The sequence below is a fragment of the Lipophrys pholis genome (genome assembly GCF_963383615.2).
Source record: "Lipophrys pholis genome assembly, contig: SCAFFOLD_24, whole genome shotgun sequence".
Lineage (NCBI taxonomy): Eukaryota > Metazoa > Chordata > Actinopteri > Blenniiformes > Blenniidae > Lipophrys > Lipophrys pholis.
This window is the reverse complement of record NW_028291924.1, coordinates 963,560-1,035,648: the sequence shown is the minus strand read 5'-3', so window position 1 is coordinate 1,035,648 and position 72,089 is coordinate 963,560. Positions and strand designations below refer to the sequence as shown.

General features: G+C 42.7%; 1 protein-coding gene across 1 annotated transcript; it reads right to left on the bottom strand.

Moving 5' to 3' along the window:
- Window positions 1-40,627: 40,627 nt before the first annotated feature.
- Window positions 40,628-67,028, bottom strand: LOC308128378 (NACHT, LRR and PYD domains-containing protein 3-like). Its single transcript, XM_080494085.1, has 13 exons — window positions 66,952-67,028; window positions 65,450-65,569; window positions 63,234-63,353; window positions 61,296-61,397; window positions 61,141-61,219; window positions 60,621-60,828; window positions 58,462-60,262; window positions 58,208-58,381; window positions 51,562-51,744; window positions 46,160-46,342; window positions 43,273-43,455; window positions 42,804-42,977; window positions 40,628-42,499 (listed from the first exon to the last, which is right to left on the bottom strand). Exons 1-13 carry the CDS (start codon window positions 66,993-66,995, stop codon window positions 42,433-42,435), a joined length of 3,438 nt encoding a protein of 1,145 aa, XP_080350211.1. The 5' UTR covers window positions 66,996-67,028; the 3' UTR covers window positions 40,628-42,432.
- Between the last annotated feature and the right edge of the window lie 5,061 nt (window positions 67,029-72,089).

The window sequence follows — 72,089 nt, the reverse complement described above, 5'->3', positions numbered from 1 at the left end:
AACACTGCTCAATACTTTAATGTTCCACAAAGACTCTTCTTCAGTCTGATGGATTCATTTAGATGTACTTCATTCTCCTAAAATGGATATGTCTGATCTAGTCATGTTATTCTCATCTCAGAACACCAAGGTCCTGGGTTCAATTCCCAAACTGGCCATAGAACTGACTGCTAACAAGTAAATGTGTAGAGTTCAGTCGTCTCAGCTCTGTAATGAAAGACTGAGTCATTTCTTTACATGAGGAACTTATTAGAAAGAAACTTGTGGACATTGAACAGTGTGAGAGTCCAAACTCCTTTGTGGTCACGTCTTGTTCCTCCTGCAGTTTCAATGTCTTCAGGACATTCAGGTCATGCAGTGAAAAGAGACGATGACTTTGGAAGACATCTTTGTCTTCTTTCTTTAAGCTGCTCCGACCAAGACAACAACAATCAGCAGAGAGACCAAACAACAACAGGAAGAGCAAAACTACAGGTCAACTTAGAGAAAGAGTCCTGGGAAAAGACATCCCATAATGCCTTGCACTGTCCCACCTGACAGCATCAGCAGCGTCCCACAGCCGCCACCACAATACAAACATCTTGGTGGAAGTTTTCAAGGATCCAGACAAACTGTGGCAGCAGATTTGAACCTTCAAGCAGATTGACTCATGTGGCAGGATGTGGAGGACACAATGTCAAAGTCAACATCAAATCTATAAAGGAGCTAAAACCAGGATCAGATGTTGAGACAATAGAGAAGTGTGTATGAACTGTCCACCTTTTGACATTATTGAACACACCTGACACTTTATCAAGGAAGTGAGTTTGTCAGTGTTTGGAAGAAATGTTGGAGTCATGGGACCAAGTGGCCTAATGGATAAGGTGTCTGACTTTGGATCAGAAGGTTGAGGGTTCAAGTCCCTTTGTGGTTAAAAGTATCCATCATGTAGTTTGTGAAGTACCATTAGAGAGTCTCAACATGGTTTTACCACATTTACTAGACTTCATCTGGAAAAGCTGCTTCTGCTAACGTCACAGATGAAATTACTCAACAGTCATCGTGTCAAAAACTTGATCTTCTGATAGCATCTAAAGTTTACATGGACTGACTTTCAGTGGACGCTCCGTCCTCATTGTCCTTTTTCATCGTCTCTCCTTTTACCTCCTCGCCTGCTGCTCCTGTTACTCATTGGTTGGTTGCTGCTTGGTTTTGGTGAGTGTGTCTGTTGCCTTCAGGGGCAATGGGAAATAAAACCATGACATGAAAGAAACACTAGACCAACCATTTGTAGGAGGGGGTCATGGTAATCCCAAGGGCACATCCAGGAATGCCAGGACCTCTGGTACCCAAGTGCGAATAGTTAATAGTGAAATAGGATTTTTTTTTATTGAAGTGGATTGATGTTCACTTTAATTTGAAAACAAAGAATTGCTCAATCCACACTCTCTCTGTTCTGCCTTCTGTCTCTGTTTCCATTATTAATCCTACTAATTGATCAGTTGTGTTATTACAGGCTGTCACTGTCACAGTGTCTAATGTAGGATTTACTTTGTTTTTTATATGTTGATTGTTCAGGTGTGAGACTTTATTTTTATTTTTGAAATAAAAGCTGTTGATCCAGTCTGTTTTTAGCAGCGACCAGATTCAGTTCAGATCCACATCAGAATCTTAATGTGATTTGTTAACAAGTGAAAGAGCCAATAGGTTGTAAGGGCCCATGACTCCACCCCTCTGAAATGTGACACTTCATGCAAGTAGTTAAAACACATACATACAGTACATTCATAACACATAATACATACATACATACATACATACATACATACATACATACATACATACATACATAAAAATCAATAAATAAATACTCGCAGATGTATTTATTTTATTATTGTCCCACTTTCTCCTTTTGAGCATTGTTTAACCGTGACATGCGGCCTACCCTGATCATCATCATCTTCGTTCCTGTTCCAATCTTCAGAGTTTCTGTTTTCATCCGAGTCGATGTCTCCCTTCGTTTTCTGTTGAACAGCGTGCATTTTTTGTGAATCAGTTATATTTCTGTTGTGAGATTTTTCCGATTCTTGAAGTTTTGGTTTTGTTCCTTTCAGTGTTGGAACCATGTCATCATCTGAGGCCTCAGAAGACAATGGGACATAATCACTGTCCTCATCATGACTGCTTTCTGAAGAAATATCTGCTGATATGCAATCCTCCTGAAATGATACCAAAATATGATGTTTGTCAGATGTTCAATTCAATTCAACTTTATTAATATAACTCAGGGGTGTCCAAACTGGGTCCTGGAGGGCCGGCGTCCTGCAGGTTTAGCTCTCTCCCAGTTGAAACACACCTGATTGCAATGCAGGGCTCCTTATTGGGCTTTTTCACAACCTTGGTGATGACATCATCATTAGATTCAGGTAAGCTGAAGCAGGGAGGAACTAGAACATGCAGGACACCGGCTCTCCAGGACCGGAGCTGGACACCCCTGATATAACTAGTTAAGTAGGAGGATTCAGTCACATTTGTGGTCTTTGTTGTTGCATTTTGAGTTTTTACTGTTGTATTGTGGCTTTTCCTGTTGTATTGTGATGTTGGCCCTTCTGGGACACCGTGAATTTATTAAATAAACTCTATGTCCATTATTTTGGTATGATCCACGTCAAAATGAGAAATAAGACTTAAAAACAATACATCCCACTTCATCCACTTCTTTCTCCTTTTCCTTGTTCTTCATCTTCTGTGAAGACAAATTGGGAACAATTCACATAAACAAAAAACAATGTTTCAAGTAAACATACACAAATAAAACAAAAATAAACATCAATTTAACTGGTGGTGTTATCCTGAAACACATTCAGAAATAAGTAACCACACTCTTAAATCATTGAAGACAAAAACATACACTTTTGAAAACTGATATAAAACTACTGAACTCTATATTTTGTCTACTTACTGGGTTATATCTTAGTAATACTTTTAGTACTGATAAGAACTATCAAATGCTTAATACTAATCAGAACTGTAACTCTCTAAATGCTAGTAAATCAGCCTTTTAAATCTTTAAAAGCCTTTAAATTTTAATCAGTCTTTTAAAATGAAGACTCAAATGGAGCTGAAATTGTTGCTTGCTCTTGAAATGATCACCAAAACGTCTGCGAGCTCAACAGTTGTGTAGTTTTATGCAGAAAACGTAGTGAGTTTGGTAACCCAGTAATTCCCACGCTCAGTGAATGCAACAGCAGCAATACTGTGGCGCAGACAGAGCAGGTGTTTAATTGATGGCTCCCCTCCCCCACCTCAGACAGCCCGACCTGGAGCTGAACTGAACTCACCGTCTGACATGAATCCTCCATGAAACCATCCAACTCAACCTTCATCACACACATTTTTACCCACAGTACTACGAGGTTGACTACACATAAATATATTTATAGATTGTGTATTTTTAAATAAATTGATACATTTTTTGTTAGTTAGTTAGTTAGTTAGTTAGTTAGTTAGTTAGTTAGTTAGTTAGTTAGTTAGTTAGTTAGTTAGTTAGTTACTTATTGAGACAAAATGTAAGTTCATAACATCTGGAGTACAAGGCCTGATACTCATTAAATGTAGCAGGCAGCATCTCTGGAGTTGGAGGTCTGAATCTCTTTAACACTAGCAATACCATGGAGAAGTCATTTGACTTTTCTTCCTCTAGATACCAAAGAACAGTCAATTGACTCACAGACTGTCAGCTAACACCTCACCCTCAGCTGTTTGTTATGGAAACAAGGCTAATACTGGTGCACCACAGGAGGGGGAGCCAGTCAGCCATCAGTAGGGCATGTTTGGTTTTTTTCTTTGCTGAGGTTTGTTGTATGTGCCATGAGTAATATACAAAAAAACAACTGTGATTTATTTACAATGCTTTTATTGTACGTTAGCCACAAATATTTACAATTTTAAAAAGCATGAATTATTAGGATCGTGTCTATGTGTGTGTGTGTGTGTGTGTGTGTGTGGGTGCGTGTGTGTTGAGCGTGACTGGCATTTCATCACTCATTCAGGAGTCTGCTTGGTCGGCACATACCTGGCATTGCCATGGTATCTCCCTTTTACATTGGCCACATGTGTACCAAGTTTTTTCCAAGTATTTGTATTTTTCCGCAGCTCTTATTTTTCAAACTCATAGATCAGAGGTCTCCAACCTCCCTGGTCCTCCAGAGTCCCTGTTCCTCCAGGGTCCCTGGTCCTGCAGGTTTAGCTCCTCCCAGGTTCAACACACCTGATTTCAATGAAAGGCTCGTTATTGGGCTTTTTCACCACCTTGGTGATGACATCATCATTAGATCCAGGTATGCTGAAGCAGGGAGGAACTAGAACCTGCAGGGCAGGGGTCCTCAGGACTGGGACTGGAGACCTCTGCTCTATGAGTTTGAGAAATAAGAGCTACGGAATTTAAAAGCAGACTCAAGACTAATATGAAGTATTTAAATGAAGTTAACATGGTCTGAAACTGAATAATAATGAGGAGTCAACCTAAGGACTTTATCACCAGCTGCCACTGTTTAATTAATTGTACAAACTGCCACTGTAGATATTTGGGAGTATGGATATAACAGCATTGATGTTCAGTAAAGAAAAACTATTGTGTATATTCATTGTTTGTTTCAATGTGTGTCTTTTGTTTCTTCTGGAGCTCTAATGGTGTGCTACAACCGGGAGGGAGAGCTGAACCCTGCAGGACGCCGGCCCTCCAGGACCCAGCTTGGACACCAGAGCACTCTGTAACACAGGGGTGGGCAATTATGTTTTCCATGGGGCCACATGAGAAACAGAAAATATTGTGGAGGGCCGGGTCAAAAGGCTTAACTCAATTCTGCATAATATTAATTGTATTTCTTTTAGCCCTTTTCCCAGGCTGAGCCATCTGACAGCTGTGAGGTATCCGAAGTCACTCTGCTCAGTCTCATGGTCCTCCATAAGTACAACTCACTGTCTGTGATTCAATGCGTGTGCCCTGATGAAGTTTACTATTTTACTTACATCATCAATAACATGGTTCATTTTTAACACTGACTTGCACGACACATGCTGGTGTATAATACAATGCAAAAATACCCATTTCTGATCTGCATCGATTTCAGTCACTTTATCTTCCATACGTTTCAAAAGTCCGACATTTTTCCCCGTAAGATTCGGACAACCGTCCGTTGTGAGACCAGCCAGTCCGTCCCATTTCAGACAACTGTAGATCTTCCTGCTGTGTTTCTCCAAGGTAAGTACAGTAACTATCAACTTTTAATAAATCATCCATACTGGGGGTCAATATGACTTGATACTATGGTAACTTTGTTTGGTTATGTACCAATTCATCATAAATATACTGACGGCTGGTTTTATTGAAGGTTTGAATTTGGTAGTGTTTTCTAAACAGTTAGTTGCCTGAATGACTCTCTATTCTGCTTCCATTACAACCAATAGTAGAGCAGTTTTTGACGAAACCCGGGATTGAACCAGGGACCTTTAGATCTTCAGTCTAACACTCTCCCAGCTGAGCTGTTTCGGCCTATATGAAGTGGTTTTTCATGAAGATATGGAAATTTAACATCAGAATCCCTGTACTAACTACTGGATCACCACAGGATCAGCTTGGTTTCCATTGTGCTAACTCATACTTCCTGAACTACCTGTGAAGACTCTCCATCCACCTGGTTGACGTAGTCCTGAGGAGGACTTTCCTTCCATTGTAACGCCTCAAAAGTCTTGAATGAACATGGGCTCAGAGTCATTCTGGTAAATGAATCCAGGATCCGCTCTACCAACTGAGCTATGGAAGGGTGTAAACTGTGTTTCCTGGCAGGAGAAAAAATTCCAGTGGAAAAGACACACATCAATAGTTTACATTGTGCTGACTCATGTTTCTGAAAAGCCTCTGGATTTCTACGGTGGATCCTCAGATTAAAAGTGCATCATTGATAAATATCATCACTTCAGAGAGCTTCCTTTGAAGCCTTGAGGACTGTGGTAAGATGTCGTGACTCTGAAGTTTGACCTTCCAACTCAACTTTTATGTCACAAAGTCAACTTGCTCTTCTAAATCCTACATACTCAGTTTAATGAAAAGTCCTCCTTCAAGCAGGATTTGAACCAGCGCCCTAAGGATGTCAATGTTGTCCTCTACAGTCCGCCACTCTACCAACTGAGCTATCGAAGGGGGTCAACTTAGATTTACGACCAGGATAAAGAATTCCCCAGGACTATACACAGGTGAAGTTTTGACACTGGATCAGCTTGGTTTCCATTGTGCTAACTCAAACTTCCTCCAGAAGCAGTGAAGACTCTCCATCCACCTGGTTCTGGGTCTTAAGACACCCAACGAGTGTCAGTGATACAGTCGACATGGTCCAGCAGTCGTGTTGTTGCTACTTCTTGTTAATGGAAGATCAAACAGATATAGAACTGTGACAGTAGAATTCCAGTAGAAAGCAATCGGACACTGATACGTCACCAGAACAACAAAAACAACTTCATGACAATTTGAGAGTCAAAGACTTTTTCTACTGTTTCTTCTTCAGTATTATAAATATAAACTGATACAAACATGTGAAAACTTACCTTACCAAGGAGCTGGTGGTGAAATGGAGAACATGTCTGACTACAGATCAGAAGGTTCCAGGTTCAACTCCTGGCCAATTTCCTATGATATTTTAAGTCTTTTTTTATATAATATTCAGGGATATCTAAAAAAAAATATATAAACTATTTTTAAGCTTGATAACTCCCAGGTAAAAGATTCCAAATCCGTGTTGAATCACATCTCCTACAGCACGAGTTTCTAATCAGTCCATATTCCAAAAACAAAGTGGAAACCAAATCATTTCAAAAATTCCTTTATTTTGAAAACCAAGAGCTCAACTCTGCTCCGAGACGTTACCGTAAAGTTCCCAATACGAGCGACCATATCACTCTTGGAGCGGCTCACTTCACCAAACAGAAATGAGATTGAAACCGACAGTTGTGAGTTATAAAGAATCACCTGACGAGAGGAACCTCCAGAGGTGTCACATCACTAAGGTGGTCCACAAGTGATACGACTGGTCAGTAGGAGTGACTGGTCAATAGGAGTGACCTGTCAATAGGAGTGACCATTCAATAGGAGTGACTGGTCAATAGGAGTGACCGGTCAACAGGAGTGACTGGTCAGTAGGAGTGACTGGTCAATAGGAGTGGCCGGTCATAGATGTGACTGGTCAATAAGAGTGACTGGTCAATAAGAGTGACTGGTCAACATGAGTGACTGGTCAATAGGAGTAACTGGTCAATAGGAGTGACTGGTCAACAGGAGTGATTGGTCAAGAGGAGTGACTGGTCAAAAGGAGTGGCTGGTCATTAAGAGTGACAGGTCAGTAGGAGTGGCTGGTCAGTAGGAGTGACTGGTCAACAGGAGTGACTGGTCAATAGGAGTTATTGGTCAATAGGAGTGACCTGTCAATAAGAGTGACTGGTCAACAATAAGAGTGACTGGTCAACAATAAGAGTGACTGGTTAATAGGAGTGACAGGTTAATAAGAGTGATAGGTCAATAGGATCAACTGGTCAATAGGATTGACTGGTCAACAGGAGTGACTGGTCAATAGGAGCAACTGGTCAATAGGAGTGACAGGTCAATAAGAGTGACTGGTCAATAAGAGTGACTGGTCAATAGGAGTTATTGGTCAATAGGAGTGACCTGTCAATAGGAGTGATTGGTCAATAAGAGTGACAGGTCAATAAGTGTGACAGGTCAGTAGGAGTGACTGGTCAATAGGAGTGACAGGTCAATAAGAGTGATAGGTCAATAGGAGTTGCTGGTCAATAAGAGTGACAGGTCAGTAAGAGTGACTGGTCACAAGGAGTGGCTGGTCATTAAGAGTGACAGGTCAGTAGGAGTGGCTGGTCAGTAGGAGTGACTGGTCAACAGGAGTGACTGGTCAATAGGAGTTATTGGTCAATAGGAGTGACCTGTCAATAAGAGTGACTGGTCAACAATAAGAGTGACTGGTCAACAATAAGAGTGACTGGTTAATAGGAGTGACAGGTTAATAAGAGTGATAGGTCAATAGGATCAACTGGTCAATAGGAGTGACTGGTCAACAGGAGTGACTGGTGATTAGGAGCAACTGGTCAATAGGAGTGACAGATCAATAAGAGTGACTGGTCAACAATAAGAGTGACTGGTCAATAGGAGTGACTTGTCAATAGGAGTGACTGGTAAATAGCAGTGACAGGTCAATAAGAGTGACAGGTCAGTAGGAGTGACTGGTCAATAGGAGCTACTGGTCAATACGAGTGACAGGTCAATAAGAGTGACAGGTCATTAGGAGTGACTGGTCAATAGGAGTGACTGGTCAATAAGAGTGAATGGTCAATAGGAGTGACCGGACAACAGGAGTGACTGGTCAGTAGGAGTGACTGGTCAGTAGGAGTGACTTGTCAATAGGAGTGACTGGTCATAGGAGTGACTGGTCAGTGGGAATGACCGGTCAATAGCGGTGACTGGTCAATAGGAGTGATTGGACAATAGGATTGACCTGTCAATAAGAGTGACTGGTAAATAGAAGTGGCTGGTCAATAGGAGTGACCGGTCAATAAGAGTGACTGGTGAATAGGAGTGGCTGGTCAATAGGAGGGACCTGTCAATTGGAGTGGCTGGTCAGTAGGAGTGACTGGTCAATAAGAGTGACCTGTCAATAAGAGTGACCTGTCAAAAGTAGTAACTGGTCAATAGGAGTGGCCGGTCAATAAGAGTGACCTGTCAATAAGACTGACTGGTCAATAAGAGTGACAGGAAAAAAAGAGTGACAGGTCAATAGGATTCACTGGTCAATAGCAGTGACAGGTCAATAAGAGTGACAGGTCAGTAGAAGTGACTGGTCAGTAGGAGTTGCTGGTCAATAAGAGTGACAGGTCAATTGGAGTGGCTGGTCAGTAGGAGTGACTGGTCAAAAAGAGTGACTGGTCAATAAGAGTGGGTGGTCAATAGGAGTGACCTGTCAAAGAGTGTGAATGGTCAACAGGAGTGACTGGTCAATAGGAGTAACTGGTCAATAGGAGTAACTGGTCAATAGGAGTGACTGGTCAACAGGAGTGACTGGTCAAAAGGAGTAACTGGTCAATAGAAGTGACTGGTCAATAGGAGTGATTGGTCAATAAGAGTGACAGGTCAATAAGAGTGACAGGTCAGTAGGAGTGACTGGTCAATAGGAGTGACTGGTCAATAAGAGTGAATGGTCAATAGGAGTGACCGGACAACAGGAGTGACTGGTCAGTAGGAGTGACTGGTCAGTAGGAGTGACTTGTCAATAGGAGTGACTGGTCATAGGAGTGACTGGTCAGTGGGAATGACCGGTCAATAGCGGTGACTGGTCAATAGGAGTGATCGGTCAATAGGATTGACCTGTCAATAACAGTGACTGGTAAATAGAAGTGGCTGGTCAATAGGAGTGACCGGTCAATAAGAGTGACTGGTGAATAGGAGTGGCTGGTCAATAGGAGGGACCTGTCAATAGGAGTGACCTGTCAATAGGAGTGACAGGTCAATAAGAGTGACAGGTCAATAGGAGTGACTGGTCAATAGGAGTGACTGGTCAATAAGAGTGACAGGTCAATAGGAGTTACCTGTCAATAAGAGTGACTGTTCAATAGGAGTAACTGGTCAATAGGAGTGACTGGTCAACAGGAGTGATTGGTCAAGAGGAGTAACTGGTCAATAGGAGTGACAGGTCAATAGGAGTGATTGGTCAATAAGAGTGACAGTTCAATAAGAGTGACAGGTCAGTAGGAGTGACTAGTCAATAGGAGTGACAGGTCAATAAGAGTGATAGGTCAATAGGAGTTGCTGGTCAATAAGAGTGACAGGTCAGTAGGAGTGACTGGTCAATAAGAGTGATAGGTCAATAGGAGTTGCTGGTCAATAAGAGTGACAGGTCAGTAGGAGTGATTGGTCACAAGGGGTGGCTGGTCATTAAGAGTGACAGGTCAGTAGGAGTGGCTGGTCAGTAGGAGTGACTGGTCACAAGGAGTGGCTGGTCATTAAGAGTGACAGGTCAGTAGGAGTGGCTGGACAGTAGGAGTGACTGGTCAACAGGAGTGACTGGTCAATAGGAGTTATTGGTCAATAGGAGTGACCTGTCAATAAGAGTGACTGGTCAACAATAAGAGTGACTGGTCAACAATAAGAGTGACTGGTTAATAGGAGTGACAGGTTAATAAGAGTGATAGGTCAATAGGATCAACTGGTCAATAGGAGTGACTGGTCAACAGGAGTGACTGGTCAATAGGAGCAACTGGTCAATAGGAGTGACAGGTCAATAAGAGTGACTGGTCAACAATAAGAGTGACTGGTCAATAGGAGTGACTTGTCAATAGGAGTGACTGGTCAATAAGAGTGACCGGTCAATAGGGGTGACTGGTCAATAAGAGTGACAGGTCAACAGGAATTACTGGTCACTAGGAGTGACTGGTCAGTAGGAGTGACTGGTCACTCCTTGGTGAACAACGGCGGGTCACTGTTGTGAACTACCGAAGCGTCTGTGAACCACAGGAGGCGACTCGCTTAAGCAACCTGAGAGTACCTCAGACTCATCGGAGTCACAAATGGTTATTGACCAATCAATGATCAACAGTACTTGATTACCAGTGACGGCTAAAGTACAGGAAGTAATTTATGATTCAAGTTATTAATTAAACAAATCTGTGAGAGTGCAGCAAGAGAGAGACTGAGACTGAGACTGAGACTGAGTTTTACACTCGGACTTGGACTTGGAGTGGAGTGGATTAGTCTGGAGGCCCAGGCACATGACCACCTCAGCTTCCACTCAGAGCCCAGACCAGCTGTTCAGATTTGGACACTTGGAGCTGAGAAGGGGGAGGCTCCATGATTCCTGTTCATGCAGATGTTTTATTTCCCTTTGCCACTGAAGGCAACACACTCACTAGTCACCAGTCCACAGATGAAAACACAAAATCATATGTGTACACAGAAAGTCCAGTTAAGATGGAGACGGGTTGTGAATGACACAGATGCTACTGGTACAGTATGAGAGTCTGACTGCTTTCAAAAGGTCCAGTGATCATACAAGCGTATCAGTCACTCTCATACTTTCTCATGGTTCTATTGACAATGAGAAGCAACAACACAACACCACTGCTTGGACATGTTTGCTGGATCACATCATGGATGATGGATGATGGATGGATGGATGGATGGATGGATGGATGGATGGATGGATGGATGGATGGATGGATGGATGGATGGATGGATGGATGGATGGATGGATGATGGATGTAATATACAGACATGACTTATGTTCACTCTGGAGGTGAGGGCTGATGTTCCCTTCCACAGGGAGAAGCTGCTGGTAGCTCACTCTCTATGTTCCTCTGGGGGTGAGGGGAGAACTCCTGTTCTCACTTTCATTGTCACTTTAATTTGAAAAAAAACATAGATTCTATTTTCACCAAGATGTTAGTGAGTTAGTTTTACCAGTAAATGGCTGCTCCATCCTCACTTCTCCTATAACCAGGCCCAAACACACACACACACACACACACACACACACACACACACACACACACACACACACACACACACACACACACACACACACACACACACACACACACACACACACATGGGAACTCATTTATAAATACAAGAGAAAGTGAAATATAAAGAAGTTTAATGGATGACAAAGGGCTTAAAAAATGCATCTAAGGAGAAGAATACATGACAGAGAATCCAATAAATGATGAACGAAGGAGATGGAAAATAAATACAAGAAATGTAAAACAAAGTTCAATCATATGATGAGAAAATGTAAGAAGAATTCTTTTAAGAAAGTACCAGCAAACAATAAAGACCATGTCAGCAGTACATAGAAGGTTCTACATAGTATCATTCAACAGGCTTCCAGTAAGGATACTGTTATTGAAAACAGACACACTTCACAAACTACAGACCCACAATTCTCCCAAATCCTAGAAAAACTCTTCAACGACATACTAGATACATTCAGAGAAATGAAATCTAATTCATTAAATCTAGGTCAAACCAAAATCATGATATTTGGAAAATATGAAATCAATAAACAGGTAAAGGTTCAAGTAGAGAGTGTAAATAGAGAAAAGGTGATTGAAGACAAATTTCTAGAAAAATGTAAGGATGAGTACGAGCACATTACAACTCTACAAAGCTGATTTCCTTTGATCTGAGCGTCTCCATGGCTCCAGTGCTGATCTCCTATCAGATCAAAGGAGATCAGTGCCTTTTGCCATGGAGATGCTCAGATCCAAGATTTCCTCCGGCTTTGATCTCCGTTGATCTCCATCCGGTGCCTCTCCCATCCACTTTGTGATGAAAGGCTCATTATTGTTCTTTTTCACAACCTTGGTGATGACGTCATCATTAGATTCAGGTATGCTGAAGCAGGCTGTTAGGTATTAGTGAAGGTTTTCTTATAACCATATATATTATCCTACTTCCGTGGAGAGGTCAATTTATTTAGTTTGTTATATATATATATATATATATATATATATATATATATATAAAGTAATATTTTAATAATAATAGTAAATTAATCTCTATATCCCCTTGTTTGTTTTCTTGAGGGATTATTTCAGTATTTGTGTTTTATTATTTTTGTAGGATTCGTTAAAACCCGCCTCTCCGCCTATAAATAGGCGGTGTCTAAGGCGTTCGGGGCTGCCCTCTCTCGATGAATCCCGTACTGACACGCAGCCCGGCGGCTTCTCTACTTCGACCTCTCCCATTCGTACCCGCAGTCAGGCGGCTTCCTTCTCCGGCTCTTCCGCCTTCGTTGTATGTTTGGGGTTAGCACAGATCCTTTTTCCCTGGTGGGATCGGTGGTCCTGTTTTCGTTTTTTGTTTGTCCTGCAACAGTAGGTTGGGGGTTTTGTTTGTTAGATTGGGTGTTGGTACCGGCTCCGACGGCCCTGTACAGTGTTGGCCCGGTACCGCACCTGTTTGTTTGTTTGTGCCAGCCCACCAGGTACTTGTTCTTTTGGATATTTTGGTAGTTTAGGACACGGGGTGGTTTTGGGTTTTGTCGGGTTCTAGTTTGTACATAACCCGCTTGTTTTTTCAGGTTCAACATTTTTTTCGAATTAAAAAACCGAGTGAATTAAAAGAAAATTAAATAAAAATTGTAAAAATCCACCTGTTTCCCAGTGTCCTTCCAGATATGTTCCGTCCCTCCTCGGGGTGTAACACAGGCAGAGAACTAAAACATGCAGGACACCAGCACTCTCTGACCCAGTTTGGACACCCTGTCGTAGACCATCAAGAGACAGCTTAGTTTTATCCTACTGATGACGTGTTGCTGCAATAGTCATCTTGCTCAGTTTCAAGTTTTTTCCCGCAGACACCAGAGCACTCTGTAACAGGATTTGACAGATAGTGAAGGGGCGCGGCCAGCAGGGGGCAGCAGCGAGGCCGACTTGCCCTTTGACCGTGTGACTGTGATGACCAAATCCAGGGGGCGTATTACATTGGTTATTGATGTAGCTTAAAGAGGTGGAACAGATTAAACATTCAGATGAAACAATCAGCAAATAAAAGTCAAATTCACCAGCTGCTCCCCCTGCTTCACCTGCTGCTCCCACTTCTGCTCCCACTGCTCCACCCACTACTCCCTCTGCTTTACCTGCTGCTCCCACTTCTGCTCAGGCTGCTCCACCCACTACTCTCTCTGCTTCAAATGCTGCTCCACCAACTACTCACTCTGCTTCACCTGCCGCTCCTACTTCTGCTCCCACTTCTCCAACCACTCCTCCCTCTGCTTCACCTACTGCTCCCACTTCTGCTCCCACTGCTGCACCCACTACTCACTCTGCTTCACCTGCCGCTCCCACTATTCCACCCATTACTCCCTCTGCTTCACCAGCTGCTCCCTTTGCTGCACCCACTACTCCCTCTGCTTCACCTGCTGCTCCCACTGCTCCACCCATTACGCCCTCTGCTTCACCAGCTGCTCCCCCGGCTCCACCCACTACTCCCTCTGCTTCACCTGCTGCCCCCACTTCTGCTCCTGCAGCTCCACCCAATACTCCCTCTGCTTCACCTGCTGCTCCCACTGCTCCACCCACTACTCACTCTGCTTCACCTGCTGCTCCCACTGCTCCACCCACTACTTCCTCTGCTTCACCTGCTAATCCCACTGCTCCACCCACTACTCCCGCTGCTCCCACTGCTCCACCCACTACTCCCTCTGCTTCACCTGCTGCTCCCACTTCTGCTCCCACTGCTCCACCCACTACTCCCTCTGCTTCACCTGCTATTCCACCCACTACTCACTCTGCTTCACCTGCCGCTCCCACTGCTCCACCCATTACTGCTTCTACTTCACCAGCTGCTCCCTCTGCTCCCACTTCTGCTCCCACTTCTGCTCCCACTTCTGCTCCCACTGCTCCACCCACTACTCCCTCTGCTTCTCCAGCTGCCCCCCCTGCTCCACCCACTACTCCCTCTGCTTCACCTGCTTTTCCCACTTCTGCTCCCACTGCTCCACCCACTACTCCCTCTGCTTCACCTGCTGCTCCCACTTCTGCTCCCACTGCTCCACCCACGACTCCCTCTGCTTTACCTGCTGTTCCCACTTCTGCTCCCACTGCTCCACCCACTACTCCCCCTTGATTAACTATTGCTTTGAACACGGGTTCTTTAAATTGGTTCCAGTGCTGCTAGATTAAATCCAGAAACTGTCTGCTTCCTTGCAGACAGTTTTTGGACACAGACAGAGGCATTACCTGGATTACCTGGAGGATTATAACCTCCCACATTGCCCCAGCGCCCCCTAGTGGGCCAACATAAAACCCACACACATAGCCAGGCAACAGGGGAGCACACGCAGACAATGTGAATAAACAAGAAAAACATCAAATGTCTTGAAATGTACATTTTCAGTCCTTAAAAAGTCCTGGAGTGAAATTCTGATATTTTCACTGTGAACATTTGTGCTCATCCTGGAAAATGGTCCTGATGTGCTGAAGGAAAGTCAGTTTCTGTTTGAGACACGAATCGTTAAAATGATCTTCCCTCTCTAGAATGATCCTGTACACACCAGAAGTCTTTGTGCACCTCCCTAAATGAAGACCATGAAACAAAAGTCAATGCGCGGTCACGACAGGAAGTGACGGCTGTCGGCCATCTTTATAGCAGCGCCGCCTGTGGCGGAGGGCGGTGGTACATCGGCAGGCTTTAGAAGACATGGCTTACAATTGCATTGCCGTTTGCTCTGCTCTGTGGACGTGTCCACTGTTTGAACTTCAGCTGCCCACCACAGCTCAAATGCACATTTAAAGTTGTGCAGAAGATCTTGCTTCATCTTGACGGGCAAAGGTTGTCATCCAAGGTGCAATTCCTGAACAAGAAGCTTTTGGAGTGAGTCAGCCTGAATAAGACTGAAACAAACCCTGGAAAGGTTAGAATAGTATTACCTGTACTCCCACAAGGGAGCACATGTGGCTGCTACAGATTGGTCACATGTTGTCAAAATGATTGTTTGGAGTTGAACCGTCATATTCTGAGTATGAGGAGTGTAAAATAGAGTGTACACAATGGGGTGTTTTTCTTGCCTGAAAAGTAAAATAGTCACTAATTGTGATCTTGTTCTGCTGGTCCTACAATAGAGTTTGAGAGAATGGTTCTTCACAATGTACGCTTTATGGTAGAAGTAGCATCTGAAAGACGCTTTTTTCACTTTACTAGTGACTTTTAATTTATTGCACTGGAAGCGTTTTATTTTTCTGTTCCAACAATAATTTGGTTTAAAACATCTGTGATTTGTTTGCACTACTACAGTACATCAGGCAATGTACTGCACTTTTCCTCCACTGTTTTTGTAATAACAGGAGTTATAATGTTCTATTCATGTAAGGTCATGTTGTGTGGTTTAAAAAAAAAAAAAACATTTGTTTTGTTTAAGAAAAACGTTAATTATCTGCATTGCAAAACTCTGGATTGTTTTATGTTCATTGTCCAAACTGAGACAAATATTTCTGGTTCAAATATTTTGTAAAACATTGGAGAAAACAGTTTTTCATGTTATTTTGTGAAAAAAATAAAGTTGTTTAAAAGGTTTTGTGGACTCTATTTATAATAGTGTACATTTGAAATGTGAATCTTAGCTGTAGCAGCTAGAAGAAAAGTCATTGAAACAACTAGATTTATATTCATTAGACTTTTAAAACTTTAATTCATTCAACAAGATTAGTTTGAGTAGAATGTGCTGAACCAACAAAGCTGGATTCCATTGTGTTGAAATGCTTGACCAATGGAGAGTGAACTACATTGTCATTAATTGGATGAAGTGAAAAATAAAATTTAGATTCTATGAAAAACCAAAGTATTGAACATAAATATCTAAATAATGTTGCATCAACACAAATACATGTTGTTCATATAACATGATTGAAAGGGATTCAATCCACTTCATCTGAATAGATGGAAATGTGTGTCATGATTAAATTACTTTAACTCAACAAAGTCTTTTGGAGTGTAGTATTTATATTCATTCTTTGTAAAGTTTTCATGTATTCATTTCATTTCCTTGTAAATATTTAATGTCTCTATGTATTTCTTTGTAAAGCTTTAATGTATTTCTTCTTTCTTTTTGAAGCTTTAATGTATTTATTTTATGTCATTCTAAAGCTTTAATATATTTATTTTATTTCTTGGTAAAGATCAAATGTATTTATTACATTTCTTGGTCAAGATTTATTGTGTTTATTTTTATTTATTTGTAAAGTTTTAATGTATTTATTTTATTTCTTTGTAAAGTTTTACTGTTTTATTTAATTCATTTTTTAAAGTTTGAATGTATTTATTTTATTTTATTGTAAAGCTTTACTGTTTTATTTTATTTTATTGTAAAGCTTTACTGTTTTATTTTATTTATTTGTAAATTTTAATGTATTTATTTTATTTCTTTGTAAAGTTTGAATGTATTTACTTTATTTTTTAAAACCCACTGTGGATTGCCCCCTCTTGTCTGAATGAGGCTCTGTAAAGACGTTTGCCTGCCTTGCCAGCAGAGGGCGGTAGAGTAACTTCATAGATGCAAACTGCCGTGAAGCTTCAAGGAAGAAGAAGCGGAAGTTGTGTCTCAGGAAGGAAAAGTTTCATCTGGTGCAGCAACAAGAGTTCAGTGGAGGATCGTTAACATTCTCCTGAAGCCAGCAGACAGAAATGAGGCTCCAGCTTCAGATCTGCTTCAATGTGAAACATCAGGAGAGATTTTAAAGAACAAATCTTCTGGATCCCAAACTGAGGAAAAGGTTTGTGCCGTTTGCAAACAGAAGAAGTGATTTAGTGACCCTCAGTCTGAGCTGAGAGAGAGAGAGAGAGAGAGAGACAGAGAGAGAGTGAGTGAGTGAGAGAGAGAGAGAGAGAGAGAGAGAGAGAGAGAGAGAGAGAGAGAGAGAGAACAATACGATGAAGGAGTAATAGAAAGGGTGAGGAAAACTGGCTATACAGTACTACTATTTCAGTAAATATGCTAGAAATAATAAGCTTTTAATTTGGCAACTTTTTACAATGATATCCTGTCTGTTTACTGCAGCTACTGAGTGCAGGACAGCAGAGCAGTGCACAGCCAGAATGAAGGAGCCTGTGAGCCTGAGCTCAGGGCGGAGAAACACAGCCTGACAGAGAGAATCCTGTCATGGAAGAAGTTCTTTTACACAGATGTTACTTTGGACAGACAGATTGAAGTACAGACTGACATCTAGTTTTACTACAATAATGCCCCCATACATGTGTTGCTGGAACAAACCAGTGTGAACCAGGTCTTGTTGAGGAGACTGTTACTGATGGTGAACGGGACAATTCCTACGACTCTATGAGAGACTGGACCAGATTGATCATCAGTGCAGACTGATGGAAATCCTCCTCCTCCTCTAATCTAGTTGCTCAGAACAGGTGTGGAAAAGTGTGAATGAACACATGAATGTGACTGGTGGAGCACCTCCATCATTATGGCTGTTTGGTTTGTCCACCAAAAAAAAAAAAGCCCCAAGTTTCTTCAAAATAAAAGTCCATAGCTATTAAAGAAATTATACAAAAAAACTTAGAAATTGATATTTAGGGTTGAGCTGGATAAAAGTTTAGCTGGCTTTTAAAATAAAAGCCCCAAGTTATTTCAAAATAAATGTCCTTGTTTATTGAAATGATAAAAATCTTCAAAATGGATGGTACATTGTTAGCTAGGCTAGGGGTGAGCTGGATTTGAAAATCAAAGCCCCAAACTCATTAAAAAAAGTCACAGCAACACAGCAATGTGGATGTTAGCAAAGCAACACAGCAACATAGATGTTAGAAAAGCAACACATCAACATGGATGTTAGCAAAGCAACGTGGATGTTAGCAAAGCAACACAGCAACGTGGATGTTAGCAAAGCAACGTGGATGTTAGCAAAGCAATGCAGCAACGTGGATGTTAGCAAAGCAACACAGCAACGTGGACATTAGCAAAGCAACACAGTAACGTGGATGTTAGCAAAGCAACGCAGCAATGTGCAATGTTTGCAAAGCAACACAGCAACGTGGACATTAGCAAAGCAACACAGCATGTTAGCAAAGCAACGCAGCAACATGGATGTTAGCAAAGCAACACAGCAACGTGGATGTTAGCAAAGCAATGCAGTAATGTGGATTTCAGCAAAGCAGGAAAGCAACACAGCAACATAGATGTTAGCAAAGCAACGCAGCAACGTGGATGTTGGCAAAGCCGTTGTACAAAAGGGCGGCGCTCTGCAGCCAGACGTCAGCGTTATCAAACTCCAGCTCTCGGAGGAGAACAGCACTGATATCAAAACAATGAGCAGCAGCTCCTCCAGGCTGTCAGCAGGCGATTCACACCTCCGTGAAGCTGCGTCCTCCTCCACGCTAAACTCCCTGAAAATAGTCCCAATCATTTGTGTTGCTACTGTTGGTGCTGCCTTGCTAAAGAATTTCCCCAGGGATTAATAAAGTGATTCTGAGGTTCTAAAGATAGAACTAGTTTATTATGAGATGATGACATCATGCAGACCCCCACATTGTCCACATGGAACAAAAATACTTTGTACTGGTTCCTTTTCTGACCTGATACTAACCTTAGAAAGTCAAAATAATCACAAATACGTCGATTTACTTTTCAAAAGCGTCACTTAATCCGTTGAAGTTGTTTTTATGTGTTGAAGTCCAGTGAGTTTTTAATACGTTCCGGAGACGGTCTGAATGTTGACCGAAGTAAAAAATTAAAAATGGCGGTCGACGAGGAGCTTCCCGACGACGTATTTCGCGGGAATCCTGAGGAATTATGCGACGTAATCCAATTGAAATGCATATTTTCCAGATAAGACGCAGCGCGTAACCGTCCAAAATGTGAATCACAAATCGGTTCACATACCTACAATAATGATAATAATAATAATAAAGCAAACAGAGCTCTGCTATCAGAATAGTATCAATAGATATACAAAGTTAAGTATCAGGATCGGATGGGAAGTAAAAAAACGTGGATCGGTACTTCCCTACTGCAGTGTAGATGAGCAAACAACTCAAAATCCTTAATGTCCAGCCCTGCATTAGTATAGTGACCCAGCCTGGGTTTAGGGCTTTGATCCTGAATGTCCAGCCCTGCATTAGTATAGTGACCAAGCCTGTGTTTAGGGCTTTGATCCTTAATGTCCAGCCCTGCATCAGTATAGTGACCAAGCCTGGGTTCAGGGCTTTGATCCTTAATGTCCAGCCCTGCATCAGTATAGTGACCAAGCCTGGGTTCAGGGCTTTGATCCTTAATGTCCAGCCCTTCATCAGTATAGTGACCTAGCCTGGGTTTAGGGCTTTGATCCTTAATGTCCAGCCCTGCATCAGTATAGTGACCAAGCCTGGGTTCAGGGCTTTGATCCTTAATGTCCAGCCCTTCATCAGTATAGTGACCTAGCCTGGGTTTAGGGCTTTGATCCTTAATGTCCAGCCCTGCATCAGTATAGTGAGCAAGCCTGGGTTTAGGGCTTTGATCCTTAATGTCCAGCCCTGCATTAGTATAGTGACCCAGCCTGGGTTTAGGGCTTTGATCCTTAATGTCCAGCCCTGCATCAGTATAGTGACCCAGCCTGGGTTTAGGGCTTTGATCTTTAATGTCCAGCCCTCCATCAGTATAGTGACCCAGCCTGGGTATAGGGCTTTGATCCTTAATGTCCAGCCCTGCATTAGTATGGTGACAAAGCCTGGGTTTAGGGCTTTGATCAGCACAGTGGACAAGCGATTGGCTTGTTGTGGTGAACGCTTACAAGACTGCAAGTAACAGTACTTAGTAAGTTTACTACTGTAATTGAAGTAGAAGATAAATAAACTGTCTTTCATATTAATACATGCTTCATTTGACTTTATCTTAACAAAAGCCTCGCCTACAAGAAAGAACAATTTATGTAGAATAAACCTGATATTGTTTATTATAATACACATTGATTTATTGCTTGTTTGTTGAGAAATACATGAGAAGAGACCTTGAATAAATAACAATTAGATTATCTTCCGAAATTCCTTACACACACACACACACACACACACACACACACACACACACACACACACACACACACACACACACACACACACACACACACACACACACACACACACACGTTTCAATCATCTTGTTATCTATCATCCAGATGCTTCATTTTTCCCTGAAACCCCCTGAAATACTGAAACCTACTGAATGATACCATCTCTAACTGGAACTACCAGAATGTGTGTTTAAGTTTCCTGCTGCGTGTGTGTGTGTGTGTGTGTGTGTGTGTGTGTGTGTGTGTGTGTGTGTGTGTGTGTGTGTGTGTGTGTGTGTGTGTGTGTGTGTCCTGTGATGGACTGGTTTCAAACAGGATAAGTATGAAAGAGTTGGTGACAGGGTGAAGCTCCCAGGGAGCTGATGGGGTCAAAGTTCATGCTCTAGATCAGGGGTCTCAAGCTCAGTTCCTGGAGGGCCTCAGCCCTACATGTTTTCCACGTCTCCCTGCTTCAACATGGCTGATTGCAATGAGTGTCTCCTTATCAAGCTTTGTGCTGAATGTGGTGATGAACCATTCAGGAGTGTTAAATTATCATTATCATTTTTAACACATTTAAATTGAATCTGATGAGATTCCGTCGTTGGAATGGTGATAATTGACTCCCAGTCTTACTGGAGGACTTAAGGCCTCTTCATCCTCCCATTTTCAACTCATAAGAACAAGAAGAAAATATGTCAGTGACGTCAGCCAGATGCTGAAAAAAAAAGCTTTTTTGGAAGGACTGTTCATACTCTGATAAGAAGCTGCCAAACTTGCAGGTCATGCCCCCTCACAACAGGCCACGCCCCCTCGTAGCAGCCACACATCTGTGATGCAGCGTTTAAACTTTTCAACTGCACAGTTTATTTCTGGCACTTCACAAACTACAGACCCACAATTCTCCCAACTCCTAGACAAACTCTTCAACAAGACTCTTCAAACAGACAACAGATAGATATCAGTACAAATGAGTCAGAAGAGAGGAATCCCTGGAAATACTAGTTATTGAGGTACAATCAGATGACTGGGAACTCATTTATAAATACAAGAGAAAGTGAAATATAAAGATGTTTAATGGATGACAAAGGGCTTAAAAAATGCATCCAAGAAGAAGAATACATGACATAGAGAATCCAATAAATGATGAAACTCTCCGAAAATAGTGCTTCATACTCGGATACATCACTGAGCAGATTCTGTTACAGCAGCAGCCTCCTCTCGGTCTGAGTCCCACACCAAGCCGGCCAGCAGGGGGCGTAATATGGATAAAACTGTACAAAAATAGTGCTTCACACTTATATGAATGTTTGTTTAAGTGGCAGTGAACTACACACGTTCCCAGGGAGGAAGTGAAAAGAGGGAACAGCTGTGGCTGGAGAGAGAGAGAGAGAGAGAGAGAGAGAGAGAGAGAGAGAGAGAGAGGGTTACTCTGAGGGTTATCAGTAATATTACTGATTACTCATTACTCCTTCAAAAGTAACTTAGTTACTTTGGTGATTGCTTGCTTTTAAAAGTAACTAAGTTAGATTACAAGTAACTTCTTTAGTTATTTTCAACATTGTCAACATGTTACATGTTATTATACACCTTTACAAACATGTTGGTGAAGAAATAGTTTGGTAATGATTTAGTTGTCAGGTTAGTGAAATATCTCCTAAAATGTTCTGACTCCAACCATGAAATCCTCACTAACAGACAACACTTCCATAAATCCTCCCCTCCAGCAAGCAGCCACACACCACAATCCAGAGTGTCCTGGTGAGAGAGGGACAGTGTCCTGGTGAAAGAGGGACAGTGTCCTGGTGAGAGAGGGACACATGCTGCTCAGGGCTTTTCCTCCTTGTCTTACATGAACTGATTCAGTTCAATAAAAACCACCAACACAGGGGATGTAGCTCAGTGGTAGAGCACATGCTTAGCATGTATGAGGTTGTGGGTTCAATCCCCAGCATCTCCAAGCTTTATGTCTGACATCAACAGCAGCAGGTAGATTAATAGTGAGTTAGTGTCTCTTGATTGTGAGGATACACAAGCCAAACAGGCTCTGACACGTCTCATTCACAAACAAGAGACACTTTTTTGTCCCATTCTACAAACTTCTTCAAGTCTTCTTCACTATCGCTCTATATTCTTTATCATTTTTGACAGGTGAAGCCACTCAAAGTAGTAGTAGTTTCAAACCTTTATTCAAAGACTCAGTCTCCTGATCATTGAATGTCCACTTAGAGAAACCAACTCTTGGACAAATGAGCCACACCCTTCCAAGAAAAGCAGCTCCAGCAACCAGACACACAATCAAAGCTTTGATAGTGAATGGTGAAGACAAGCTCCTCAGGAGTTTTCCTCCTTGTCTTTCAGGAACTGATTCAGCTGATAACAATCTAAGAACTTCAATTTTGCAAAATTCATTTTTATTCTTTGATTTGACAAGATTTCTTTCTTCACTTAGAACTTTTTGAACAAAGTCCTATTTTCATTGTGATGTTCACTTTAATTGACTTGATTTTGACAGAAATCTCTTTTTAAAATCAAAATGAAGATGTAACTAGGTAGACCAGGTAGCTACAACACTGAGCAGGGAGCGTCTCCATGGCAACAGACACTGATCTCCTTTGATATTCTCAGATCTCCTTTGATCTCCATGAGGTGCCTCTCTCATCTGCTGAATTGAATCCACAGGCGGTAATGAGACATTGATGGACTCTGCCGCTCTCTGATTATGTAACTAAACACACCTGTGAGCTAAGTATTTCAGCATTTTCATAATTTTTATGTTCTGAAGAGTCCATTCTTTTACAGTTTGTGATTTTCTTACAGTTTGAGAGAGCGCATTGACAAGAAGACAAACTGTCTGAGGTATCTTTCCATAAATGATTGTGAAGTGTTGTTATTTCCAGTGTTGGACAGTGTATTCATTGTACTCCATGTACACCCACCAACGACCCCTTGTATACTAGAAATGACAACTCCAGGTACATTTGTGTGGTTTTAAGAGTGTTGATAGGCTTCCTGGGGAAAACAAGTCAAATCAGGCTGCCTGCACTTCACACAGTCTGTTCTCTTCATGCTGACTTTGTCCTCTTCTAAATGGGACTAAACTGCTCTGTTGTCCGTCTCCTGTTTCAGTCTGATGTCTTCACCATCAGGAGGAAGAGTGTGTGTCCTCACAAGCCTGGTTGTTTCCTTTAATGAAGATCAATACACTCTCCTTCAGGAGGACCTGCTAAGTTGATCACTGGATATTGTCCATGTAGCAGTGTTACCTGCTTCTTCTTCCAATGGAACATTTATTCTGAAGAGTCTCCATAAGAATGAAAAATACATTAATGTCATTTTTAGTCTGAAGATACATGACACCCCAAAATATTTGAACTTTTTAATACTTGTGTTCTTTGAAAGAGAAATAAATGTTGACATTTATTTTAATGCATACAATATTTGCTACTTACAATGTAAAAAGAATAAGTAAAGTTTCTACGTACTTTGAATCAAGTTTAAATACCGCATGTTTGCCTGTTAGGTTTAAGGTAAAGCTGTGTACTCACATTATTACAGGTGTTAGAGAAATCCTCTCTATTATCATTAATTCATGTGTTTGTAGACATTGTTGTGCTGCATAAATCCTATCTGCTGGTGGAGAAACACTGGGTGTAAGGACCATGTGTGTGTGTTCTTAGATAAACCGCTTAATCTGCTGGAACTGTCTGTGCAGACTGACGCCCGAGGTTACAAACATCTATCAAGTTACTTTCTAATGTTATTTTGTAAAGATGTTTTTATATCTGACATCAATTCTAGTTCTATTGTGTATTTGATGTGAGTCTGTGCATCATCATTGAAGAATGTAAAACTAAGTCACTCAGTACTTCCTCACTACGTCTCACTCACTCTTCAGGCATGTGGGGCAGCAAAGGATCTCCACTCTGGTCTGTTCTGGTCCAGCTTCTGGAAGGTTCCCCAGGTGTGGCTGAGGGTTTCATTTAGTCTTCCACAGTCCAGCGCCAGGGGTTCTTGGACACTTGGACAACTTGTTCAACAACCTTGCGATTGCCATGTTAGCTCAGCTGGTCAGAGTGTGGCACTGGTACCACCAAGGTCATGGGTTCAATTCCCAGGCTGCCCATAGAACTGACTGCTAACAAGTAACTCTGTGTTTGAACTGTCCACCTTCTGACATTATTGAACACACCTGACACTTTATCAAGGAAGTGACTTTGTCAGTGTTTGGTTGAAAAGTAGGAGTCATAGGACCACGTGGCCAAATGGATAAGGCGTCTGACTTCAGATCAGAAGGTTGAGGGTTCAAGTCCCTTTGTGGTTACAAACATCTATCACATAGTTTGTGAAGTATCATTAGAGATTCACCACATTTACTAGACTTCATCTGAAAAAGCTGCTTCTGCTAATGTCATAGATAAAATTACTCAACAGTCATTGTGTCAAAAACTTCATCTTCTGATCACATTTCAAAATTACATGTACTGACTTTCAGTGGACGCTCCGTCTTCGTTGTCCTTTTTCATCCTCTGCTTGTCTGCTGTTCCTCCTTTTACTTCCTCGCCTGCTGCTGCTGTTGCTCACTGGTTGTTATCAGAGTGAAAATAGGAGCGTGTTTCAAATTAAAATGACCATCAAGATGAAAATAGGAGTTATTTTCAAATTAAAGTTATGTCCAAATCATCATCCTCCACTATGAGCAATTAAAAAGCAAATAAAGCTCCAGACGGATCAGAACTCCTGGAGTGAAACATAAAGTACTTCAGGAAAGGAGGAGAACGCCGCCACTAGAAGTAGAGATATTTTCATGACACTTAGTCATGCAGGGTCTTGAGGGGGTAAGCCGCTTTCGGGGTTCTGCCGCTTGTCAGCGGTAGAACGCCCGGGCCCCGCTACCCCCCAATTTTAAACCGCACCATAGACACACACATCGCATCCACCTTTTCAAAACACAAAAACACACCCTTACATACATCCAACACACATATAGGGCAGGGGAAGGGCGGGAGACGTGGCTCCCCCCAGCACCTCCCGCTGGGGTCCCGCCCCGGCCCGGGGTGAGTGCGGCTGGAATGCGGGGGGCGCGCTCCCTCGGGCGTGGCGCTCGTGGGGGGGCTGGGGTGCGGTGCTCCTTCTCCACTTGCTGTTGGATTGGTGGAGGTTGGGATACCGCGGTGGCCGGGAGGGGGCCCGGCCGGCGGCCTGAGGGTGCGAGAGTCATCACTCCCCCCCCGTTCCGTGTGTCCGTGTGTGTGTGTGTGTGTATGTGTGTGTGTGTGGTGGGTCATGGGTTGGGTTTTCCAATCAAGACCGGGGGGGGAGGGTCATGGGGCGGGTGGAATATGAGGCTCCTGGGGGTGTAGAGTTGACTGTCCTCCAACCAGGGCCTGCGCCGGACTTCGCTTTCCTGGGTCTGGGGAAGGGGCTGGTCCGGGGCCCGGCGGCTGGGGTCGTCTCTGCCTTGCCGGGTTGGGGGGGGGCGGTGGGTGGGCCTGTTCCCGGGGGTGCGGTGGGACTCGCCGCTGGGGTTGGGAGGGCTCTCGGCCCGCTCGGCCCGGGGGCCCTGCTCCGGCCTTTTATCGGCTTGGCGGCTTGGGTCGGGGCCTGGGGCCCTGTGCCTTTTGTCCTTCTCTTGTGGGCCCCTTTTGCCTGGGGGGGATTCCTCTCTGCATTCTCCGTCGGGTGCTTTTTGGGCGGGGGCGGGGCTCTCTGGGGTGGTTCGCTGGGGTCTCCCCGGGCCTGGGAGGCTTCTGTCTGCCGGGGTGGCAGTGTCCGGGCGCGATGGCCTCGGACCCCGGGGTGTCACCACGGGTCCCCCCACAGCAGTTCCGGCCACACCCAGTGGACAAGCCACACACAAACACACACACACACACACACACACACACACACACACACACACACACACACAAAACAGCCGGGCCTCCTGGGGGTCGTTTGGAGGGTCATCACTTATTTACACGTTATAGATAATATCAAAGTAAGTGGTGTATTAGTCAATGATATCAGTGATTTCATGTCTGTTTGTTTTAGTTTTTTTACTATTTACAATAAAAACCACAGAAACATTAAAACAGACAACAGATAGATGTCAACACAAATGAGTCAAAACAGAGCAGTCCCTGGAAAAACTAGTTATTGAGGTACAATCAGATGACTGGGAACTCATTTATAAATACGAGAGAAAGTGAAATATATAGATGTTTAATGGATGACAAAGGGCTTAAAAAATGCATCCAAGGAGAAGAATACATGACATAGAGAATCCAATAAATGATGAACAAAGGAGATGGAAAATAAATACAAGAAATGTAAAACAAAGTTCACTCATATGATGAGAAAATGTAAGAAGAATTCTTTTAAGAAAGTACCAGAAAACAATAAAGACCATGTCAGCAGTACATAGAAGGTTCTACATAGTATCATTCAACAGGCTTCCAGTATGTCACGGGTCCAGTTTTGAGAAAGAGAACACGATGCAAAAATGATGGCCAGTCGGCAAACTGCAGTTTGAGGTGGTGTTTATTTACACCAAAGTGCTCATATTTACAGTGCAGGATTTAAACTAGAACGAAACAAACAAACAAAACAAACAAACAAACAACTAGTTCGGTAGAGGACATTCATGTTCTTATTCCCAGCTCGACAACCCACCATACTCCTAGGCTCAGCGACAGCCCCGTTTAAGTGAGCAGAGCTCTCCTTTATACTATAACCCCCTCCCTCGGGTAAACCAACTATTTATTACAGGGTTTTTTTCCCCACAATTTAAGTAACTGCAAAACAAATGTTCTTCACGTGATTTGAAACATTCACATAATTGTGCCTCGGGCCAGCTCTTCTTATACCGGTTTGCTCTAGGCCGGTTTAAGCCCGTTACCATAGGGTATACCAATTATCCGCACTATAATGGTATAACCCCGTTCCTTTTGCGCGCCACTAGGCGCTCTTAACCGAGAACCCGGAAGTACCTCCGTTTGACAGTTCCAGCCACAGGTAAGCGCGTGTGTGTGTGTGTGTGTGCGCGCGCGTGCGTGCGTGCGTGCGTGCGTGCGTGTGTGTGTGTGCGTGTGACGTGTATGTCTGTGTGACGTGTAGGCAAAGAGTGTGCACCCTACTTTGCCTACAGCAGGAAAGCATGTCCAGGGACCCGGGAATCAGTTTCTGGAGTTGATCTTTCCCACAACACTGACAGCGCTGTGCGCGCGCTCCCAGCACCGGCTCTCTCCGCCAGCGGAGAGAGGAAAGGCGCACCGCTCCGGGCATGACGGTGCGTTCAAGAGCGCTCCATTCCGGGCATGACGGCGCGCTCAGGAGCGCTCCGTCACACAGTAAGGATACTGTTATTGAAAACAGACACACTTCACAAACTACAGACCCACAATTCTCCCAAATCCTAGAAAAACTCTTCAACGACATACTAGATACATTCAGAGAAATGAAATCTAATTCATTAAATCTAGGTCAAACCAAAATCATGATATTTGGAAAATATGAAATAAATAAACAGGTAAAGGTTCAAGTAGAGAGTGTAAATAGAGAAAAGGTGATTGAAGACAAATTTCTAGAAAAATGTAAGGATGAGTACGAGCACATTACAACTCTACAAAGCTGATTTCCTTTGATCTGAGCGTCTCCATGGCTCCAGTGCTGATCTCCTATCAGATCAAAGGAGATCAGTGCCTTTTGCCATGGAGATGCTCAGATCCAAGATTTCCTCCGGCTTTGATCTCCGTTGATCTCCATCCGGTGCCTCTCCCATCCACTTTGTGATGAAAGGCTCATTATTGTTCTTTTTCACAACCTTGGTGATGACGTCATCATTAGATTCAGGTATGCTGAAGCAGGCAGAGAACTAAAACATGCAGGACACCAGCACTCTCTGACCCAGTTTGGACACCCTGTCGTAGACCATCAAGAGACAGCTTAGTTTTATCCTACTGATGACGTGTTGCTGCAATAGTCATCTTGCTCAGTTTCAAGTTTTTTCCCACAGACACCAGAGCACTCTGTAACAGGATTTGACAGATAGTGACGGGGCGCGGCCAGCAGGGGGCAGCAGCGAGGCTGACTTGCTCTTTGACCGTGTGACTGTGGTGACCAAATCCAGGGGGCGTATTACATTGGTTATTGATGTAGCTTAAAGAGGTGGAACAGATTAAACATTCAGATGAAACAATCAGCAAATAAAAGTCAAATGAAGAAAACGTACAAGGGCTTATTAGTCAATGATATCAGTGATTTCATGTCTGTTTGTTTTTTTACTATTTCCAATAAAAACCACAGAAAGATTAAAACAGACAACAGATAGATATCATTACAAATGAGTCAGAAGAGAGGAATCACTGGATAAACTAGTTTTTGAGGTACAATCGGATGACTGAGAACTCACTTATAAAGGAAAAGACGCCCTGCCACTATGAGTGTACAATCAAACAATACAAGAGAAAGTGAAATATGGATCTGGACTCTGGGAGCAGTGGGCGGAGCTGAGGTTGCACCGTGAGAGAGAGCGAGAGAGAGAGAGAGAGAGAGAGAGTGGACCAAGATTGAGTCTGAGACTGAGACTGAGTTTTACACTCAAACTTGGACTTGGAGTGGATTAGTCTGGAGGCCCAGGCACATGACCACCTCAGCTTCCACTCAGAGCCCAGACCAGCTGTTCAGATTTGGACACTTGGAGCTGAGAAGGGGGAGGCTCCATGATTCCTGTTCATGCAGAGGTTTTATTTCCCTTTGCCACTGAAGGCAACACACTCACTAGCCACCAGTCCACAGATGAAAACGCAAAATCATATGTGTACACAGAAAGTCCAGTTAAGATGGAGACGGGTTGTGAATGACACAGATGCTACTGGTACAGTATGAGAGTCTGACTGCTTTCAAAAGGTCCAGTGATCATACAAGCGTATCAGTCACTCTCATACTTTCTCATGGTTCTATTGACAATGAGAAGCAACAACACAACACTACTGCTTGGACATGTTTGCTGGATCACATCATGGATGATGGATGGATGGATGGATGGATGGATGGATGGATGGATGGATGGATGGATGGATGGATGATGGATGTAATATACAGACATGACTTATGTTCACTCTGGAGGTGAGGGTTGATGTTCCCTTCCACAGGGAGAAGCTGCTGGTAGCTCACTCTCTATGTTCCTCTGGAGGTGAGGGGGGAACTCCTGTTCTCACTTTCATTGTCACTTTAATTTGAAAAAAACATATATTCTATTTTCACCAAGATGTTAGTGAGTTAGTTTTACCAGTAAATGGCTGCTCCATCCTCACTTCTCCTATAACCAGGCCCAAACACACACACACACACACACACACACACACACACACACACACACACACACACACACACACACACACACACACACACACACACACACACACACACACACACACACATACACACACACACACACAACAGCCGGGCCTCCTGGGGGTCGTTTGGAGGGTCATAATTTATTTACACATGTTATAGATAATATCAAAGTAAGTGGTGTATTAGTCAATGATATCAGTGATTTCATGTCTGTTTGTTTTAGTTTTTTTACTATTTACAATAAAAACCACAGAAACATTAAAACAGACAACAGATAGATGTCAACACAAATGAGTCAAAACAGAGCAGTCCCTGGAAAAACTAGTTATTGAGGTACAATCAGATGACTGGGAACTCATTTATAAATACGAGAGAAAGTGAAATATAAAGATGTTTAATGGATGACAAAGGGCTTAAAAAATGCATCCAAGGAGAAGAGTACATGACATAGAGAATCCAATAAATGATGAACAAAGGAGATGGAAAATAAATACAAGAAATGTAAAACAAAGTTCACTCATATGATGAAAAAGTGTAAGAAGAATTATTTTAAGAAAGTACCAGAAAACAATAAAGACCACGTCAGCAGTACATAGAAGGTTCTACATAGTATAATTCAACAGGCTTCCAGTAAGGATACTGTTATTGAAAACAGACACACTTCACAAACTACAGACCCACAATTCTCCCAAATCCTAGAAAAACTCTTCAACGACATACTAGATACATTCAGAGAAATGAAATCTAATTCATTAAATCTAGGTCAAACCAAAATCATGATATTTGGAAAATATGAAATAAATAAACAGGTAAAGGTTCAAGTAGAGAGTGTAAATAGAGAAAAGGTGATTGAAGACAAATTTCTAGAAAAATGTAAGGATGAGTACGAGCACATTATAACTCTACAAAGCTGATTTCCTTTGATCTGAGCGTCTCCATGGCTCCAGTGCTGATCTCTTATCAGATCAAAGGAGATCAGTGCCTTTTGCCATGGAGATACTCAGATCCAAGATTTCCTCCGGCTTTGATCTCCGTTGATCTCCATCCGGTGCCTCTCCCATCCACTTTGTGATGAAAGGCTCATTATTGTTCTTTTTCACAACCTTGGTGATGACGTCATCATTAGATTCAGGTATGCTGAAGCAGGCAGAGAACTAAAACATGCAGGACACCAGCACTCTCTGACCCAGTTTGGACACCCTGTCGTAGACCATCAAGAGACAGCTTAGTTTTATCCTACTGATGACGTGTTGCTGCAATAGTCATCTTGCTCAGTTTCAAGTTTTTTCCCACAGACACCAGAGCACTCTGTAACAGGATTTGACAGATAGTGACGGGGCGCGGCCAGCAGGGGGCAGCAGTGAGGCTGACATGCTCTTTGACCGTGTGACTGTGGTGACCAAATCCAGGGGGCGTATTACATTGGTTATTGACTTTTATTTGCTGATTGTTTCATCTGAATGTTTAATCTGTTCCACCTCTTTAAGCTACATCAATAACCAATGTAATACGCCCCCTGGATTTGGTCACCACGTCATCACCAAGGTTGTGAAAAAGAACAATAATGATCCTTTCATCACAAAGAGGATGGGAGAGGCACCGGATGGAGATCAACGGAGATCAAAGCCGGAAGAAATCTTGGATCTGAGCATCTTCATGGCAAAAGGCACTGATCTCCTTTGATCTGATAGGAGATCAGCACTGGAGCCATGGAGACGCTCAGATCAAAGGAAATCAGCTTTGTAGAGTTGTAATGTGCTCGTACTCATCCTTACATTTTTCTAGAAATTTGTCTTCAATCACCTTTTCTCTATCTACACCCTCTACTTGAACCTTTACCTGTTTATTTATTTCATATTTTCCAAATATCATGATTTTGGTTTGACCTAGATTTAATGAATTAGATTTCATTTCTCTGAATGTATCTAGTATGTCCTTGAAGAGTTTTTCTAGGATTTGGAAGAATTGTGGGTCTGTAGTTTGTGAAGTGTGTCTGATTTCAATAACAGTATCCTTACTGGAAGCCTGTTGAATGATACTATGTACTGCTGACATGGTCTTTATTGTTTTCTGGTACTTTCTTAAAAGAATTCTTCTTACATTTTTTCATCATATGAGTGAACTTTGTTTTACATTTCTTGTATTTATTTTCCATCTCCTTCATTCATCATTTATTGGATTCTCTATGTCATGTATTCTTCTCCTTGGATGCATTTTCTAAGCCCTTTGTCATCCATTAAACATCTTTATATTTCACTTTCTCTCGTATTTATAAATGAGTTCCCAGTCATCTGATTGTACCTCAATAACTAGTTTTTCCAGGGACTGCTCTGTTTTGACTCATTTGTGTTGACATCTATCTGTTGTCTGTTTTAATGTTTCTGTGGTTTTTATTGTAAATAGTAAAAAAACTAAAACAAACAGACATGAAATCACTGATATCATTGACTAATACACCACTTACTTTGATATTATCTATAACATGTGTAAATAAATTATGACCCTCCAAACGACCCCCAGGAGGCCCGGCTGTTGTGTGTGTGTGTGTGTGTGTGTGTGTGTGTGTGTGTGTGTGTGTGTGTGTGTGTGTGTGTGTGTGTGTGTGTGTGTGTGTGTGTGTGTGTGTGTGTGTGTGTGTGTTGGGCCTGGTTATAGGAGAAGTGAGGATGGAGCAGCCATTTACTGGTAAAACTAACTCATTAACATCTTGGTGAAAATAGAATATATGTTTTTTTCAAATTAAAGTGACAATGAAAGTGAGAACAGGAGTTCCCCCCTCACCTCCAGAGGAACATAGAGAGTGAGCTACCAGCAGCTTCTCCCTATGGAAGGGAACATCAGTCCTCACCTCCAGAGTGAACATAAGTCATTTCTGTATATTACATCCATCCATCCATCCATCCATCCATCCATCCATCCATCCTTCCATCCATCCATCCATCCATCCATCCATCCATCCATCATCCATGATGTGATCCAGCAAACATGTCCAAGCAGTAGTGTTGTGTTGTTGCTTCTCATTGTCAATAGAACCATGAGAAAGTATGAGAGTGACTGATACGCTTGTATGATCACTGGACCTTTTGAAAGCAGTCAGACTCTCATACTGTACCAGTAGCATCTGTGTCATTCACAACCCGTCTCCATCTTAACTGGACTTTCTGTGTACACATATGATTTTGTGTTTTCATCTGTGGTCTGGTGACTAGTGAGTGTGTTGCCTTCAGTGGCAAAGGGAAATAAAACCTCTGCATGAACAGGAATCATGGAGCCTCCCCCTTCTCAGCTCCAAGTGTCCAAATCTGAACAGCTGGTCTGGGCTCTGAGTGGAAGCTGAGGTGGTCATGTGCCTGGGCCTCCAGACTAATCCACTCCACTCCAAGTCCAAGTCCGAGTGTAAAACTCAGTCTCAGTGGAGCCGAATAATGCAGTCAAGGAGGTAGCACATTTCCTGATGTTGGGGTACTTCACCTCTGTGAGTAAGTTCCAGAACTGTCCATGAGCTCTGGACTTCAGCTCAATGTCGGCTTGCAGTGTCAAAATCTCCTCTTCCACTCCAGAAGAGTTCAGGTGAAACAGTGTTGTAATTTTTGATGCGAGTGAATCAACCTCAGCATCTTCCCGAAAAGGATAGCACATGAATGTAGCGACTGGCTCGAGCAAAGAAATGTCTTGAAAGCGTTTGTCAAACTCTGACAGACAATTGTCAATCTGCTCTGTGTAGCGTGCACTGTCAAGTTGCACACAGGCCTTCCTTTGCATCTCCAGCTCTGACGCCAGGTTCTGGAAGTTTGCCAAATCATGGCGCTGCAGCTTTGAGGAGCGATGTAGCATCTTTCGTTTGAAAGCATTAACTGAGCTGATCATATTGATCACTGTTTTGTCTTTTCCTTGCAGCTCTAGATTAAGCTCATTCAACATGTTTGTCAGATCGGTTAAAAATGCCAAGTCTAACAGCCACTGACCGTCATTTAGTTGCGTGTATTCTGCATGTCCAGCTACACGGAAAAACTCCTTAATCTCTTGACAGAGCTCTCGAAATCTTTGCAGGAAATTCCCTCGACTAAGCCATCTCACGTCAGTGTGCAGCAACAACTCAGAGTGGTCGCAGTCAGCCTTCTCCAGATGTGCACGAAATAACCGTCTTTGAAGAGATCTGGCGCGAATAGAACAGGCGATCTTCGTTGCAACATCCATGACCTCCTTCATGTTGAGCATTTTAGCGCATAACACTTGTTGGTGGATTATGCAATGGTAATTTAGGAAGTCCGGGAAATCATCGTCCTGCCTGCACTTGCCAATAAATCCATTCAAGCGGCCAACCATTGCGGGAGCTCCATCCGTGGTGATAGACATCAGTTTGTACACTGGGAGCTGAGTTTTCTCCATCAAGTTTTTAAACGACTGAAATATGTCCTCTCCTCGCGTCTGTTCTTTCATGGGCAGTACTGTTAATAGCTCTTCTTTTGTAGTGATATCACTCAACACCATACGAATGAAAATGCACATCTGGGCTGTGTCACTCACGTCCGTAGATTCGTCCAACTGCAGTGAGAAACATTCGCAACCTCCGATGTCCTTCCAAAGTTGCTGGGTTAAATCCTCAGCCATGGCTTCACAGCGCCGTGTAACTGTACTTCTTGACAGCTGGAGAGCTTTGATCGAAGATAATATTTCTGCCTTATTTTTAAAGTCTCGGAACAATGAGTCAGCTGCTTCAACGAATGCCTCTTTTACCATCTCTCCGTCTTGGAAGGACTTCTTGTTATTAACGATGATGTGACTCACCCGGAACGATGCTTCGGTGGCGGCTTTCACTTTTGAAGTTTGTTGTGTGAAAAATGACTGCTGTCCGGACAACTGGGATTTCAGTTCCTTCACCTTTCTCTTTCTCAGCTCGCTTTTCAGCGGGAAGTCGGTGTCGTATTTTCCATGAATAGTCCGAAAATGCCGCTCCACATTTCCCTTCTTTGGTATTGCGATGGTAGACTGGCAGATGAGGCAAACGCACTTTGAAAATGTCATTGTGAAAAAAAAGTCCTCCTCCCATTCCGTATAAAAGTGATAAGTTTTTGTCTTCTTACTTGGTCCAGCTCCCCCACTCATTTTTATACCCTTTCTTAGGTTTAAGAGAAAAAACCGAGGGCTGAAAATTGGCGGTAACTCGCTGACAAGCTTGTTAGTTTTGCCCTATGGTGCAGTGCGCCCTATGGTGCAGTGCGCCCTATGTGTGTGTTGTTGTTGTAAAGCGGACGTAGTAGGGAACACCATGAGAACGTTAAAGGGGGAAGTGTGGGCGTGGATTGTATATAAATGAACGGGTATGTGCGTTATGCAGAACATCTTTGTTTTAACGACCCTGAAAATGGCGAAGAGACACGCTTATGAAGCAGTTTAAACTGAAGGCCATCAGCTACGCGGAGGAACATGGAAATCGAGCAGCCGCGAGAGAATTTAAGATTAATGAATCGATGGTTCGCAAGTGGAGGAAGCTGGAAAACGAGCTCCGACAGGTGAAGAAGACGCAGCTGAGTTTCCGCGGACATAAGGCGAGGTGGCCCGAGTTGGAGGAAAGACTCGGGCAGTGGATCATCGCACAAAGAACGAGTGGGAGAAGCGTTTCGACGGTCACCATTCGACTAAAAGCAGTAACGCTAGCAGAAGAAATGAAAATTCTCTGAACTCCAACCGCTGGACATCGGTGTGAACCGGCCGTTCAAAGTAAGGCTGCGAGCGGCGTGGGAGCGATGGATGACCGATGGAGACCACAGTTTCATTAAGAGTGGAAGGCAGCGCCGGTCGAGTTACGCCCCAATTTGCAAATGGATTGTAGATGCTTGGGCTAGCGTGTCTGCTGGCACTGTTGTTCGAGCTTTCTCAAAAGCCGGCATCATTTCCAAGGAGCCGCACGGCACGGAAAGTGACTCTGACAGTGAAGAAAATGAACCTGGTACGTTTGATGGAGATTTAGAGCAGCTGTTCAATTCAGAAACAGAGGATGAGGAGTTCGATGGGTTTGATTGATGACGATTACAGGTAAAAAAAATGTTAGTACTTTGTAATCAATACTTAAATAAAGCACAACCAAACTCAGTTTTGCTCCCGCTCTATTTTTAAATCGCACACTTGTATGCTTTTGTGTGTGTGTTGTTGTAATGCGGACACCATGAGAACGTTAAAGGGGGAAGTGTGGGCATGGAACCCGCGCCCTATGAGCAGGTGCGCCTTATGTGTGTGTTAAATGCAGTAATGGCACACATAACTGAGACTGCGCCTTTTAGTACGGTGCGCCTTTTGGTCGTGAAAATACGGTAGTGAAATATCTCATAAACTGCTCTGCCTATAACCATGAAATCCTCACTAACAGACAACACTTCCATAAATCCTCCCCTCCAGCAAGCAGCCACACACCACAATCCAAACTGTCCTGAGGTCTGTACTACGAACCCTGATCAACACATCCAGGATCTCTCTGTTTCCTGGTTCACTGATCCAGACAAACGTGATCCTGATAATCGTTACTACCAAGCAGGTTATCAACTCGACAACTGACCAATCACACGCGGAGAAATCCTGCAGCGCAGTTTACAAATTACTGAAGGATCAATTATTCTCTGAGAAAATAAAGAATTAATTTAATTATTCATTTTCTCAGAGAATAACTGTCATGTGTTTCTCTAACACAACAAAGCAACTCAAGAGCAGCTGGGATGTTCATATATGTTATATATGTTGGTATATTTACTTCTAGTTCACTACACATGGCACAGAAATAAAGAAATCCATCCCAGAGCTGCTCAGCTGTATTATGGCTCTTATATTGGTAGAATCATTACACATTACAGTCTAGCTGGAATCATTACACTCCTATGATAATAATCTTTGTGTCTCCATTTTGTCTCTTGCTGCCGACTCGTATCGTCTCCATAATAGAGGACAGATAATGCAATGTTTTATTTTTAAGTTCAGAGGCTTTTTTTGTGATTTTCATCAAACCCCCATCCACCTTGAATGAGAAGATTATTTATTTTTTTTTTTTTAAAGCACACTATTCCTGAATGTTAATATGTATGTTAGCTAATGTGTACTGTGTAAAGATGTTTCAATAAAGAATTGGTAGAAGTGAAAAAGTATCAGAAAATAATAGTAACAGTGACAAAGTATCAATAACCTACCAACCTACACTCGGTAGAGCACAGATCTTCACCAAAGCCACATTTGTTTACGGAACCGAGTTAGCATGATATCCATTAGCTCATCTCAATGCTAACTAGGTAGACCAGGTCGCTACAACACTGAGCAGGCAGCATTTCCATGGCAACAGACACTGATCTCCTTTGATCTCCTTTGGTCTCCATGAGGTGCCTCTCTCATCTGCTGAATTGAAGAAAGCCTAACTAAAGTCACTCAGTTCTCACCTTAAGTTTCCATATGTTCTGCCCTTAATTTTGTAGCAATGTTCTGCCCTTAATTTTGTAGTCGTATAGGTGCTTTGTGTAGGCTTAGTCTTGGTCTATTTAGGAAGTCTTTTATTTTGAAGGTCATTTTTGGGCATGTGACAGGAAGTCTGCCATCTTGTTTAGTTCTCTGGAAGCCACATGTGGGAAAGTTCATCCACTGCGATCAGCATTTTCGTTTAAGCCATCGACACCACCGTCTGTAAGTTTTGATTAATATTTAGGAGCTTGATTTAGATGAAATCTTATTTGTGGGGAATGTTTATTGTAAATGTGGATTTGATTAGCGTAAGATGCTAATGGGATGCTGCCATGGGATATACTAAAGTTTTCATGCTAATTATGTGTGTGTTAGCCCTTGCTGTTATTGCCATGTTGATAGTACCTATTTTATTTCTGTTTTACAGTTTTACTCCATGTTGAAACATTTACATGGTTCATCAAAATAAAGTGGAGCTAAGGAAGCTACATCCTGACTTACGTATCTATTCAAGTGGAGTTAGGCATACTGTTGAATTGTGTTGGACACACACAAGTAGAACAGGATACCATATATATTATTTTTTACCAGGAAACAGTCCATTTCTCATCCTGAAGCTATACTTTTCAGCTGGAATTACCATCCTGGCTTCTGTCGTGGTTTCAATGATAGCACGTCGATCTCGGCCAACATTAGACACTGTGACAGTGACAGCCTGTAATGACACAGCTGATCAATTAGTAGGATTAATAATGGAAACAGAGACAGAAGGCAGAACAGAGAGAGTGTTGATTCTATTTTGATGTAAATGGACTTCAAATGGTAAATTGTAATAGATTGTGGACTATTAAATATTACATTGTGAGATGTGATAAACTGTAGGGCCAGTTGATATTGAACGAACCAAAAAACAAATATGTTATGGAAGAAACATACTTATTTAAAAGCACATAACTGAACCAATATAAGGTTGTATACAACATATATATACATATTTACACGTATATAATAGGGCCTCTGTTATTGATCATATCATTTACACACGTCGAAAAACCTGTTAAATACAGAATCTACCGACTTGGCTCCTTGTAGCACAGAGTCACTATGTGCCAAATACTGTATAGTACTATCCCCCTTTTAGCACCACTGTTTATGAGTTCATCATGAAATGTGTCAGCGTTGCTGTTTGAAAGCTCCTCAAAGTGAATAAAGCCCCGATACTGTTGGTTGAGTCCTTCTGCTTCTTTAAGATGTTGCTGGTTGGTCTGGGAGGAGGATTCTCACACACAAAGTCAAAACCTATTTTGAAATTTAACACAATGGATCATGGTTGATGACCAAAGGGCTCATCCAGGAATTGAACCCGGGACCGCTCACACCCTAAGCGAGAATCATACCACTAGACCACAAGCAGACATGTTGAAGAAGCTAAAGGACTCCAGTGATTGTCATTAAGCTGCAGGTTTGGAGTATTTCCACACTTCAAGTCAGGGCCGGCTTGGAGTTTGTATGTTCTCCTTGTCCCTCCTGGGTTTTCTCCAGCTGCTCCAGTTTTCCTGAAAACCTCCAAACATATATTTCAGGCTCATTGGTGACATAATTCCTGAATCTCAAAATATCAAAGAAACACATTTTAAATCAAAGTTCAAGTGTTGAAGTTGATTGAGGACAACTTGTGTCTGAAATGGAGGAACCAAGTGTTCTTGTGGGTAATATGGGACTAAGAGCTCTTTAAGATAGGATGGAGCCTGGTTGTTAAGAGCTTTAGAGGTTAAAGAAGGATTTTAAATTCTATTGTAGATTGAACAGGAAGCCAATGAAGAGAAGCTCATATTGTGGTGATGTGATCTCTCCTGCTGGTTCCTGTCAGGACTCTCACTGCAGCTTTTCTATCACTTCAACACTTCAACATTTCAACACTTTTCATTTGGTTCTGCTCATCATGGAGGAGATACTGAGACTGATGACATCACTGTGATGTCAGAAAGGAGCTCTTGCCATATTGCCATGGTGACTGTTGCATCATAGAATAAATTCACTCAGCTAAGCACAGCTTTACCTCCTGTCTGGTTCTTCTGTCTGCCACAGACTGTAAACACATTGTTGGAGATGTTTTTTAAGAAGCTCAGACCAGCTGGTTATTACAGAAGAGTATTAGAGCCTCTCATGAGAACAAAAGAGAGGAGTTAGTATTGTTTATTTCATCATCGCCCCTTTTATGTGAACGAGCTCTGATCAGGATGGAACAGCCTGGTTGAATTACTGAGTTGATCACCTGCTTCGTAGTAACGCTTATCAAGGAATGAAAATGTTTGTCAATCCAGATAACGGAGAGAGATCTGGATTGGTGGAGTTGGTGAGGAACCAGAGAGCTGATGGGGGTCAAAGGTCATGCTCAGGGAGCCACAGTGGTGAGTGGTCAGTTGTAGGATTCATCACTGTGAACCGCTGCCTGAAAAGAGAACATCGCCCAACGTGGGACTCAAACCCACAACCCTGAGATGAAGAGTCTCATGCTCTAGCGACTGAGCTCGTCAGAGACCTTCAGGGACCACGGTTGACTGTGGCTATTTGAAGCTCCATCCACAGTTGCTATGGATACAGGAGCAGAAGCAGAACTCTTTCAGAACCATGACATCATCACAAGAACAGCTGATAGAAGACAGGATGATAAGAATGATAAGAAGATGATAAGAAGTGGAGGAGTTTGTTTTGTCAGACAGAGAAGTGACTCAGGTTTCTGAGTGAGTTCTGTCAGAGCCTCTTCAGCTTGTGTGTCTCATCAGGTCTTTCTGGGCCGTTCACACCTGGTTAACATCTGTTTCAGGTTGTTGGGATTTATGGTTGGTTAGTAGCATTAAATTACTGTAAGTGATAGATTACTGAAAGTAATGAATCACTGGAAGTAATTTATGAAAAATTTAAATTATTAATGGAAGTCAACGGTCATTTACTCCTTAACAACCCCTCAAGTAATTGAGTAATTACTTGAAAGTTAATAAATGATCAAAAATAATTTATTAATAAAAAATTATTAATTTTGATAAATTCATTATTTATTTATTTATTAATAATGAAAAGGGGAGACACCACCAGATAAACTGGAAACAGCTAATACCAAAATATCAGTCTGGTTTGTAAAAAGGTTTATTTAAGTTAGTTAATATTTCTGTGTAAAAATATAACAATCTTAAATAAAAGGGAAGGTGTGAGATCCAAGCAGAGACTGTTACAAACCAGTGAATTGTCAACAATAAATACACAATAATCACCAAGAATCGTTCAATTCAGCTAATAGGAGTTTATTAACAAAATGTATTAATTCATTAATAATTCTGAAATCATCTCATAAATCAACACGTTCAAGTAGCAAACGACATCTAACATGGAGATCTAATCTATTAAACAGCAAACACTATGTACAAAGAGTGTGTGTGTGTGTGTCTGTGTGTGGCATGGAGTGATGAGTGGAATGGGTGTAATGACCTTGAATATCCACCAGAGGGAGGCAGAAGTTGGCGGGTCAATTTGGTGACCGTGACGACCACTAGGGGCATGCAACGGCGCTCAGTGGGAGAGCGCAATGGTATGATGTGTCCACCAGGTGGACGTCAAGAGGAAATGCAATGACATAAGCGAACAGTAGAGGCGTTTGACTCGCTCTTTCTGGGGGCCGCAATGGTTGCTTAGCGACCAGCTATACAAGATGGCCGTCACGCGAGTATGCGCGAGGGCGGTCTCAGAACAACATGGTCTCACCTACTCCCGTAAACACTGGTGGACTTTGTCGTCCCGGTTCTGAGCGGCGGAGTTCTAACGGGACATGCAGTTAGAACTCTGGTGATGGATGTGGATGTGGTTTAGCAGCACCAGATAGCAGTTTGGCTGCTAAATGTGACTGTGTGTGTGTGTGTGAGCTTATCTGATCAGATAACAGGAGCGGCGGCGGATTAGTGAAGGAGGGGGAGAGAGAGAAGGGAGTTAAAAAGTTCTGGGCCGGTCCACGTGAGTTAACACGTGGCTCCTTGTGTCTCCGTACGAAGTCCTGCGTCTGGATGGACGTGAATCCGTCTTGGAGACGGTGTGTCTTCACAAGTCGGACTTTTATACCGGCGCATCATGGTCCGGCTCCCTGCTGTGCTCACCATGGCCTTGGCCAATCAGAGCCGGGTTGGCTTCAGAGTTTCCGGGGAGTTTTCTACGGCTGTGGATGGAGTTGGTGGATCCCCCTGGTGGTGAGGTGCAGGGATGCAGCTTCCAGGGAGGGGTTGCCGTGGACCCCCTGGTGGGGGTCACGTGACCAATGGTGAATTTTTCCATTGGCGACCACATGTTCCTTTGTCCTGAGGGGGTGAGCCATGGAGGCCAGGCCCAACACAATGAACCAACACATGAAGAGGAGGAGGAGGAGGAGGGAGAGGAAGAGGAGGAGGAGGAGGAGGAGGTGCAGGCCGAGGAGGAGGAGGAGGAGGAAGAGGAGGAGGAGCAGGCCGAGGATGAGGAGGAGGAGGAAGAGGAATAAAAGGAGGAGGAGGAAGAGGAATAGGAGGAGGAGGAGGAGGAGCAGGCCGAAGAAGAGGAGGAGGAAGAGGAGGAGGAGGAGGAGCAGGAAGAGGATGAGGAGGATGAGGAGGAGGAGGAGGAGGAGGAGCAGGCCGAGGAGGAGGAGGAAGAAGAAGAGGAAGAGGAGGGGGAAGAAGAGGAAGAGGAAGAGGAAGAGGAAGAGGAAGAGGATGAATTTGAATTTGAATTAATTGTAAGGAAAGCCCCTTGAGATGCAACATCTCGTTTCCAAGGGGGACCAAAGGAACATAGAACATAAAACAGTTGACATGCAGTTTCACTAACAGCACAATACATAATAAGTGTAACTCTGGAGAACAATAAAACATTGGACAATCTTGCTCACACAACCCACTCAGGAGCAGGAAGTTCAGTCCACATGGTGGTGGTTCTTCGTCACATCCTGAGGAACCCTGGTTCGATGCTGGACTCTCACAGCTCTTCACACTGCACCACTGACACTCAGTTGATCTTCTGGTGGTTCCTCTGTCGCTCACTGCTGGATGAAGCTCTGCTCTCCTCAGTGGATCTTCAGGACATATAGTGTCTCCGACTTGACATGTACATCAGCCAGAAATCCCGAGAGCTCCCCGTCCACCTGCAGAGAGATGAGAGAGATGAGAGGTGATGAGGAGAGTCTCTGTGGAGCAGCCAGGACTTCAGTCCTGTCCACAGCAGCAGCTCAGAGCTCATGAAGGACCACCACTGTCAGACCAACACAACAAGCCTGAGGCTCCTCTGATTGGCTGACTGTGTCCTCTGCTGTCCAATCCTGAAGCTGCTCAGCGTTCTCCTCTCACAGCCTCACAGAGCAGTCAAACTCTGGATCTTTGTTCTCACACTAACTGTGTTTAGTAGAAACCTGCTGGAAGCAGCATGGACTCACTCCAACATCTACTGACCTGAGAGTCTGCAGGCTGCAGTCTGGACTCTGCTGAAGACCAACCAGCTGCTGCACATCTGGACCCTCAAGGTCGTTGTTACCCAGGTGGAGCTCCTTCAGGTGGGAGGGGTTGGACTTCAGAGCTGAGGCCACAGAAGAACAGCTGATCTCTGACAACCTGCAGTCCTCCAACCTGAATAAAGAGAGAAAGCAGCAGAATGAATGAGGAGAACCAATCAGATGTGTTGATGGAGAAATGAGCAGCTCCACATTACGGTGTCCTGATCAATGAGCTGTTCTGTTGTTGTGGATCTTCATCACACTCATCCTCCACATGTCAGCACAACATTGCCACTCCTCCTCATGTCCACACACATCAGTAACAAGCTGCTGAGCTCAGTCCATCTCTCACTGCAGGATCAGAGTCTCACATCACAGCTGCTCACAAACATTTCTCCTTCTACAACAGTAACAGACAGTCAACTGACCCCAGAGTCTCCAGACTACAGAGTGGACTCTCCAGAAAACCACACAGCTGCTCAACTCCTGAATCCTGCAGCTGGTTCTCACTCAGGTCCAGATGTTTCAGATGTTTCAGGAGGGAGGGGTTGGACTTCAGAGCTGAGGCCACAGAAGAACAGCTGATCTCTGACAACCTGCAGCCCCTCAACCTGAATAAAGAGAGAAAGAAGTGAGATTAGAGGACAAAGTTTGATGTTGAAGTCATTGAGACTGAAGAAGGTTCAGACTGGAAGAGTTTAGAAATGTAAAGTCCAAACAGCTGAAGCCACCAGGAGGAGAAGAGTCTCATCAACATGCTGATCACTAACATGCTGCAGAGCTCAGTCCATCTCTGTCCTCCAACATCTGGATCACAACACACACACACACACACACACACACACACACACTCCTCCTCCTCCCCCTCTTGCTGCTCCTCCTCCTCCTCCTCCTCCTCCTCCTCCTCCTCCTCCCCCTCTTCCTCCTCCTCCTCCAGTGCTATAAGAACCTTTAAATTCAGTGTCTATAATGAAATTCTCTATATTTTTCCATCAGTTCCTGAAAATGAAGTCAGTTTAACTGAAACTTCTGGTGAAAATCCACTGAAACGTCAAAACAAAGTGTCTAAATCCTTTAAAGCTCCTGGCTTGGTGGGACCAGATTGGACCTCTTGGTGGGTTCTGGTCCACGGGCCTTATGTCCTCTGCTGTTATGTGAAAGTCAAACTTAAGGACTGGTGACGTCACACTCCTCCTCCACCCTGTGCTGGAGGCTCCGCCCCTCTGCAGGGATCTTTGGGATCATTATGTTACATTACTGCATGGAAGTGAAGCCAGAGTGTTTTATGAAGTAATCATGGAACCTGATTGGAACTAACTTCACTTCCAGGTCTTGTATGGCGTTCTGACCGCAGGCTGAGGTCTGCATGAGGCAGCAGGGGGCGCTCCGCTATGAGACGCATCATTAATAGAACTTCTTTCTAATGAAGCCAGACTTTAGCTTCATCAGTAACGACTAAACAAACCACATACTACTGGAAAGGAAAGCTTGGATTTGGAGCCATAAAATGATCCTTTTAACGGCTTCATGTGAAAGAAAAGTAGAATCAGAGTGTTTCTGTAGGTTGTCATTGTCCCTCATCACGGTGTGTTAACAGTTAAATATGTGTCCGTGCACAGTGACGTGTCTGCTCAGTACAGGGTGGAGCTCTTACCGCTCCACCCCTCACAGGTTCTACTGGAGTCACAAGAAGTTGGAGGCGCATGGAGCGGTGACGTCAGCGTGAACAGGGCCGCTCGGAGGGGCCTGGAGGCTACAATGACGTCATTCAGCCGCACGGAGCCGTACAGAGCTCGCGGACACGTCAAGAATAAAACAGGCTTTATGGATCAGTGGCGCCACCTGCTGGAATCCTGGACTCACCGTGAGTACAATTCTTTTGAAGGTGTGGAAAAAATTAAAGTTAAAGCCTTGGGCTGCTGTTTCTAGAGCTACAGACTCAGAACTATTCATAGAGCTACACAGAAAAGAATCTCACATGACATCAAGAAGAAATGATTGTTAAAGGAGAACCGTTCCAAATAAAGACAAAGTGTCGCGTCATTCAAAGCACAAAACCTTTAAACTGGACGAGGAGGCGGAGTCTGTGTTTAAAACTTTGACGGCAAATAAAAACAGAACCGCTCCACCACTGAAAGTGATATTGGGGATTATTGAGGAGGAGAGTCTCCTCTGTCATTTAATAGGTTTCTGAAGTCGATAGATATTCGTGCTCAGAGTAGCTAGTGTTTGAAAATCTTATTTTGAAAGGCAAATTGTGGCCTTCCTGTCAGATTTAGGTCAGGGGTCCCAGCATGTGAATTGTCGGGCTCGATGAAACGAACAATTGACTTTTGGTTTGATCTTCACTACGACATTACTACGGGCTGTGGTCGCTGTTTTGGTTTCTCTAAGAGGCGCTAGAGAGTACATTTTGGCTCTCTGGGGGTTAATGAGCGTGCCAAAATTGGTGAGTTTTTGAGCATGTTTAGGGTTTTTTTATACAGGTTTTTATTTTTTTTTTACAAAAAACTAATAAGAAACATTCCAAATACAACAGGGTCCTGGCCTCCAGGTCCAGGCCTCCTTTGGAGGTCCTGGCCTCCAGGCCCAGGCCTCCTATGGAGGTCCTGGTTTTTCTGCTCGGTCCCTCATAATGGTGACTTCAGCTCAAACATCTGCAATTAAAAAAAGATTTTACTGCCAGAGTGCAGAATACCTGCGGATGTTCCAGCCCTTGGTTTGACATGCTGCTCTGATTTTGATTTTTAGTTTAAAAGGCTCAAACAGAGTTGTACTTTTCAGGCGAAAGCAGTAGTGTGTTACTCTAAAAGACCAGCAGAGGGCGCATGGCGATTGAAGGAGCCTAAAAGCTGCACAGAGGCAGCAGCATATTAAATCCTGCAGCCGAGCCAAACCCCAGCTCAAGTGGTCTGCCTCTTTGTTTCCTATTACAGGATGGAATCACACCCCTACATGACACACACTGGGTCAGGGGGGCAACAATGGCAGAGTGAGGGAGAGTTTGGAGCTCCAGCTGGGAGATCAGTGACTCTTCATCCAGGAGAGATCAGCCTGCTTTGAAAGCTGAAGCTCAACATGGAGCGTGTCAGAGGTTGTCAGTGAATTCTCCACTGCAGCACCTTGCTTCTTCTACCAAGCTTTGAAATGTGGAGCTCCACACGGCTCTGCCACAGTCACAGGACTAAAGCCCAGAGAAGAAGTCTCAGTTTCTCATGGAGATCCTCAGTGTGGATCATCTCATATCAGCCTGATGTCTGACCTTTAGTGTCAACACAACTTTCACTGCACACAAACTCAAACATGGAGTCTGACCTCAGAGTCTCCAGACTACAGAGTGGACTCTCCAGAAAACCACACAGCTGCTCAACTCCTGAATCCTGCAGCTGGTTCTCACTCAGGTCCAGATGTTTCAGATGTTTCAGGAGGGAGGGGTTGGACTTCAGAGCTGAGGCCACAGAAGAACAGCTGATCTCTGACAAACTGAAGCCCTCCAACCTGAATAAAGAGAGAAAGAAGTGAGATTAGAGGACAAAGTTTGATGTTGAAGTCATTGAGACTGAAGAAGGTTCAGACTGGAAGAGTTTAGAAATGTAAAGTCCAAACAGCTGAAGCCTCCAGGAGGAGAAGAGTCTCATCAACATGCTGATCACTAACATGCTGCAGAGCTCAGTCCATCTCTGTCCTCCAACATCTGGATCACAACACACACACACACACACACACACACACACACACACACACACACACACACACACACACACACACACACACACACACACACACACACACACACACACACACACACACACACACACACACACACACACACACACACACACACACACACACACACACAGTTATTGTGTTTTTATTCTTTCCTAAATATTTTAAACTCTAAAAGTTTTTCTTTAATGTTGAACAAGTGTGAATATTTCATTCCAAACTCTTCTATACTGAACTCCAAACCTTTCAACATTTGTTTCCTGAATATTTTATAACTTTGGGGTATATCTCAGTGTAGCTGTTGGTAAAATAAAGGGTTAAACATAGAACTATACAACATAGAACTAGTGTTGTCACGATACCAACATTCTGGTAACGATATCGATACCACCATGTAGTTCGATACGTTTCCAAATAAACAGAGAACACAAAAAATGTCATTAGATACAGCCTGTCTTAAGTACGACCAATGTCTTTAAATGGTTTGTCACTATGCAGTAATCTTTGACAACCTGCAGCCCCTCAACCTGAATAAAGAGAGAAAGTTTCCAGATGTGAGTCAGTAGTTTGGAGATAAACTCAATCACCCTCTTTACTGGTTTCATCTCCATTTAGTCTCAATCTGAAGATTTGGTTTTACATTTGATAATAATTTCTATGATTTCTTCCTTACTAATGAAATGTCTCTGGGTCTTTCTCTTTACACTCTTTAATAGATTCCATGTGTCTTTAATAGGATTCTGCTTTTCTTACATTTCACCACTTTTATTCATATTTATTTAAATCATTTCTTAGTTGTAGTTAACTTATTTTTGTATTTCACATATTTATGTGCCACTTCTTTAGTTTAGTGTTTTATAGATTCTCTGTATCCTGTATTTTTCCTTTTGACAGAATCTTTTAATCCTTCTTTGATCAATAGATGATCTTTGTTATTGTTTTCTTTGTTTAACATTTCTTCCTAATTCTGCATTTCTTACAGCTTTATTCACATTGTTGTCTAGATATTCTGATTCCCAGTCACTTGTAATAAATAGCTCTTTTCCACCAGCTCCTACTCAGCCTTACTCCACTTGACCCTACTGGCCTTGCCTCTACTCCACTCAGCCTCACTTGTTTTCCATTACAATAGAACGACCACGGCGTGGGCGGAGTCATCGGAGCTTTCTCCGTCATGCACAAGTAATCACCCCGATGTGATGCTTCACTGTCCGGTGTTTCGGTTTCACTGGTGCTGCTGTTAACTGGTGACTTCTGCCACAAGCTGTTAGTAGCTACTGATGTTAAAATAAGAACAACAAACCATACGATACTTTAAATTCTAATGGAAATGTGGTTAAACAGCGTTCACCAGGACAGCTGCAGACTTTGGTCCGTTTTTGTTTTTTATTGTGTTCAGGTTTAAAAAATGGCGGGTGAATGAGCAGCCTGCCGTCTCCTCGTCTTCGCTCGCTTGGAACCTCAGTGTACTACGGTGTACCATGAAAGTACCTGGTAGCAGGGACCATCATGTAGTGGGAAAGTGTCAAAGGTGAGTAGAGTCAGGTGGAGTAAGGCTGAGGAGGTGGAGCAGCACCTTAACCTATTTAAGGTGCTGCTCTGGTGAGGACAGGTAACTTGTTTAGAACGTATTCAGGAGCAACACTGATCAGGTCCAATCAGCAGTTTTTCCTTTGGACATGTCAAAGTATTTATTTGATATCCACAGTCCAATTGTTGATTCCTGTCCTCAATGACTCGCCCAATACTGAGTTCCTCTACCACAATAAATGTTTCCTCCTACTGCCACTCTCCCTGGCCCGGTTCACAAACTGTGTCTGCACACCTGGCATCCATTAGGTGGAGGCTTTAGAACCTCCACCTTGCCCTAGCTCTGTACTCTGGACTGTCTGTATTACAATCTGTTGTCCTGATTGTTTTGTAAACAGTTGATGTTGTTGGGAACACTGGTTGTACATCAGGCAGTTTGACTGTTGATTATGATGAGTAACAGTGATATGAACACTTTTTTCAGTAATGAGTAATCTAACGCGTTACTATTTCAAAACCAGTGATGAGATTAAAGTTACTTCTCCAAGTCGTAACCTTGTGTTACTATTAATATTGTAGCATTACTATTGTAGCAATAATATTGTAGCATTACCATTGTAGTGATACTATTGTAGCATTACTGTTGTAGTGTTACTATTGTAGCGTGACTATTGTAGTGTTACCAATGTAGCATTACTATTGTAGCATTACTATTGTAGCGTTACTATTGTATCGTAACTATTGTAGCATTACTATTGTAGCGTTACTCTTGTAGCGTTACTATTGTAGCATTACTATTGGAGCGTTACTCTTGTAGCGTTACTCTTGTACCGTTACTATTGTGGCGTTACTATTGTAGCGTTACTATTGTAGTGTTACACTTGTAGCATTACTATTGTAGCAATACTATTGTAGCATTACTATTGTAGCGTTATTACTGTAGAATTACTATTGTAGTGTTACCATTGTAGCATTACTATTGTAGCATTACTATTGTCGCGTTACTATTGTAGCGTTACTATTGTAGCGTTACTATTGTAGCGTTATTACTGTAGAATTACTATTGTGGAGTTACCATTGTAGCATTACTATTGTAGCATTACTATTGTAGCATTACTATTGGAGCGTTATTACTGTAGAATTACTATTGTGGTGTCACCATTGTAGCATTACTATTGCAGCAATACTATTGTAGCATTACTATTGAAGCATTACTATTGTAGCGTTATTACTGTAGAATTACTATTGTAGTGTTACCATTGTAGCATTACTATTGTAGCAATACTATTGTAGCATTACTATTGAAGCATTACTATTGTAGCATTACTATTGTAGCGTTATTTAATAGAACTTCTTTCTAATGAAGCCAGACTTTAGCTTCATCAGTAACGACTAAACAAACCACATACTACTGGAAAGGAAAGCTTGGATTTGGAGCCATAAAATGATCCTTTTAACGGCTTCATGTGAAAGAAAAGTAGAATCAGAGTGTTTCTGTAGGTTGTCATTGTCCCTCATCACGGTGTGTTAACAGTTAAATATGTGTCTGTGCACAGTGACGTGTCTGCTCAGTACAGGGTGGAGCTCTTACCGCTCCACACCTCACAGGTTCTACTGGAGTCACAAGAAGTTGGAGGCGCATGGAGCGGTGACGTCAGCGTGAACAGGGCCTCTCGGAGGGGCCTGGAGGCTACAATGACGTCATTCAGCCGCACGGAGCCGTACAGAGCTCGCGGACACGTCAAGAATAAAACAGGCTTTATGGATCAGTGACGCCACCTGCTGGAATCCTGGACTCACCGTGAGTACAATTCTTTTGAAGGTGTGGAAAAAATTAAAGTTAAAGCCTTGGGCTGCTGTTTCTAGAGCTACAGACCAGAACTAATCATAGAGCTACACAGAAAAGAATCTCACATGAACATACCTCTCTCCCTCGTCACATTTGCATGTTTACAAACTCTTCACAAGAGGGCAGTGTTGCACCACAAGTCTGTGTGTGTGTGTGTGTGTGTGTGTGTGTGTGTGTGTGTGTGTGTGTGTGTGTGTGTGTGTGTGTGTGTGTGTGTGTGTGTGTGTGTTCCGTCTGCAGCCAGCAGCCCTGAGAGAGAATCAGCACTGCCGATGTGGACATCAAGAAGAAATGATTGTTAAAGGAGAACCGTTTCAAATAAAGACAAAGTGTCGCGTCATTCAAAGCACAAAACCTTTAAACTGGAGGAGGAGGCGGAGTCTGTGTTCAAAACTTTGACGGCAAATAAAAACAGAACCGCTCCACCACTGAAAGTGATATTGGGGATTATTGAGGAGGAGAGTCTCCTCTGTCATTTAATAGGTTTCTGAAGTCGATAGATATTCGTGCTCAGAGTAGCTAGTGTTTGAAAATCTTATTTTGAAAGGCAAATTGTGGCCTTCCTGTCAGATTTAGGACACGGGTCCCAGCGTGTGAATTGTCGGGCTCGCTGAAACGAACAATTGACTTTTGGTTTGATCTTTCTACGACATTCCTACGGGCTGTGGTCGCTGTTTTGGTTTCTCTAGGAGGCGCTAGAGAGTACATTTTGGCTCTCTGGGGGTTAATGAGCGTGCCAAATTTGGTGAGTTTTTGAGCATGTTTAGGGTTTTTTTATCCAGGTTTTTATTATTTTTTTTACAAAAAACTAATAAGAAACATTCCAAATACAACAGGGTCCTGGCCTCCAGGTCCAGGCCTCCTTTGGAGGTCCTGGCCTCCAGGCCCAGGCCTCCTCTGGAGGTCCTGGTCTTTCTGCTCGGTCCCTCATAATGGTGACTTCAGCTCAAACATCTGCAATTAAAAAAAGATTTTACTGCCAGAGTGCAGAATACCCGCGGATGTTCCAGCCCTTGGTTTGGCATGCTGCTCTGATTTTGATTTTTAGTTTAAAAGGCTCAAACAGAGTAGTACTTTTCAGGTGAAAGCAGCAGTGTGTTACTCTAAAAGGCCAGCAGAGGGCGCATGGCGATTGAAGGAGCCTAAAAGCTGCACAGAGGCAGCAGCATATTAAATCCTGCAGCCGAGCCAAACCCCAGCTCAAGTGGTCTGCCTCTTTGTTTCCTATTACAGGATGGAATCACACCCCTACATGACACACACTGGGTCAGGGGGGCAACAATGGCAGAGTGAGGGAGAGTTTGGAGCTCCAGCTGGGAGATCAGTGACTCTTCATCCAGGAGAGATCAGCCTGCTTTGAAAGCTGAAGCTCAACATGGAGCGTGTCAGAGGTTGACGGAGAATTCTCCACTGCAGCACCTTGCTTCTTCTACCAAGCTTTGAAATGTGGAGCTCCACACGGCTCTGCCACAGTCACAGGACTAAAGCCCAGAGAAGAAGTCTCAGTTTCTCATGGAGATCCTCAGTGTGGATCATCTCATATCAGCCTGATGTCTGACCTTTAGTGTCAACACAACTTTCACTGCACACAAACTCAAACATGGAGTCTGACCTCAGAGTCTCCAGACTACAGAGTGGACTCTCCAGAAAACCACACAGCTGCTCAACTCCTGAATCCTGCAGCTGGTTCCAACTCAGGTCCAGATGTTTCAGATGTTTCAGGAGGGAGGGGTTGGACTTCAGAGCTGAGGCCACAGAAGAACAGCTGATCTCTGACAAACTGCAGTTCATCAACCTGAATAAAGAGAGAAAGAAGTGAGATTAGAGGACAAAGTTTGATGTTGAAGTCATTGAGACTGAAGAAGGTTCAGACTGGAAGAGTTTAGAAATGTAAAGTCCAAACAGCTGAAGCCACCAGGAGGAGAAGAGTCTCATCAACATGCTGATCACTAACATGCTGCAGAGCTCAGTCCATCTCTGTCCTCCAACATCTGGATCACAACACACACACACACACACACACACACACACACACACACACACACACACACACACACACACACTCACACACTCACACACTCACACACACACACACACACACACACACACACACACACACACACACACAGTTATTGTGTTTTTATTCTTTCCTAAATATTTTAAACTCTAAAAGTTTTTCTTTAATGTTGAACAAGTGTAAATATTTCATTCCAAACTCTTCTATACTGAACTCCAAACCTTTCAACATTTGTTTCCTGAATATTTTATAACTTTGGGGTATATCTCAGTGTAGCTGTTGGTAAAATAAAGGGTTAAACATAGAACTATACAACATAGAACTAGTGTTGTCACGATACCAACATTCTGGTATCGATACCGATACCACCATGTAGTTCGATACGTTTCCAAATAAACAGAGAACACAAAAAATGTCATTAGATACAGCCTGTCTTAAGTACGACCAATGTCTTTAAATGGTTTGTCACTATGCAGTAATCTTTGACAACCTGCAGCCCCTCAACCTGAATAAAGAGAGAAAGTTTCCAGATGTGAGTCAGTAGTTTGGAGATAAACTCAATCACCCTCTTTACTGGTTTCATCTCCATTTAGTCTCAATCTGAAGATTTGGTTTTACATTTGATAATAATTTCTATGATTTCTTCCTTTCTAATGAAATGTCTCTGGGTCTTTCTCTTTACACTCTTTAATAGATTCCATGTGTCTTTAATAGGATTCTGCTTTTCTTACATTTCACCACTTTTATTTATATTTATTTAAATCATTTCTTAGTTGTAGTTAACTTATTTTTGTATTTCACATATTTATTTGCCACTTCTTTAGTTTAGTGTTTTATAGATTCTCTGTATCCTGTATTTTTCCTTTTGACAGAATCTTTTAATCCTTCTTTGATCAATAGATGATCTTTGTTATTGTTTTCTTTGTTTAACATTTCTTCCTAATTCTGCATTTCTTACAGCTTTATTCACATTGTTGTCTAGATATTCTGATTCCCAGTCACTTGTAATAAATAGCTCTTTTCCACCAGCTCCTACTCAGCCTTACTCCACTTGACCCTACTGGCCTTGCCTCTACTCCACTCAGCCTCACTTGTTTTCCATTACAATAGAACGACCACGGCGTGGGCGGAGTCATCGGAGCTTTCTCCGTCATGCACAAGTAATCACCCCGATGTGATGCTTCACTGTCCGGTGTTTCGGTTTCACTGGTGCTCCTGTTAACTGGTGACTTCTGCCACAAGCTGTTAGTAGCTACTGATGTTAAAATAAGAAAAACAAACCATACGATACTTTAAATTCTAATAGAAATGTGGTTAAACAGCGTTCACCAGGACAGCTGCAGACTTTGGTCCTTTTTTGTTTTTCATTGTGTTCAGGTTTAAAAAATGGCGGGTGAATGAGCAGCCTGCCGTCTTCTCATCTTCGCTCGCTTGGAACCTCAGTGTACTACGGTGTACCATGAAAGTACCTGGTAGCAGGGACCATCATGTAGTGGGCAAGTGTCAAAAGTGAGTAGAGTCAAGTGGAGTAAGGCTGAGGAGGTGGAGCAGCACCTTAACCTATTTAAGGTGCTGCTCTGGTGAGGACAGGTAACTTGTTTAGAACGTATTCAGGAGCAACACTGATCAGGTCCAATCAGCAGTTTTTCCTTTGGACATGTCAAAGTATTTACTTGATGTCCACAGTCCAATTGTTGATTCCTGTCCTCAATGACTCGCCCAATACTGAGTTCCTCTACCACAATAAATGTTTCCTCCTACTGCCACTCTCCCTGGCCCGGTTCACAAACTGTGTCTGCACACCTGGCATCCATTAGGTGGAGGCTTTAGAACCTCCACCTTGCCCTAGCTCTGTACTCTGGACTGTCTGTATTACAATCTGTTGTCCTGATTGTTTTGTAAACAGTTGATGTTGTTGGGAACACTGGTTGTACATCAGGCAATTTGACTGTTGATGATGATGAGTAACAGTGATATGAACACTTTATTCAGTAATGAGTAATCTAACGAGTTACTATTTCCAAACCAGTCATCAGATTAAAGTTACTTCTTATATTAAGTCCATGAGCGTTACTATTACAACGTTACTAATTTAGCATTACTAATGTAGTGTTACGAATGTAGCGTTACGAATGTAGCGTTACTACGGTAGCGTTACTAATGTAGTGTTACTATTGTAGCATTACTATTGTAGCGTTACTATTGTAGCGTTACTATTGTAGCGTTACTATTGTAGCAATACTATTGTAGCGTTACTATTGTTTTGTTACTATTGTAGCAATACGATTGTAGCAATACGATTGTAGCGTTAGTACTATAGTGTTACTATTGTAACTTTATTATTGTAGTGTTACTATTGTAGCATTACTATTGTAGCATTACTATTGTAGCATTATTATTGTAGCGTTACCATTGTAGCGTTACTATTGTAGCGTTACTATTGTAGCGTTACTATTGTAGCGTTACTACTGTAGTGTTACAATTGTAGCGTTACTATTGTAGCATTACTATTGTAGTGTTACACTTGTAGCATTACTATTGTAGCAATACTATTGTAGCATTACTATTGTAGCGTTATTACTGTAGAATTACTATTGTAGTGTTACCATTGTAGCATTACTATTGTAGCATTACGATTGTCGCGTTACTATTGTAGCATTACTATTGTAACATTACTATTGTAGCGTTATTACTGTAGAATTACTATTGTGGTGTTACTATTGTAACTTTGTTATTGTAGTTTTACAATTGTAGCATTACTATTGTAGCCTTACTATTGTAGCATTACTATTGTAGCGTTACTATTGTAGCATTACTATTGTAGAGTTACTATTGTAGTGTTACTATTGTAGTGTTACAATTGTAGCATTACAATTGAAGCGGAAATACTGTAGCGTTACTACTGTAGCGGTACTACTTAGCATTACTACTGTAGCGTTACTATTGTAGCCTTACTATTGCAGTCTTACTATTGTAGCGTTAATATTGTAGTGTTACTATTGTAGCATTACTATTCTAGCGTTACTATTGCAACGTTACCACAGTAGAATTACTATTGTAATGTTACTATTATAGCCTTACTATTGCAGTGTTACTATTGTAACTTTATTATTGTAGTTTTACAATTGTAGCATTACTATTGTAGCCTTACTATTGTAGCATTACTATTGTAGCGTTACTATTGTAGCATTACTATTGTAGAGTTACTATTGTAGTGTTACTATTGTAGTGTTACTACTGTAGTGTTACTATTGTAGCATTACTATTGAAGCGGTAATACTGTAGCGTTACTACTGTAGCGGTACTACTTAGCATTACTACTGTAGCGTTACTATTGTAGCCTTACTATTGCAGTCTTACTATTGTAGCGTTAATATTGTAGTGTTACTATTGTAACTTTATTATTGTAGCGTTACTATTGTAGCAATACTATTGTAGCATTACTATTGTAGCGTTACCATTGTAGCGTTACTATTGTAGCGTTACTATTGTAGCGTTACTACTGTAGTGTTCCTATTGTAGCATTACTATTCTAGCGTTACTATTGTAACGTTACCACAGTAGAATTACTATTGTAATGTTACTATTATAGCCTTACTATTGCAGTGTTACTATTATAACTTTATTATTGTAGTTTTACAATTGTAGCATTACTATTGTAGCCTTACTATTGTAGCATTACTATTGTAGCGTTACTATTGTAGCATTACTATTGTAGAGTTACTATTGTAGTGTTACTATTGTAGTGTTACTACTGTAGTGTTACAATTGTAGCATTACAATTGAAGCGGTAATACTGTAGCGTTACTACTGTAGCGGTACTACTTAGCATTACTACTGTAGCGTTACTATTGTAGCCTTACTATTGCAGTCTTACTATTGTAGCGTTAATATTGTAGTGTTACTATTGTAGCATTACTGTTGCAGCATTAATTTTGTATCGTTGCTATTGTAGCATTACTATTGTAGCATTACTACTGGAGCGTTTCTATTGTAGCAATACTATTGTAGCAATACTTTTGTAGCATTACTTTTGTAGCATTACTATTGTTTTGTTACTACTGTAGCATTACCACTGTAGCATTACTAATGTAGCGCTACTATGGTAGCGTTACTATTGTAATGTTACTACTGTAGTGTAACTGTTTTAGCGTTACTATTGTAGCTTTACGATTGTAGCATTACTTTTGTAACGTTACTATTTTAGCATTACTATTGTTTTGTTACTACTGTAGCATTACCACTGTAGCGTTATTAATGTAGCGTTACTATTGTAGTGTTACTATTGTAGCGTTACTACTGTAGCTTTACTATTGTAGCGTTACTACTGTAGCGATACTATAGTAGTGTTACTATTGTAGCATTACTATTGTAGCATTACTATTGTAGCGTTACTATTGTAGCATTACTATTGCAGCATTACTATTGTAGCATTAGTAGGGTAGCATTACTATTGTAGCATTACTATTGTAGCGTTACTACTGTAGCGATACAATAGTAGCGTTAATATTGTAGTGTTACTATTGCAGCATTACTATTGCAGCATTACTATTGTAGCATTACTATTGTAGCATTACTATTGTGGCATTACTATTATAGCATTACTACTGTAGCATTACTATTGTGGCGTCCAGCAGGATGAGTTCTTCTCTACAAAGACACTTTATTATTAAACAGAAGCGGCTGCTCGTTCTCTCCTCCAAACTAACAGACACACACAGAGCATGCTGTCTGACCTGACCCACCCCCTTCTCCACTCTCAGCCAATCACAGACCAACTCGCTCTAACGGTGCGTTCAGGTGACACAAAATAATTGGAACCAAGAAATGTCAACACTAAACTATATCATTGCAACAAGAACTGCAGAGATGTTGAACTCTTTTTGTATTTTTTTTTCTTTTTCTTTTTCAATCAATCAATCAGATACTTTATTTGTTCCAGAGGGGGGTAATTAATAGGTTGCATAGTGCAGATAGATAGATAGATAAATATATAAATAGATAAATAGTGCAACAACAGACTACAACTACATCACCACGTAAATAACTAGCTGCAATAGTAACAATCTGATAATAAAAGCGTGAGTCAGATATAAATACAACAAAGAATGAAGGTCAAAGGTTAAATATGTATCAGCAGGTGCAGGAGGCAGTGGTCAGCAGAGCTTTTGGCAAAACCGGTTGTCATTTCTATGTTCAGAGGATGGGGTGTTGTCGACAGCTGTTGAAAGTAACTAAAACGTTACTTGTAATCTAACTTAGTTACTTTAAAAAACAAGTAATCAGTAAAATAACTAGTAATCAGTAATTTGATTACTTTTTCAAGGTAACTGTGTCAACACTGATTAGTGATGATCAAAGAGTCATGGATCATGAACAAAAAATGGAATCTGATGTGCATCAGAAAACCTCGGGGCACCACCTGTTTAACAGGAAATGATGACAATTTATATCAGTCTCATCAAGATAGACTGTAAAAAACTATTCATTGGAATTTGAAGTCATAGTTAAATTAATATCAATTAACACAATTAATCATAAAGGATGAAGAATTTCAGAGTTCCTGACATAGAAGAGGTCGACATTTCATCCACCCTTGTACACATTAATAAGACAGCAAGTAGTGACAGTAGGATTCCTAAGATTATATTCATTTAAAATGAGAAGAAGAAAACTACACAGGTTCTGTGTGAGGGTCAGAAAGTAAAGACAGTGGTTCATGAAGCTTCATCTGGCCATCACTAGAATAAACTATTCTATTCTATTTTGTCCCGTCGCTGTGCTTCACTCCACTGATTTGACTGGTTGCTTCATAAGAAGTACTGGTCACTGTGAGGCTCTCGCCTCTGCTCTCTCATCCTCCTCTCTTTCCTTGGTGGATCCTCAGCCTCCTAAGTGATGATATTTTCATCCAGCCACAGGAGCACACCTGAAGTGAGTGTCCTGCTGCTGCTGGGCTTGTCTCATGTGTGGTGTTCTTGCTCGTAGTCGTGTCGGTGTCAGAGTCTGAGGCAGAACTCTGTGACATGGAGCATCACAAACACAGTGAGTGGAGGAAGTAAAGCTGCTGCTCTCCACCTGAACTTACACTGGAACTTTACTTTGTAGTTTTACTTCCTGATTAATAGAGGAGAAAACATCAAGAGGCTGCAGTGTTCTACTGAGATGTTTTACTGATGTTCTAGAGATGTGAGCAGGAGAACAGAGAGTGGTGGATATTAATGATCAATAATGTCAGAACCTGAGAGCTTCCAGTTTACAGTGAGGACTCTCCAGTCCAGCCGACAGCAGCTTCACTCCTGAATCCTGCAGGTTGTTGTTACTCAGGTCCAGATGTGTCAGACTGGAGGACTGAGAGCTGAGGACTGAGGACAGAGCTCCACAGCTTCTCTCTGACAGACCACAGCTGCTCAACCTGAAGAAGAAGCAACAATGAAAACCAGTTCAATGTTTGTCATGGACTCAGTTCTACATATTTGTTCATGAACCACCTACACAGCTTTGTTGGAGGCTTTGACCACTGGCAGCAGCTTCAGAAGAGCCTTCTCTGAAGCAGAGTATTTCTTCAGGTCAAACTCCTTCACATCTTCTTCTGATGACAGTAAGATGAAGACCAGAGCTGACCACTGAGCAGGAGACAGTCTATCAGTGGAGAGACGTCCTGATCTCAGGGACTGTTGGATCTCCTCCACCAGAGAACCATCGTTCAGTTCATTCAGACAGTGGAACAGATTGATGCTTCTCTCTGCAGACAGATTCTCACTCAGCTTCTCCTTGATGTACTGGACTGTTTCCTGATTGGTCTGTGAGCTACTTCCTGTCTGTGTCAGCAGACCTCGGAGGAGACTCTGGTTGGTCTGCAGTGAAAGACCCAGGAGGAAGCGGAGGAACAGGTCCAGGTGTCCATTTGGACTCTTCAAGGCCTCGTCCACTGCTCTCTGATGGAGACGGTGGAGATTGTTCTTCATCAGGACTGTTGACCACCAGGAGGTTTGTTGTTGTTTATCCAGGAGGTTGATTCCAGAGCTGATGAAGGTCTGATGGACATGAAGAGCAGCCAGAAACTCCTGAAGGCTCAGATGGATGAAGCAGAAGACCTTGTCCTGGTACAGGCCTTGCTCCTCTTTAAAGACCTGTGTGAACATTCCAGAGTACAGTGAGGCTGCTCTGAGATCCAGGCCACACTCTGTCAGGTCGGAGTCATAGAAGATCAGATTTCCTTTCTGCAGCTCATCAAAAGCCAGTTTTCCCAGAGACTCCACCATCTCCCTGCTCTCTGGACTCCAGTGTGGATCTGTGGCAGCTCCTCCATCATACTTGACCTTCTTGACTTTGGCCTGGACCACCAGGTGGTGGATGTACATCTGAGTCATGGTCTTGGGCAGCTCTCCTCCCTCTCTGCTCTTCAACACCTCCTCCAGAACTGTAGCAGTGATCCAGCAGAAGACTGGGATGTGGCACATGATGTGGAGGCTTCGTGAGGTCTTGATGTGGGAGATGATCCTGCTGGCCTGCTGCTCCTCTCTGAACCTCCTCCTGAAGTACTCCTCCTTCTGTGGGTCAGTGAACCCTCGGACCTCCGTCACCATGCCGACACAGTCAGGAGGGATGTGATTGGCTGCTGCAGGTCGTGTGGTGATCCAGAGGCGAGCAGAGGGAAGCAGGTTCCCCCTGATGAGGTTTGTCAGCAGCACATCCACTGAGGTGGACTCTGTAACATCAGTTAGGATCTCAGGGTGCTGGAAGTCCAGAGGGAGTCGACACTCATCCAGACCGTCAAAGATGAAGACCACCTGGAGGTCTTCAAAGCTGCAGAGTCCTGCTTCTTTGGTTGGAGTGAAGAAGTGATGAACAAGTCCCACCAAGCTGAACTTCTTCTCCTTCAGCACATTCAGCTCTCTGAAGGTGAATGGAAATGTGAAGTGGACGTCCTGGTTGCTTTGGTCTTCAGCCCAGTCCAGAGTGAACTTCTGTGTCAGGACTGTTTTCCCAATGCCAGCCACTCCCTTTGTCAGCACTGTTCTGATTGGTGGAGATCTTCCAGGTGAGGCTTTAAAGAGGTCTCCTGGTCTGATGCTGCTTTCTGCTCTGGCTGCTCTCCTGGATGCTGTTTCAATCTGTCTGACCTCATGTTCCTCATTGACCTCTGCAGTCCCTCCCTCTGTGATGTGGAGCTCTGTGTAGATCTGCTTCAGGAGGGTGGACTCTCCTGCTTTAGAGAGCCCCTCAAACACAACCTGGAACCTCTCCTTCAGGGCACATTTCACCTTCTGTTGGCAGACTCCAGCAGAAGCTCCTGAAAAGAAGAAAGCAGGAATGAGTTGAGTGTGTTTGACATTGAATGTGAAGATGACAGTGTGTTAGTGGAGATGTTTCTCCTCCATCAGCTCCATCCAGCTCCTCAGTGGAGACCAAACAGCCTCTGATCTGATGCAGATGTTTGCATCACAGGAGCAGCAGAGTTCAGGAACTCTCTTTGTGTCTCCTCTTCTCTGCTGCTTGTTTTGGACTTTCTGCCTGTTTCACACTTTCTGTGTCTGACCTGGAAATGACCTGTGTTCTCTGGATGGACTCTGTTTCTGACTGCTTTCTGCTCCAGCTGAGAACATTTCAGCTTCATCTCCATCCTGTGAAATGAGATCAAATCCTCTTACTGCTCCTCAGACGCTCAGCCAGCTCCTCCTGCTTCATCCTCCTCAGGAAGTCCAGGGTGATCCTCAGAAATGACTCTCTGCTGCTCCTCTGCTCTTCATCCTCATCCTCCCTCTCACTCTCTGAGCATGCTGGGTAATCTGGACTCAGGAGCTTCTTCATCTTCTTCAGCTCCTTCTTCATGAAAGTCACCATGTTGTCCTCCAGCAGCTGGAACAGAGAAACATCTGGAGTTGACTTTGAGCTGAAACTGAAGCCAGATTGAGATGTGAGTGTAAATCCAGTGCAGAGAGCAGGATGGACAACATGTGAAGCCAAATCACACTTCATGTGGGATCTCCAGCAGAAGCAGCTTCAAGCATCAGTGAAGCCTGGAAGCTGGATGAAGGTTGGACTGTTTCACTTTGGACCTGAATGGATCTAATAAGCTGAGTGTCTGTTTCATGTTTCAGCTGGAAGTCACAGCAGCTTCTTCTGTCTCATGATGTGACAGTAAAGTGTTGAATGGAGACGTGTTCTCACCATAAATGTGGAGTCCAGATGTCTTTGATGCTGAGGGGCGGAGCCACCAGGGAGAAGCTGGGAGCTCTGCTGGCTCACGCTGCAGAAACATGTTGACTTTGTTAAAGCTGCTGTGTGGTGTGATGAGGAATCCTGAGACAAACACTGATTCTCACCCCTCATCACCACTTCCTGCTCCACATTTAAAGGTAAAGGGTTCCCCCATAGAGTGGTCACTCTTCATGGACACACAGCTGGATGGAAACCCAGAGTCAGAGCTAAAAACAAACACAACATGAGGAACAGACTTACTGGAACAATGGAAGATACATGGAAGAACTGAGACTTTGATTCTCTAAGTCAGACTTTGTGAAAATACTGTGAGGATATTTAATAGTTATAAACTGTAGTTCCACATTTAAAGTTACTCTACCAGAAAAACAATCTTCAAAATGTACTTCCCATAAAACATCTCCCTTCTGCAGAGAGAATAAACCAAAACACCAAAACAAGACCATCAACACTCATTTGGACTCATTTCCAACCTGCAGTTTCCCAAATCGATCCACCAAAGTTGATGTTTACAAACCAAACATCAAACTGTGTTGATGTTTCCTAACTGACATCATCTTGGGAAATCTGCCACAAGGGTTTCTGGGATATCAAAGATGGCGTCGCAGAAGCTGAAGCAAAATGATGAATATTGGACCGATTCAGCCCAAAATAAAAGACTGGACTTTCTCAGAGAAAGAGGATTAGAACCTCCAGAATATTCTTAAAGGTTGTGAAACTGATCATTAATCAGCAAGAGGTCAACACACTGGTATGTTCCTTTAAATTTAAATGCTGGAATTATGTGTTTGTGTGAGTGTCATGACCAATTCCATTCAGAAAGGTAATAATGTATCAGAGATCAACATCAACAACTGAAACTGGATCCTACATGTTTCATGTTTCCCAAATGGATTCTGGTCGAATAACTTTAAAGTTAAAAATCATTCAGTTCAAATCTTTTACATCCCCCCCATCCCCCTCTCCTCTGGTGTTCCCCAGGGCTCTGTACTTGGTCCCACCTTCTTCATTGTCCATCTCCTCCACTTGTCCATATTTCTCATAAATACATCATGAAGTTTCTTTGCTATGCAGACGACACTCAGCTCTACGTCTCCACCAAACCAACTTCACCCTCCCACCCACCTCCATCAGTGACTAATTACAGGACATCAAGTCCTGGTTCTTCTTCTAATTGATCAAACTCAGCAGTGATAAAGAAGTTCTCCTCATATGATTCAGGTCCATTAAAGCTCCTAGTTAGTCCTCCATCATGGACAGCTCCTCTGGTTCCCCTCCAGTCAGGGTGAGGAGTCTGGGTGTCTTCCTCGACAGCACTCTGTTATATCCAACCCACATCAATAGAATGACTGAGTCAGCATATTTCCACCCTGGTAACATCAAGCACTGTTGCTCCTCCCTCTCACCCAGCAGCACCTCCACACTGCTCCACACCCTGGTCACCTCCACCTGTTTCCTTCTCTCTGCTCTCCCTCTCAAATCCTCCAGAAACTCCACCTGCTGTCAAATTCTTCTGTATGAATCATCATCAGAACACCTTCCATCCTTCACATGACCCTGCTTCTCCAGAAACTCCACTGACTTCAGTTCAACAGCTTCACTTCACAATTCTTTTCCAGACATTCAAGTTCCTGATGAAGCTCCTCCCTCTGTACCTCATTGATCTCCTCTGTCCCTCACCCTCCTCCTTCACGCCTCACCAACGTCCACAGTACTTCTCTGACCTCCTCTCTCAGCCTCACTGACCTCCAGCCTGGATGAACATCAGGAGGTCCAGAGCCTTCAGCCAGCAACTCTGGAACTTCTTCTCAACCAACATCCAAATCATCCAATCACTGACAACTTTCAAATCTTGTCTTCAAACTTTGAAACCAGCAGATTCATCATCAAAATAGGACTTTTGAAAGAGTGGAGGATCAGACTTTGCTGCTCAGTTTGTAGTTTGGACTCTTGTACTAAAATACTGGAAGTGAATCTTAGAGTGAGCACAACTTCTCTCACTCTGGTTTGGAGGAAATAAAAGAAAAGAAAGAGTTTCTTACTTTGTGTCTGAAGGTCCAGGTTCAGCACTGAAGTTTATTGGATGACTTTTGGACCAGTCACTCTTCATAGACAAGCTGCTGGATACTGAAGACCCTGCTGTGTGTCTGAGCTTCTCACCTCTACACACACACACACACACACACACACACACACACACACACACACACACACACACACACACACACACACACACACACACACACACACACACACACACACACACACACACACACACACACACACACACACACACACACACACACACACACACACACACACACACACACACACACACACACACACACACACACACACACACACACACACACACACACACACACACACACACAGTCAGAATATTGTATTAGATCACCAGATCACACTTGGTTCTTCTCATTTCATTTCCTGTTTTCAACAAAATAACTTTAATGTTATTTTCTTCTGGAAAAGTTTTCAGGAATTGATCAGTAAAAATATGTTTGATGAAAGAACTTCAATAAGCTTCATGTCATTTCCAATCTGCCATTAAAGTTCCTGGAAAAGTAGTAGCATCTGATCTTGACTCTGACTTTTCCCACAATAATCTGTATGAACAGTTCCAGTCTGGTTTCCCTCAATGAAGCTCAGAAACAGAACCTCTCATCAGAATCACCATCAACCACCTGACTCTGGACTTTTACCCTCCCCCTCCTCCTCCTCCTCCTCCTCGAATCACCAACTCCATGTAACCCTCCTCTACAGACTGACGTCCATCAGACTGTCCATCACATCACTGGATTGGTTCCATTCAATTCCGTTTGATTTAATTTGATTCAATTCAATTCATAGAGAACCACAATAATCTCAAGGTACTTCTACAGAGAAAAAACTCAACTGTTCCACCACAGCAAGTAAAAGTAACAGTAGAAAGAAAAAACATTTGAACGGGAAGAAAAGTGTAGAACCAGACTCAGAGGAGGAGACTTTCTATAGAACCAGACTCAGAGGAGACTTTCTGTTCTTCTGGTTGAAGGTTCAAAGATATAAAGTTATGAAGTGAGAGGACAGGGACAGAGAGCGACAAGCAACATACAGATTTGTCTTTAGTTGCATTGAGTTCATTCAGGTCAAATCTTTTACATCCCCCCATCCCCCTCTCCTCTGGTGTTCCCCAGGGCTCTGTACTTGGTCCCACCTTCTTCATTGTCCATCTTCTCCACATGTCCATATTTCTCATAAATACCTCATGAAGTTTCTTTGTTATGCAGACGACACTCAGCTCTACGTCTCCACCAAACCACCTTCACCCTCCCACCCACCTCCATCAGTGACTATCTACAGGACATCAAGTCCTGGTTCTTCTTCTCATTGATCAAACTCAGCAGTGATAAAGAAGTTCTCCTCATATGATTCAGGTCCATTAAAGGTCCTAGTTAGTCCTCCATCATGGACAGCTCCTCTGGTTCCCCTCCAGTCAGGGTGAGGAGTGTGGGTGTCTTCCTCGACAGCACTCTGTTATTTCCAACCCACATCAATAGAATGACTGAGTCAGCATATTTCCACCCTGGTAACATCAAGCTCTGTTGCTCCTCCCTCTCACCCAGCAGCACCTCCACACTGCTCCACACCCTGGTCACCTCCACCTGTTTCCTTCTCTCTGCTCTCCCTCTCAAATCCTCCAGAAACTCCATCTGCTGTCAAATTCTTCTGTATGAATCATCATCAGAACACCTTCCATCCTTCACATGACACTGCTTCTCCAGAAACTCCACTGACTTCAGTTCAACAGCTTCACTTCACAATTCTTTTCCAGAGATTCAAGTTCCTGATGAAGCTCCTCCCTCTGTACCTCATTGATCTCCTCTGTCCCTCACCCTCCTCCTTCACGTCTCACCAACATCCACAGTACTTCTCTGACCTCCTCTCTCAGCCTCACTGACCTCCAGCCTGGATGAACATCAGGAGGTCCAGAGCCTTCAGCCAGCAACTCTGGAACTTCTTCTCAACCAACATCCAAATCATCCAATCACTGACAACTTTCAAATCTTCTCTTCAAACTTTGAAACCAGCAGATTCATCATCAAAATAGGATTTTTGAAAGAGTGTAGGATCAGACTTTGCTGGTCAGTTTGCAGTTTGGACTCTTGTACTAAAATACTGGAAGTGAATCTTAGAGTGAGCACAACTTCTCTCACTCTGGTTTTGAGGAAATAAAAGAAAAGAAAGAGTTTCTTACTTTGTGTCTGAAGGTCCAGGTTCAGCTCTGAAGTCTGGTTGAAGATGTTTGGACCAGTCACTCTTCATAGACAAGCTGCTGGATACTGAAGACCCTGCTGTGTGTCTGAGCTTCTCACCTCTACACACACACACACACACACACACACACACACACACACACACACACACACACACACACACACACACACACACACACACACACACACACACACACACACACACACACACACACACACACACACACACACACACACACACACACACACACACACACACACACACACACACACACACACACACACACACACACACACACACACACACACACACACACACACACACACACACACACACACACACACACACACACACACACACACACACACACACACACAGTCAAAATGTTGTATTAGATCACCAGATCACACTTGGTTCTTATCATTTCATTTCCTGTTTTCAACAAAAGAACTTTAATGTTATTTTCTTCTGGAAAAGTTTTCAGGAATTGATCAGTAAAAATATGTTTGATGAAAGAACTTCAATAACCTTCATGTCATTTCCAATCTGCCTTTTGTTTCAAAGTTCCTGGAAAAGTAGGAGCATCTGATCTGGACTCTGACTTTTCCCACAATAATCTGTATTCTGAATTTCTCCTCTTACAGATTAAACTTGGATAAGAAAGACCCACAAAGCAACATCAAGTGAGCGGCTCTGCGGTGAAGCCTGGAAGAGCATTAAAATAGAGGAAACCCGGCGAGCGCCTGCTGACGTCATGAGTTCACAACTTCAGCCAGTCATTGCCTGCAAAGGCTTTTCAACAAGTGTGAGAGATGAAGGATTGATTCTCTCTTATTTCATTGGTTCAGTGACTTTTGAGCCTCTGACATGAAGGGATTGTGTTCAAATCCTTTAGTTCCTCACATTGTTATGGGATGTTTTAGTTGAAGCCACTGAATTAAAGCTGAAGTCTGGAGGGTTTCATTTCTATTTCCTGTGGTAATATACAGAACAAAATGAGACAAACTTTGTCTCAGGACAAATCTTTGTGGACCAAACTGTAAGTTAGTGATGTGGGACGTTTGGACTTCAGTGTCATGTGGAGACGTCCACTTCCTTTAAACTCCCTGTTGGAAAGGTGACACTGCTCTGACCTTGGATCAGGTTAAGAGGAGTTAGAAACTCTGACCTGAAAGACAACACATGATCTTCTAGTCTTTGTCCTTTCCACTGCTTGTCCTTGTGTCTTTCATGATCACATTGGGACTGATCATGGGGACGGTGGAATGTCTCTGCACCTCATGTCCTTTACTGCAGCTCTTTTTCTGCTGCCTGTTGAAATCACTTCAGCTCACTTTGGATGACTTGAAATCACTGAACCTTGAGACGTGTCAATACAGCAGAGCCACTTTTACTACATTTCATCTTTCTATGGAGTTTACATTTAGTGTCCATTCTTCTGTTTGTTGTTTGACTGAATGCAGGAGGGGGGACGTCTCTTACCTGTCCACACACTCTGGTGGGTCTTCTTCATCCACGTCCCACATGTTGAGTCAGACAGAGAGAAACACACCAACCTGCTCAACACACACACACACACACACACACACACACACACACACACACACACACACACACACACACACACACACACACACACACACACACACACACACACACACACACACACACACACACACACACACACACACACACACACACACACACACACACACACACACACACACACACACACACACACACACACACACACACACACACACACACACACACACACACACACACACACACACACACACACACACACACGTTTCTATGTATTGTGGGGACCGATCTTTAAATCCTCATTTGTGGGGACACCCTTTTCTGTAGGTTCTGCAAGCCTGAAAAAAATCAGGTGAAACATCAAAAATGGGGGCAGGCTATACACACCTTTGTATTTTTAAAAAACACAAGTTTTTTTGATGAGCTGTTCTGTTGGAGACTTTAGGGGACATCCTGTCAATCGGGTTAAGATGCATTTAGGGGACCTGATTTACATATAATTAGAATATTTTACACATTTGTTACTTATGGGGACCCATTATGATAAATTTGATCCAATGTTTATTACTGACTGACATATTTGCAGTAATGCTTATTACCCTTTGAATAAAAAAAACAACATTAAATTATGGACCTCCTTCAACACCAACGGAAGCAAAACGACTGCCTATGAAATTTTCATGAGATTCCGAAGTATATTTTAATGTGCTCAATACATTTTATTTTTTATTTGACTGACATGAGTTTTCTTCATGGGGATAAAACAAAAGAAAAACTTAAGCTATACTGTCTCTGATTTACAAATTTTCTTTATCAACTCTTTTTGAGCTAAAAATTTTAAAAGCAAGTCATTTAGTCTATTTTTGTTTTGGTGTATGAAGCAACATACACTTTAGTGGTCACAAACAATAATCACCAACTCCATGTTTGATCCAAAAACTGGTAAAAAAAACCCCATTTATTTCTGAACACAACACATTCTGTGCAAAAACTAAAAAACCTAAACTGAAATTAAATTACTTTTAAATTCTTTACAGTGGAAAGAACACTTTGCAAAACAAAAAAGGACCTTACCGTCTCACCTGTAGTTGAAAAGAAATGCAGCAAAAGCAAAAAATAGTTATTGCATGATCTTGCTGGAATTGAAAATAAAATACATTTTAAACTTTAAACTATAATTAAAAATCCAAAGGGTTTGTTCAACTTAAGACAAACACAATTCGTTTTTCAGACTACATTCTCTGCATTTCTCTTTTGAGAGCCGTTATGCGATTGTACACATAAAATTTAAGGCGTCGCCAGTCTCGTTTCACAAGAGCTTCTGACTCAGCCTTCAGACATTTCTCACAGTCACTTTTTGAAGGTACAGTGCCAGACTGAATGAATTTCATCATTTGTCTTTCAACTGCTTTTATCTCTGCTTTCTGCCATGGTGCTCGCTTGATCGGAGTTTTCCCTGCAAAAAAAGGAAAGAAATATGAGCAACAGCTAAAAAATGCATTTTCAAATTTAGACGAGAGAGCTTGTTTTGACAATTTTCTCAAATTGTGTTTCACCACTATGGTCTGCGAGTAACTAAAATAAAGAAAAATCAGAGCAAGACAATGTATAAATGATGGAAGTATCTAATAGTCAGTTTTTTGATATCCTTTGAAGTCCAATTGTAGTTAAGATTTAAAAAAAGATTTAGAAGTAGTTGAGAGTAGTTAATCGTAGTTAAGATAAAAATGAAGTTACCTTTTGCAGGATTTGTTACAGAGGTGACTTCACTAGATTCTCCATCTTCATCCATTATTGGTCGTTTGTGTTTTTTGGCAGCAGGAGGATCCCGATCCTGAGACGTAGATACACTCTCCACCAATGATTCTGTAAAACAAAAAAGCATGCAATCAAAGCCTATCCAACAATATTCTCCATCGATAATCATTCACTTCAATGTTTCAAAAAGAACCAATAACAGTTGTCAGGCCTCTGCCTTGGCAAAGTAAAAAAGCTTTTAAATATTTAGTGTAATTATAATGCAGTAAATGATATTGAGTTCATTTAACTGTGCGTATGTGATTATTACTTTTAGAATTTTTTCTTTACAATGATCTTTAGGATGGGGCACTCAATCTGTGTGATAAGAAAAAAGTAATTGCAAATTATCAAGAAAAGAGATGTGTTGAAGATTCTAATAATATGGGCTCAAATTTGGTGGTCCGATACAGTATCAAGAGTGATAAAGGCTGTACATCCATCCATCCAAACTACAGGTCTTGACTGGGGTAAGCAAGTCTAGTATAACAGTAAGGGCACAATTACAATTTTCAGTGACAGTTCATCAATATGACAGAATAGATACTGTACAGAAAGCATATAAGGAATATGACAGACATGAGAAGAGTGACAGCATTCCATTTCTCCGCAGGGTGGCAGGTGTCACTCTTGGTGATAGAGTGAGGAGCTCAGCCATTCGCCCTGCATGTTTTCCATGTCTCCCTGCTTCCACGCAGCTGATTGCAATGAGCAGCTCATTGTCTGGCTTTGTGCTGAATGTGGTGATGAACCATCAGGACATTCAGGGGAGGGAGACCTCTGCTTTCAAGGTTTACCAGGCACGTCCAATTGGGAGGAGGCCCCGAGGCTGGCCCAGGACTCTCTGGAGAGATTATATCTCTGGTTTGGCCTGTGAGCGGCTCGGGGTTCCCCCAGAAGAGCTGGAGGAAGTTGCAGGGACAGGGATGTCTGGGCTTCCCTGTCGCTATACTGCCCCTGTAACCCCAAATGGACTAAGCGAGAAAGAAGATGGATAGATGTGTCCTGTGGCAGCCAAATGAGGTGTTAAATGCACACATCCATGCATCACTGTTAGTGCGTGTGTCAACAAATTCCAAGTGCAAAACCCCTTCTTTGCAAGAAAATTGGAAACAAATAACAGTATTCAGCAACTGGCCAGTGGCCGAGCACTGGTTTGAGTCTCTACAGGAGAAGATGGCTCACTGGAGGGTCACAACAGAGCATCATAACATATTCGTAGAGTCAAGGCCCCTGCATCCTCCCTTTTTGAACCAATAAGAACAAGAAGATAATTCGGCAGTGATGTCAGCCAGCTACTGAAAAAAAAAAGCTTTTTTGGTAGGACTGTTCATAATCCGATAAGCTGCCGAACTCGCAGGCCACGCCCGCTCACAGCAGTCACACATCTGTGAAGCACCGTTTTAACTATTTATCGTCTCCAATGCTTTCAGAAATGCATTTCGCTGAACTGTTACAGTAAAAGAGTTTTTGTCCGAGGGCGATGTTGGTCCGGTTTTAACTACAGCAGCTGACAGCTGTTCGTGGTGCGTTCAGGTGCATCACGTAAGCTTGCACTCCGACATTTTAACGACCTGTGGTGCTTACACAGTAGTTATGTTACAATCTAAATATGATTAAAATATGACTGATAGTCATGAGCGAGCTGGAACATGCATGCGCAGCACACGGTAGTGCAGAAGTTCCGGCAGTGCGGCACCTACACAGTTCAGCCAGGACGGTTGGAACAGCCGGAATAGATTTCTAGGAAATGACGTCATTATGTTCTGCAGGACCCTGCACTGCCTAACTTTCTTCTTGGTCAATAAAGGCCAATTCATACTCCATAAGAACAATATCTGTCCTTGGATCTCAGTGTCTGCTGCTGCTAATGACTAAAGGGATTAAATGTCTAATCAACACAAACTGCATACTTCTGAAAAAGGATGTTGAGAAAATCATGAACACAAACTACTTCATTATAGCAATGTACTCTAACAAATTGCAAATGTTGGAGGTATAACCAAAATTACCTTGAGAAGACTGAGTTACAGTGGTGTCTTTAGAAGCATCTCCATCCCCTGTAGGCAGTTCACATGCCTCGTTTGCCGATGGGTCTTCGTCCACTGCAGTAGATGTTACAGTCTCCACTGCTGATGGTTCTGTTTAGTACATGACCACATACATTTGAATAAATACCATACCATTATGTTTCAAATCTGCCATTACAAATAAAACGGTGGAAGATGAACATTCAATTAAATCACAATTAAGCAAGAACGCTCCACAGCTGCTGGTTAGGTGTTCACCATCCTGTTCTTGTACACAAGCCCATGTTAAACAAAATGAGTGTGGGCCGACTATTTCCATGCTTCTGGACAGTCTTGCCTAATCTTATTACTGATGGACCCAATGTACCACACAAAAAAGTGCAACTTTTTGAAATGTCACTGCCTTAAAATTGTTAGCAATCTTTATAAGTTGAAAAGGTTATCATGCATTTTCAGACACCCGAGACTGAAAATATATGATAGCCTTTGCCCATCCAGATGGGTCCATATCGGCCTCTGGCCCATGGACGTTAAGTTTTGCAGTGGGCTGGTGTAGGAAAAATAACCTGTACCACAGTGTGAGGCAGACTGAGGAGCTTGTTGTGGATTTTAGGAAGAGAACCTTGAAATGGGCACTTTTTGTAATTCATTTGCCAATACATGCCTTCTACTGTTGAAAGATCTTCATGGTCCTGCCACACATCTTGTTCAGTACACACAACTTCTTCTGCGGGCACAAAAAAAGGTAGCATCAATTAAAAAACAAAAACCTCTATACAAAAACAGAGTAAAGTAAATGTTATACACACCATTTGGCTCAATCGTGATTTCATCCAGGTTTTTTCCTTGAAATTCTGACAGTCTGCCCTGCTCAAGGGCCATCAGAACCTTGCTGATCTTGGCAAGTTGAAGGGTTTTTTCAGGAAGCCGGTAAAACTCCCGATGGATCCGAATGTCATGACCGAGAAAGTTGGCCAATTGGTCCATCTCCGTGTCGGTCATATTCAGAACTGTTGAAAGGGTTGCTGCATGTTTGCGTAACTTTGTTGATGTAAGGGAGTTTGGAAAATCTGCTCCGCATCTCTTGGCAAAGGTACGAATGCTGTCAGCGCCACGAAAATGAGACAAGGCAGCAGGCCTGGCAAACATATACTCGTTGTCTTCGAGAACACCACATTCATTTCGGTGCTTGACAAGAATGTCCAAGGCAGTCAACATTTTGGGCGTTAGAAGTATTGGTACTGGTCT

Bases quoted from the DNA above. Each gene is read 5' to 3' on its own strand.
- LOC308128378 (XM_080494085.1), bottom strand. From the start codon at position 66,995: ATGTGGGACGTGGATGAAGAAGACCCACCAGAGTGTGTGGACAG. The intron at 61,398-63,233 runs GTAAGAAACTCT...GTTTGTTTTTAG, and splicing joins CCTGGACCTTCAGACACAAA to CTCTGACTCTGGGTTTCCAT. The intron at 60,263-60,620 runs GTAAGAGGATTT...TCTTCTTTTCAG, and splicing joins GGCTGAGCGTCTGAGGAGCA to GAGCTTCTGCTGGAGTCTGC.